The 72089-nt window shown below is 32.3% G+C and overlaps 4 protein-coding genes and 2 pseudogenes across 4 annotated transcripts in view; 2 read left to right on the forward strand and 4 right to left on the reverse strand.

Moving 5' to 3' along the window:
* The window catches only part of LOC145050606 (uncharacterized), a 2818-nt gene extending 333 nt beyond the window's left edge, over nucleotides 1–2485 (reverse strand). Inside the window, exons 1-5 of the mRNA XM_078998829.1 lie at nucleotides 1792–2485; nucleotides 1526–1708; nucleotides 1273–1454; nucleotides 810–1173; nucleotides 1–338 (exon numbers count right to left, since the gene is read on the reverse strand). The exon at nucleotides 1–338 is cut by the window's left edge and continues 333 nt beyond it. Coding sequence (XP_078854955.1) covers nucleotides 1–338; nucleotides 810–1173; nucleotides 1273–1454; nucleotides 1526–1708; nucleotides 1792–2485 — 1761 coding nt within the window. The remainder of the gene's footprint in view (nucleotides 339–809; nucleotides 1174–1272; nucleotides 1455–1525; nucleotides 1709–1791) is intronic.
* A 5917-nt stretch (nucleotides 2486–8402) lies between these two features.
* LOC145054602 (FCS-Like Zinc finger 14-like) lies at nucleotides 8403–9392 on the forward strand. The gene is made up of 2 exons (XM_079002833.1): nucleotides 8403–9007; nucleotides 9116–9392. The coding sequence occupies exons 1-2, from the start codon at nucleotides 8493–8495 to the stop codon at nucleotides 9273–9275; spliced, it is 675 nt and encodes a 224-aa protein (XP_078858959.1). The 5' UTR covers nucleotides 8403–8492; the 3' UTR covers nucleotides 9276–9392.
* A 2370-nt stretch (nucleotides 9393–11762) lies between these two features.
* On the reverse strand, nucleotides 11763–14667 carry LOC145054601 (oligouridylate-binding protein 1-like). The gene is made up of 11 exons (XM_079002830.1): nucleotides 14418–14667; nucleotides 13844–13905; nucleotides 13647–13749; nucleotides 13486–13562; nucleotides 13311–13372; nucleotides 13148–13235; nucleotides 12972–13047; nucleotides 12752–12899; nucleotides 12580–12668; nucleotides 12296–12469; nucleotides 11763–12154 (listed from the first exon to the last, which is right to left on the reverse strand). Exons 1-11 carry the CDS (start codon nucleotides 14499–14501, stop codon nucleotides 11912–11914), a joined length of 1206 nt encoding a protein of 401 aa, XP_078858956.1. The 5' UTR covers nucleotides 14502–14667; the 3' UTR covers nucleotides 11763–11911.
* Nucleotides 14668–38731: 24064 nt separating this feature from the next.
* Nucleotides 38732–39319, forward strand: LOC145050607 (uncharacterized). Its single transcript, XM_078998831.1, has one exon. It carries the CDS (start codon nucleotides 38732–38734, stop codon nucleotides 39317–39319), a length of 588 nt encoding a protein of 195 aa, XP_078854957.1.
* An 11211-nt stretch (nucleotides 39320–50530) lies between these two features.
* On the reverse strand, nucleotides 50531–50648 carry LOC145056294 (5S ribosomal RNA; annotated as a pseudogene).
* Nucleotides 50649–55886: 5238 nt separating this feature from the next.
* LOC145051697 (flavonol 4'-sulfotransferase pseudogene) lies at nucleotides 55887–56818 on the reverse strand (annotated as a pseudogene).
* Between the last annotated feature and the right edge of the window lie 15271 nt (nucleotides 56819–72089).

The following is a 72089-nucleotide window of genomic DNA, read 5'->3' on the forward strand; positions in this document are numbered from 1 at the left end:
GCCTATCGCATAATTGCTTGCATCATACATGATCTCAAAGGGGAGATCCCAATTTGGTGCTTGCATGATGGGAGCGGATGTAAGCAACTCTTTGAGCTTGTCAAAAGCTTCTTTGCATGCCTCATTGAACTCGAAATCAACCTCCTTTTGCAAGAGTTGGCACATTGGTCGTGTTATCTTTGAAAAATCCTTGATGAACCTTCGGTAGAATCCGGCATGACCTAAAAAAGAACGAACTTCCTGCACACAAGTTGGGTAAGGTAAGCTTTGAATAACATCGATTTTTGCCTTATCTACCTCAATTCCTTTCTTTGACACAATGTGACCCAAAATGAGACCTTGACTCACCATAAAATGGCATTTTTCAAAATTTAGAACCAAATTTGTTTCAATGCATCTTTTTAAAATTTTGGTGAGATTGGTCAAACACTCTTGAAAGGAGTTTCCATATACCGTAAAGTCATCCATGAAAACTTCAATTATATTTTCAACATATTCCGAAAAGATACTAACCATACAACGTTGGAAAGTGGCTGGGGCATTACATAATCCAAATGGCATTCTCCGGTATGCAAAAGTACCAAATGGACATGTAAATGTTGTCTTTTCTTGGTCCTCTGGTGCCACTGGGATTTGGTGAAAGCTGGAATACCCGTCGAGACAATAATAATGAGATTTCCCCGCCAACCTTTCTAACATTTGGTCAATGAAAGGCAATGGGAAATGATCTTTTCTTGTGCTTGCATTGAGTTTGCGGTAGTCAATACATACTCTCCACCCGTTTTGCACACAGGTGGGGACCATCATACCTTTGTTGTTCTCGACCACCGTGATTCCCGTCTTCTTTGGAACGACTTGCACCGGGCTCACCCACTTGCTAACCGAGATTGGATAGATCATCCCCGCATCAAGAAGCTTTAATATCTCTTTCTTCACAACTTCCATCATTGGCGGGTTCAATCTTCTTTGTGCATCCCGACTCGGCTTGCATTCATCCTCCATCAAGATCTTGTGCATACAAGTGGAGGGTCTCAATCCCTTGATATCCGCAATCGCCCAACCCATGGCTTCTTTATGCTCCTTCAACACCTTAAGAAGTTGCTCTTCTTCAAATTCGGTTAGGTGAGTTGAAATGATGACCGGAAGGGTCTCGTTGTCACCCAAGTATGCATACTTCAAATGTTAAGGAAGGACCTTCAATTCTAAGTACGGCGGTTGGACAAGGGAGGGTGGAAATGTCGTGTGAGTTTGAGGTAATTCAATTTGATTCACACTAAATTGGGTGGTCTTCTTGATCTCCAAATTATTGACTAATCTTTCAATTTCGGGGTCTAGCGAATAGAGCTTCAATTTCTTGGCTAATTTTGCACAATCAAACCCCTTGCTCAAAACCATCTCCAACATGTCATCATCACACAACTCGAACAATTCTTGAGTCAACAGTTTGACAACATCTATAAAGCACAAAGATGAAACATCACAGGATACCTCATAGCATCATAAATGTTAAAACTTATTGTTTCACCATCAAATTCCATTGTTAAGCTTCCCGCATACACATCAATCTTTGTTCTAGCCGTCTTCAAGAATGGTTGCCCAAGTAAGATTATACCCGATTTTGAGGATACTTGTTCATCTAGGTCAATCACATAGAAATCCGCCGGGAAGACCAATCGGTTTACTTGCACTAGGACATCTTCCAAAACACCTTTAAGAAAGACACTTGATTTATCCGCAAGAGATATTATGACACCGTTTTCACTTAAGGGTCCGACATTCAATGATTCATACACCGAGTAAGGCATGACATTGATAGAGGCACCAAGATCAAGCATAGCACTACTAAAGGTGACATCTCCAATCTTTCAAGGGACCGTGAACATTCCGGGATCTTTACACTTGGGTGGAAGCTTCCTTGTAAAACCGCGGATGCATTTTCATTCATCGAGATTTTCTCATTCCCTTTCAACTTTCTCTTGTTGGTGCAAAGCTCCTTCAAGAACTTTGCATATCTCGGAATTTGTTTGATTGCATCAAGTAAAGGGATGTTTACTTCCACCTTTCGGAAGGTGTCCAAGATCTCTTTCTCCTCCATATTCTTCTTTGAAGTTGCAAGTCGGGAGGGGAACGATGGGTGAGTGGCTATTGGTGTCACTAGAGGAGTAGTCTTCTTTGGGGCTCCGGCTTGTGTGTCATTCTTGGCTATGGGATCCTCAATGGGGATGATCTCTATTTCTTCCTCTTCTTCCCTCGGCTTCTTCTTCAAACTATTTTCTCCGGTTTGTTTGCCACTTCTCAAGGTCACCACATAGACATTAGGGTTCTTTTCAGTTTGAGAAGGGAGTTTACCACGGGATTCCAACTTGCTTATGGATGTAACTATATATCCCATTTGTGCTTCAAGTTTGGAGATACTAGTCCTTGTCTCTTTTTGGAATTGTTGGGTACTAGTGGCTAAAGATGTGACAATGTCTTCAAGAGACATTCCGGAGCTACTTGGTTGAGATTAAGGAGGTTGTTGATGATGATGTGGAGGGTGCGGTTTGGGTTGATAGTGTGGTTTTTGATGTTGGTAATGAGGTTGTGGTGATGGATAGGATGGTCTAACCAATGCATTTTGAGGCAATGGTCTTGGGTTGTAGCTCATGTTGGGATTTGGCTTCCAACTTGAATTATATGCATTTTGGTAACCATATGGCTTGTTGTGTTAGTTTTGGAACTCTCCCATGGCATTCACATGCTCCGCATCTTCTTGAAGGATGGGACACATATCCGTAGGATGTCCCATTGTTGCACATATTCCACAAACCATCATTTGTGGAGCTTGTCCCATGGCTAGCTTTTGGACAATGGAGGTTAGATCTTTGATTTGAGACTCAAGATTTGATTTTCCCACTTCATTGATTTTGTGTTGTGTGTCTCTCTTCATGTCTTAGCGCGGGCCAAACTGTTGAGAATTTGCGGCTATGGTGTTGAAAAGTTATCTTGTTTGTTGTGGAGTTTTACTAAATAAATCACCACCACTTAAGGCATCAACTACTCATCTCTCCATTGGTAACAATCCCTCATAGAAGTGTTGAATGAGGAGTTGTTCTAGAATTTGGTGTTGTGGGCAACTATAGCACAAGTTGTTGAACCTCTCCCAATAATCATGGAAAGTCTCATTTTGACCTTGGCGGATTCCACAAATCTCATTTCTAAGACTTGATACTCTTGAAGCGGGATAGAACTTATCAAGGAAAGCTCTTGCCATGTTGGTCCATGATTTGATCGACCCCGGTGGAAGATAGAATAACCAATCTTTTGCTCTACCGGCCAATGAAAATGGGAATGCCCTTAGCTTGATTTGGTCATCAGTTAACCTTTGTGGCTTCATACTAGTGCAAATGATGTGGAATATCTTCAAGTGCTTATGAGGGTCTTCATTCTCCAATCCATTAAAAGTTGGTAGGTGATGGACTAAACTTGACTTCAATTCCGAACCTCCTTCCAAAACCGGGTAATTGATACCGGTTGGAGTTTGTGTAACATCGGTCTCCATTATTTGCCTCAAGGTTCTTTCGGGAGCTTCTCCTCCGTCCGCCATTGCGACTGGTTCAATAATGGGGGGTTTTTGTTGTAGAGGTGGTGTTTCGGGAATTTCTTGGCGAGGGTCGGGACTAGAACCGGGTTCTATATCACTTAATGAAGCGGTTTCAACCTTCGGGTCCCCGTGGGGGTTAGAAGTTTGATCACGTTCAACTCATTTTTCCTTCGCCAAACGCCTTGCTTCTTTTTCGATTTCTGGGTTGTAAATCAAATCACCTGTACGCTGAGATCTGTGCATAGAGAAACAAATTGATTAAAAATAAACCAATCCCCGACAACGGCGCCAAATTTTGGTGGTTGTCGAGGCCAACAAAATTAATACCCTAAATATTACACACTAAAATAGTGTATAGTGGTAAAGGGATCGTATCCACGGACACTGGTTCAATTTATAACTCTATGAAAAATCTCTGTAAAAATACTTTTAAAATAACAATAAAAAAAAAGTAAAATGGGAGGGTGTTTAGTTCTTTCGATTGTTTGACAAAAATTAAAACTAGCTAGAATGAAAATATGACAAGTAAACAAGTAGAAGATTGAATTAAATGCAAAGAAGTGGAATTGGTTGATTTTGGGGGATGATATGATTGACTTATCATTAGACTTAATGAAATAGCATTTGTGAATTGGTTTAACTTGGCTATAGCAATTCATAAGCACAAATTGCCTCAACTCTTCTTAGATATTAAAATGGTTATAGGAGCTCTTAACACATTTCCTTAATTGAAGTCACAAAATCAATGAAGCATAAAATCTTGTGAAAATCAATTAGCTTTAAGTTGTAAGAGTTACCAAGTCCAAAAGATAATCAAATGCTTACATTATCATTATGGAGGAAACATTTCCATGGTCTAAATGAAATGAAAACAAACATATAAACCATTTGTTGCTTACTAATTTGAAGGTCTATTTCTTAACCAAGAAATTAATCAACAATAACAAGCATTCATTCATCCAAGCTCATGATCAAAGATAAATAAACACAACAAGATGTTTAACTAGAAAACATTCCCATAAACATCAAACACAAATGTAATGATAAGTCTTCAAAGCAAATAATCATCCATGGGTTAAACCCTAATCAACCAAATGAAAATTTAGCCAATCATGGCCAAAGTAAAAGAAAAACAATATAGTTTAGTGGTATCAAACATTGTCTTAGATGTAAGATGAAAGGAAATTACACTAATCTTCCAAAAATTCTTCAAATCTTCCAAAACTCTTTGAGAGAATATGGTGTGTGTTCTTCAAGTCCTCCTCCTCAAAAAATGGCTCCAATCTCCAGCAAAAGGGGGTTGATTTCCGGATTCAAAAAGGTGCCAAAAGTCACCCACCAAACTTCCACAAATAGAGTAAACAAGTCTCAGCTCAGGGCAATTCACGCGGACCGCGTATGATTTCACGCGGATCGCGTGGGTCACGCTGAATGTAAGACTTGGGCCATTAATCATGCATTTTAGCCCAATCTTCACTTCTTCAACTTCAGCCCACAATCATAACTCTTTAGGACCCATTTGTCATTCCCAAGCCTTCTAATGATTGACCCAATACTCCTTCAATTTTCTTGTAGCTCGATTCCACATCGCCTCATCATCATCCTTGCCCAAAAATTAAATCCAAATTGATTTCTTCTTTTACGCAAGCACCAAGCCCAATCGCACCACTTCAAGTCCACAAGAAAATCACATGCCTCCATAAGTCCTGCATCCTTCTAAGCCTCCAATAACAAATAGTATTCGGTAAATCCTGCAATTAAGCTCAAAAGACTAGAAAGCACCCGGTAAAGGAGAAAAATGACAAAAAGAGAAAATATGCATGAAGATTGACTAAAATGAGATGGTTTTAACTAAAAATAAATTATGAAAAGAAGTAATAAAAACGAAACTATCATAGGCCATTAGGTGTCCATATATGGTTGATATAGGCATAGATAGTAAATGTATGCTTACATTATTGGTGAGTTGGGACCGTATGATTGGGATGGACATGTAGGGCTAGGCCCTTATGGTTGGGTTGGACTCGTTGGGTTAGGCCTATATAACTGAAACATGCTTGTTGGATAGGCCCATTAATTATATGGTATGATGTATTTTGGGAAACTCACTAAGACTTATGCTTATGGTTTTACGTTTAAATGTCTTAGGTGCTTCTAGCAGCAAATGGAAGGGGGTAGCCTAATTACATCTCATCCATCTAAGATTTCCATATTTTATGATTTCCATGTTTATTACTCTGATATTGGTTTTTGGGATTTCAAACTCGTACTTTTGTTATCCTTTGATATTTGAATGAAAATGGAATGGTTTTAATATTATTAAAATGGAATAAAAAAATTTCTATGTTTTAGGGATGTTACATGAAAGATAAACCCTAGGAGTTAGCGACTATATATAGGGATCAAGGTCCAAGATTAGGTTTTAGGCTGATTAAGGCCACACGTCATGACGAATACATGGTCGCATCGTGACTTAATGGCACGTCACGTGCCGTGATCACCAAGTTGACGCATCGTGATCCTCCTAAAAACCTTCAAAACCCAACTTTAATAGAAATCAAATTGACAATTAACTTTCTGCAGAACAAGCGTTACATGCACCCTTTGTCATTTTTAACTTTTTCTTATTTGTAGCAAGAACATACTCATTATCAATTCCATGACCAAATCGACCAACAATATTTGGATTAAATGGACATTCTTTGATTAGCCTCCATAAATCTTCATAAAGACTGGTTAAATAATCCTTTATCTAATCATCCCGTTTATCGTAATGATCATAAAGTAACATCAAATTTTTTGTATAAGAACTAAGAAGATTAGCATAGTTAATCATCATAGAAGTGTTAAAATTTAGAATTGAATCAAGAAAACATGATCTATAAACTTCAAACAACTTGAAAGAACTACATTTCAAAAGCATAAATCAGATATGAGAACAAATTCAAACATGTAATGAAATATGAATAAAATTCTTCAAATAGATGAAACAAATCTTACTATGATACCACTTGATGGGTGTTGGATTTAAGAATAGTTATAAAATCAATGAGAAAGTGTGAACACTACAGTTCATTACCCTCCTGGGTAATTATCTTTGTCACATATACGACATGCAAGCTATAACTTACGACAACCGATTATAATGGTCATATGTGAACACTTCCAATAAGTTTGTTATCTACGTGTATACAAAAAAAAAGTTACCTAAAGGTAAACATTTCCAATAAGTTTATTAACCTAACAAGTCAATTTCTCTAAAAATAACTCTCTAATTGATTTAGGTTGGCTCTGAACAATTCTTTTTGTGAAAATTTCTCCATTTGTCCTCCTATCCTAAACCACTTTGTCTTTTCTTTACCCATAGTAGTAACCAACGCCACAAAATTTGTCATCATCGTCATCTTCTAATTCATTTCGTGATTCATCTCATCTTAAGTTAGTTTCCATATTTTTTTTCGTATTGTGATTATTTGGGTACTGCTTCAAAATTTTTGGAACTGCAATTATTTAATTTAATATTTGGTATTGTAATTATTTAGCTACTATATTTATATCTAGTTAAATTTGTGAAGTTGTTTTTGTTAAAGTGATGAAATTGTATTAGATATTATGTACAGATAGTTAATGGCGATGTATTGAAGTTATTACGTATATAAACGAACCGAACGAACACAAACAATTAAACGAACAAAAGTTTATGTTTGTATTCTTTCATTAATAAATTCAATTTGTTTATGTTCATTTGTTTAACTGGTGAATACAAATGGATTTAACGAGCATAAATCAACATTAAAGAACATAAACAAATGAATACAAATGGATTTAAATGAGCATAAAACCTATAGATATAAACTTAAACGTACAAACACATACAAACATATATATATATATATATATATATATATATATATATATATATATATATATATATATATATAAAATAAAGGGATGAAGATAAACAAAAATAAATGAATGCTTATGAATTTAATGAACGAACAAAAGCATTTTCCGTGTCCCTTCATTTAACTAAACGAGATATTTTATTCATGTTTGTTTGTTTATTAAATAAACGAATATAAACTAACTTCTCATCGAACTGTTCATGAACAATTGGCTGAATGTTCTGTTTTTTTACAACCTAAAAGTATGAACCTTTCATTCGGATCTTTATAGATAAATAAACTTTTTGTTAAATTGATGAAATTATTTTTGTTAAATTTGTGAAGTTGTTTCAGTTAAATCGGTGAATTTGAGAAGTTGTTTTAATTAAACCGGTGGAATTGTTTCATTTATAATTGTTAAAATCGTCATTTGACTGAAACTGTTAATTTCAATAAACCACAAAAACAATTTCTATAGTTTTGTCTTTTTTTAATGTATAGAAACGTACCACTATTCTTGTCTTTGAAAGCACAAACTTCTTTTGGTTGGGGAATATGTGTTGAAAACACAAAGTTCTTTTGTTTGTGGCAAGGAAACCCGATTCCATTGTTGTATTGTCATCACATCTATCTATTACCATTTATAACTATGATTTCGGATAAAAACTCTGTTCTGATCTTTACAAAATTCTCTAACTTTAACAAAGTAAAAGACAATATTGTGTTGCACATTTTTATATAATACTTTTTAGTCATTAAAGTAAGAAACCGTGGAATCAAACAAAAAGAAATAAAGCATCATCAAAGTTTAAAGATAAATAATTTGAATGCAGAAACCATGGGTAGTGGGCCCCATCCATCAATCATACCCTCCACTTTAAATTATTAATTTCCTATTCTTCCTTTCTCTATAAAACTTTCCCACAATTCATCCCCCATTTCCTACTCTCTCTCTCTCTCTCTCTCTCTCTCTCTCTCTCTCATAATAATTCACACACACAGTCCTGTGATTCCAGTATACGATCATGTCAGGCAAGAAGACAAGGCCGCTGATCGGGAAGTTGTTAACCGCCGGCAACCGCTCCGGCTTTATGGAAGCCGGTAGCAGTCCAAGAACTCCCTTGGACTTCAAAATTCTGTCACCCAGAGGAATCGTGACTTGTGATGTGGGTGGGATCGGACTTGGTATAGTCGCCGCCCTCGAGAAATCCGGTGACGATATCCAGTCGACTTCCCGGTGCATCTCGATTCCGGTAACTCAACCCCCAAAGTTCGATGTCGATGACGAAAGCTTGGAAGAAGAGTACACCATAGTAACTCGTCACATGCCAAACAATTCATATACAAAAGTCTACGATGGTGGATTCGTATACGAAGGATACGTTAGAAGAAACAGCGGGATGAAAGAAGAAGGTTGCTCCCTCTTCGACATATCTCCGGCGAGGGTACTTGATGTAAAAGGACACCCAGAACCTGACTTTCTGAGTTTTTGTCATCTGTGCAAGAAAAAACTCCATGGGAAAGACATTTATATGTACAGGTAAAAGAAAAAAGATCTAAATCTTTGTTTTTTGTTGATGTTTTGTTGTGACTTGTGACTTGTGAAGTTTTGAATAGCTAAACTGACATGAGATATTATATGTTTCAGGGGAGAGAAAGCGTTTTGTAGTATCGAGTGTAGATGCAGGGAGATTGGTATGGAAGAAATGAGAGAGAAACGTTGTGGAACTGAAGCGGTTTCAAGCTCTCCTTGCGGCGGTGATCATGTTCATGGCCGGATATTTTCCACCGGAATCTTCGCAATTTAACCAAACTCTTTTCTTCTTCCACAATTTTGTTAGATTGTAATCGGTAATTAACCACCTGAAAGCTCTCAATTTGAGCATTTCATTTGCAAAAAATACGAACTTTACAAGATTCCATCATACACAAGAACGAAGAGCTGCTAGCTAGCTACATATAATATCATACACCTATATGGCCATATCATGAAAGAATTTAAGAATTTAAACAAACAATATACAAACAAAAGGCAACGAACTTCAAATCATGATAAGGTTTGTTTGTTACTCGTAGTACAAAGGCGGTTGTGCACCGGCAACACCAGAGTAACCACCGTATACACCGCCTGTTGACTCCGAAATGAAACAAAACCAAATCGCTCCATCTTCTGATTGGAGATAACTCTTGCATCATTTGAGATAAAAAATCAACTGTAATATCATAGAGCTAAGTGACTTGATCACTCATAATCTCACATTTTAATCAAGAAAAGTGTGGTTAGTGGGTTTGAGAGTGTTACAAGGTGGGGTAACTAGAGATGGGAATGGAGTTTCCATTTCATTTTAGAAAAAATTTGGAATTAGAAAAATGTAAAAACAATGGTTATTAGTTTCCAAAATTTTCCAACTTTTAAATTTAGAAAAGTAGACAAACTAAACGCGTTTTCAAAATTCTTATTTTTTTTGGAAAAGTTTTTTTGGAAAACGACCTATTTTTCCACAACTAAACGCAACCTTAGTTTTCCAAAAATTTTCTACTTCTTTGTAATTTTAGAAAACTTTCATTTTCGGTGAAAATTTTAGAAAAATAGACGAACTAAACCTGTTTTTAAAATTCTTATTTTTTGGAAAAAATTTCCGGAAAACAACCTATTTTTCCGCAACTAAACGCAACCTAAGGTATGTGGTATTTGCATTTTTGTCATTTCCTTATTAGGACTTTAATTTGTTAACCTATGTGATTTTGTAAATTAAGAGAATTAATGTTTTGGGTTAAAAGTTCGATTTAATCATTCTTATGTGGCCTAAGTGTGAATAGGAGGACTTTCTTTGAAGCTTAAACTCGGAGTTTTGTCTATCCTCATTTCTTCATAGTGTTATTAAGTGATAGAGAGAAAATTTTATAAATTTAGCAAGAAATTGATATTTGAGCTTGGAGGGTTGATGCTTGTGTTGTTTGATCACCATTTTATTGAGACAAATCAAGGTAGGTAACCATTTCATCCATTTGAACTGATTGGGATTTTTTTTGTAATCAAAATAGGATCATACCATTTAGATTCTTAAATCAACGGGATTTGATGTATTAAATAGACGTTATGAGCATTAGAACAACTTTTCTTATGTTGTAAGTTATCCCCAATCAAAAGGAATCATCGAAATGAGTTCCCATGTGAGCATTTCATAAAAAGACCCTTCAGTACCATCCATACGATCATACAAAAATCCATCAAGACAAAGACTATATGCCATGAGGTATGATCATATCATATAGACGTATAACACATATGGTTTAGAAAGCAAATTTTGATGGATCATAGGTACGTGATGGTTTTTAGTAATCTATTTTTGGACTGTTCTTAAAACCGTATTTTGAAATCTTTGATTGTAGGGTTTTGTAAGTCGTGTACTCTATTGTTCTGATAGGCAACCAAGAAACATTCTAATAAGATAGAAAAGTTCATCCATAAGTTACCAAACTGAGTACTAGGTATTCTAATTATATGTCCCTCTATGATATCTTATTTTCTTTGATATGTGCCTCATAATGATATATTGTGTGTTACTTGTTACTATATGTACTATTTGTACATCTTATTAGTAATTTGATTTAAAATGGGGTCGTTTATCATTTTGTAAAAGATACTATATGCTGCATAAATCACGATAGTGTACATTCATCTATCTTATTGAGGAATGGGTGATGAAATTAGTGTGGTACAAACACCTACAGATTGCTTAAAATTCCAATTATACATAGGTAATGTCGTAATGACATTCTAGAAGGCCTTCACATGCATACTATTTTGACATATGCTTGAATGGGAATCAAGAGAATCAATGCGGACTTGAAGAAGATAAAATAGTTACATTTTGAGATTTTTATGTTTTGTGCTAGAAATAGCTAGACAACTATTATGTTATGACTTATGACTTGTCTATTCATGATTTGAAATCTTCTCTTTTATATTACATGTGTTTTCTAATACATTATCTTTGTTTAGCCATTTGAAACATCCATATATCTAACCGATGTGTGATTCATTATGCTTAACAGTTACATTTTAAGATGTTATGTTTTGTGCTAGAAACAGCTATACAATTTATTACGTTATTGTGGGCTAATTTGTACATTCGAGCTTTCTTTTTGTCTACAACTTATTGACAAAGTTTGCTAAGAATTTCCATGTCTTTTACATCCTTGTGATGCTTCTCAGTTGCCCAAAATGATGATCAAATACAACCGGAAAGAACACAAACAATCATAATTGATGATGATGATGATGATGATGATGGGAGAACAAAGAGCTACATATACCATCATACACCCATCCTAAAAGATGGGAAAACAAGCATACATAATCAAATTTTTTTTTAGAAATTATAACAAACAATAAACAGCAAAGAAAAATCATCCTAAATTTTCTTGACACCTTATTTTATTACTGGTAGTACAAAGGCGGCGGCGGTTGTGCAGCAACACCAGAGTAACCACCATCATACACCGCCTGACTAGCCACCATCCCCATCCGTTGGTGGTGCATCAGACCCATTTTACTCAGAGCCACCTGTCTTTCATAGGCAGCAAGCTCCCCCGCTGAATAACCGCCAACATTTGCCGCCACTGGTGGCGGCAATGGGGTGGAGCTTGTTCCTGGTGGCGTAGGTTTGCTCCCCCATGAACACTTCAATTAAGTAACACCACATATCAATACCATTATATTTAATATTTGTTACATCACTTGTGATGTTATATACTTGTATTATCAAATTATAAATTAAATTGAGATTAATTTTTTTTTAAAAAAATTCTAATTTTTTAATACCTTGAGTGGTTTCCCAAACAAAAGCTTGGCATTTCCAAATTGAATAGCTCGAGCTGCTTCACCATGAGAGCTATATCTTATAAAACCAAATCCTTTGTCTCTTTGAATCCTTACATCTTCAATAACTCCAGCTCCAAGTCCATGAAAATGTCGATGAAGATCAACTGATGTAACCTAATAAAAAAATATTATTTTCTTCATTTAAATTTCAACAACACTCTGAAAAAAAAAACACTTAAATTCATTAAATGGAAAAACAAATAATAATTATAATAATAATAAACCTCAGGAGCAAGATTCCCAACATAAACAGTTGTATATTGAGGATTGTTCCCTGGAGCATCTTCACTACTACTCTTTTCTTGACCATCATCTACACAACAATTTACCATGATTCATTAATTCTCCACATGATTTCTATTGTCTATAAAGGGTATTTTAGACATTTCACTAAACCTGATGTTCCATTTGTCAATTCAACAATACTTTTGGAATCTGAACTTTGTTTATCGTCTCCTCCTGCACCCTTTGCTGCCCAATTGCAGCGAATTTGTCTGCTTCCAAGCCACTTTCCATTCATATCATTGATTGCTGTTTGAGCCTCCTGTTAGATGAATAAAAAGTTAAATAAATAATTTGTTTAGAATTTATTGTCGAAATATTCTTTGATCTTTACCTGTTGACTACGAAATGAAACAAACCCAAATCCCCTGGATCGACCCGTTTTCTGATCCCACATAACTCTTGCATCACTTGAGATAAAAAAGAAAAAAACAAATATTATACAAATAAATAAATTTATCATTATTTAATGGAGTAAAATAATGGGAAGTGAGAGAAATTAGGGCTTACGAACAAGTGGAGTATACAGAGAATGAAGCAAACAATGTAGCATCAGTTATTTCAGGGCTAAGGTCACCTACAAATATGTTAAAATGACCTGAAAAAAAAAGTAATTAGCATTTTATGAATTAATTTTTGTATTGAATTGAAGAAAACAGTAAAAAAAAAAAACCTGATGTATCTTCTCTTTGACTACTGGCATATGCCCAATTGACTTTGATTGGTTGACCAAACCTAAAAAATAACATGAAGTTAAGATACAATTTTCAATGAGTGAAAAATTGAAAATTTATGGAAACGAAAAATTAGACATTTTTAAAGATTTATATTTATACAACTATACTTACACATGTCTTCCATTTAGAGTGACAATAGCAAGAGCAGCACAACGTCGGTCAAAGTAGTCAACAAAACCATAAGATGACTACAAATAATAAGAGATGAGTGAAATATTAATATTAATAAGTAATAACATGCATTAATTTTTAACAAATGAAAATTATAAAACCTTTTCTTTTCGAATAAGTTTACAGCTTTCCAAAGCACCAGTGCTTGTAAAAATCTCTTGGAGTAGTAATTCTGTAACCTGTGGGTGGATGTTTCCCACATACCTATGACATTAATTGAACACCATAAATAAATAAACACACTCAAAATTGAAAAGATGAAGAAATAGAAGAGTTAAGAACATTGAAAGACACTCACACACTGCGACATGTGGTTGGGTCAAATCCAGGAGGCAAATTTCCACTCAAGATAGGCTCTATCTGCAGATGTAATGTATTAAAAATGGTGAAGGAAAAGGGTTTATGAATCATAAGATATGGAGAAAATAAGCATTAAAATGAAAAGAAGGAACTTTAAAGGAAAACAATTCATATGATATTCACATTAAAAGCTATTGAAGACACTAGAAAACCCAAATAGGAAAAAGGTCAAAATCGTTGCAGATTATGAAAAGTCATCATACTCAACCTAGTGTTTTCTAATCGATGAATTGAAACGGATAATGATTAGGTTTGAATTAATGCTGTGTTAGTTTTCTGATCTGCAAGTGATGAAATTTTTGGGCGATCGCATCAGCGGGTGATTATGTAAAACCGAATTAGCTCCAACAAGGTAACTTTTAAGTATAGAACAATTACTCGAAGCTTACATAAAACTAAGTAACAACGACCTAGCAACTTGATTTCATTAAAAGCCATAACATTCTTGATAAAGAAAGAAAGGAACAGAAGCATTTAAGGATGAAAATGTATGAAAATGAAACTAATTTTACCTGGGGAGAGGCTAAGAGGCCTGGGTGATAAAGGGATTGCTGCATCAATGCTTGGTGTTGCCTTATCCTCGGATGATGCTGCATCTTCCGATACAAAATATATACGATAGGAAGAGAATCTAGGGTTTTGGTTGAACAAAAAAAAGGGAAAAGAAAAAAAAAGAAAAAAGAAAAGAAAAAAAAAAGAAAGGAAAAAAAAAACCTCGAAGGAGAGGAGAGAGTGACCTAGAAGATGATCCAGTCGAAATAAGAGAGTAGAGATTATTGTTTTTATTTTTTTATTTATTTATTATGTTTTGGTTTGTTTTGTTTTTAATTTTTATTTCTTTTTTATAAATATATAAATTGACTGCCGCCTACATGGGCTCTGCTGTGTATCCACCGTTGGATTGAAAATTGGCAGACATGGCAGAGAATAATAGGGATCCGGATTGCTGTAAGTCGGGTCATATATAGTAAATGCTATTGGGCGAATTTGAAATTTTACCCAAATCGTTTTGCAAACATAAATACTAGAGAAAAGTAAAAAATCGTCTTTGTGATAAAGGGATTGCTGCATCAAATGAAATTAAGTTTAAAAACAGAAAAATATTATAGAAAAATGTCAAAGCTATTATTTAATTATATTTTAAATTCATTTTTATATTGTTATTTTTGTAAATGTTTTAACAAAGTAAATTGTTATTCTCGTGGGTCTATATTGCTACTCAGTTACCATCTGAATTATATAATAAGACCAAAATAAAACAAAACAATAATTCATCATAAAATAATTGATTTATAATGTTTTATGTATAATAAGAAATGCGTTATAACTTACAATTGTCTTTCTCATCGTTTGATTCGGTTATAGAATTGTCAGAAGCATCGACTTCGTATTAGCACAAATAGTCTAAATGTAAAAGTCAAAAAAAACAATTGTAAAATAATTACATAAGTTAAAGACAAAATTAGATAAATGGTCCTTGTGGTTGACAAGTTGACCATCTCTTGTCTTTGTGACAAATTTTATGCATAGATGGTCCATATGGTTTCAAAATCTTACAAAGACAATCATTTTGGCTAATGTTAAAATTTTCAGTTAAGTCCCTTGTGAAATGACATACTTGTCCTTCCTCTCATAGGGACCATTTATATAATTTGCTACAGTCATTCGGACCATTTATGTAACTTTGTCTATTATTTAATTTATTTATATTTCTATGATTTAGAATTTTTTTTTTACATTTTGTTTGAATATATTCTTAATGTTTTTTTTTTTACATTTTTTCTGCTTACATTTTTTGATATTTTGTTCATATAATTTTTTTTATGTTTTGTTTGAATGCATTTATTGATATTTCTTTTGACTTTTTGTTTGGGTAATTTCTTTTAATTTTTTTGATGCTTTTTCAAATATAATTTTTAATGTTTTTATTAAATTTTTTTGTTTTATATTTGTTAAAGATTTCATGGTCACTATAATCATAATTCGTAACTTAATTCACTTAGAATCATATTTTCTTTCTTTTTGTTATTTTAATATAGATAATGTTATATAATTATTATTTTTTAATTCAAATATATAACTATATAACACATATAAGGTTGTATAATTATTATTTTTGTAAATATTTTTATAAATATTTAAAAGAAAATAAAAAAAAAAAAAAAAAAAAAAAAAAACTTTGTTAAATGTTAATATAATTAATATAGATAGGCTAATCGGAACATATAGGTTAACTAGAATCCAAAACCAATGTCAAGTTATACATAGGCTAATCAAAATTTATATAACTTGAAAACAAAAAAATGTCTAGAAGATTTAAATAACTCAAAAATACTAAAGTTAAGTCTAATGCAAAATGACATGGTCGCTCTCGTCAAGACTACGAGACAGTCTTATGTTAACCTATATGTACCTAATGTTAGGGTCAACATCCTCAATCCTATCTAGGATCACAAATCTCAAAGATATCTAAGGATCCTTAAATTATCCAAGATCCCGTATTTTAAAGGACTCTCAGGATCCTGAACATACATCAAGATCCTAAACATCTCCATTATTATCTCCTAATAAGTTTAACGAGTATATTTCTTGTTTATTTTTCACATGTGCAAAAATGGTCAACATAAGACTCATTCACAATGAAGAATCACTTCAACCAAACTTAAAACCCGAGAATACCAAGTCAAAGCATGTTGCAAATACCAATTCAACATGATCCCGAAAATATCGAACTTTTAGTTACATAACCTAAACTATATAGACACTTGTAACATGCATACAACGACACAATTAGCTGCCATTTTAGACACCTTGAGCTACTAAAACACTTGTACTCGTTTCTTCATCATTTTTATGTAATTTATTCTTCAATCTATTAAATCAAACAAAGCAGGTGATCATTATCACCTCCCAAAGTTTTATGTCGAAGATCCTATCAAGAATCAATGGCTTTCCTTGTAAACCACTTGTGCAATTATGTTCTAATTTCATTAATTACTTTAACTACAACATCACAGTCTCTCATTCACTTTGGTTGGTATTCATTTGATCGATTTTTGACCAAAACGCATAATTTATATTAATCATATTCACATTTAACAAAAAAAATTACATTTCTTTACAAAAAAAATGTTTATGAAAAGCTTTAGAAAAAAATCCTTATCTTAATAAAAGAGTTCTTTTTATTCCACGTGTCATCTCACCAGTATATTTCATTTAAAGTTAAATGACATAACTACCCTTTGGTTGTTTGAAATAAGCTCAGTTATTCCCGTTTTTAAGTAACTAATAAAGGAAAAAATTGATAAGAATCCCAAAAATCCCGGTGGTTTCATTGAAAAAGAACATATCATTTCATGTAGGAACAAGAACGATAAAGAAGATGAAAGGTCGTCGATTCCTTAGGAGCTAAAGAGATCTCGATAATCTCTTTAATTAAAGTGTATTCAGGGACAAACTTATTCATTTTCTTTAAATCCCATTTGAAATCGATGTTGCAGCAAGATATCAGCACAAAATCTTCACTACGTTGGATCTCCATCACCATCCTCCACCACGGACACCTCCATCGCTACATCTCCATCTCTCTTTCTTTCACTCCTTACACTCTTAAAGCCCTAAACAGTTTAAAACATTTCAAGTTTCCTACTCGAACAAGCATAACACACCCTTACTGCCCCTTCTCTTACCCGCTTCTATGTAATTGACTTGATAAGAAACTACAAATCAGGGCCATTGTTTTGATTTTGAATTCTAATTTTAGAAAATGATAGTTTTTGAATTTAGTTGAACTGATTAGACAAATCACGGAATGCTACAACCGAAATCTATACCGACAAAAGCAAAAGGTGGGCCTTGGCCCACCCTAGAAAAATTCAAGTTTATATATATATATATATATATATATATATATATATATATATATATATATATCTTAAATAAAAAGAATTAATTCATCACATTCAAAACTTTAGATCTCATATCTCGTTTATATTTTGTAAATTATTTGGCTTACCCTAATTTAAAACTTTAAATTTATGTCTCGTTCATAAAATGTAAAATATTTGGCATACCCTAAAATAAAATCCTGGCTACGCCACTAGTTTTACCGTTCAGTATGATATTCGAACTTGAATTTTAAACAGTAGAGCAGTATCAAAGCCTTTGCAGCTGATTATTTTGCTTCCATCGCCTTTGCCTCAAGAGTATAAGGGTAAGAATTATGCGATTGGTTTAATTTTTAGTAAAAAAATCCCAAATTAACACGAACTGAACTATCTTCAACTATCTGAGAGTTTGTTTTGCTTATCATTTTTTTCTACAATTGGTGTATTTGAATTGAATCACAAAGGTTACTACAGAAGAGTTAATAAGAATGATGCTAAAAGTTAGGCTTAACATGCTGAAGTAAAGTGCCCATAAAGTGTTCGTAGAAATGCTCAGGAGAATGTAATATTTTGAATTTTGTTGCTTTTCTCAAGCAATAATCAAATAATTTTGCACATGATCCACTATCTCTGTTTTTCTTACACATTACACATGGATGGAGTATATCATCCCCTGAACCTCTTTATATGGTAGAGTTATCTTGTAAAGAATTAAAATACATAGAGTTAGAAAAATTTGAAATCTTGGTTAGTACATGGAATGTTGTAGAAATGAGAGCAACACATGAGTTGTTTATATCATGGATGGGTTCTACAAAATGTTGACTTTGTTGTTGTTGGGTTGCACGGGGTTGAAATGGGCGTTGGGTTTCTTTCGATGTTTGCTGCTAGAGAAATTGTAAGATACCTTTTAACCTTTTCATATCCATTAATATTCTTGATCAATATGAGTGGATTCTATCTTAATTTTTAGTTCCTTTGCAATTAGATGCAGGTGGGTCTTGAGTGGGAAGCTTTGTGAGATGGTGGTTTTGGGGAAAAAATGGTCAAATCAAGTGTCTTGTGTTTTTGGCAAAATGGTGTTATGAGGTGTTGCATTTGCTATTGATTTGGTTCAGCAATTTTTATATATTATATTGGTCATATGCAGGTTACATTTAATACTCCTTACATGCAACTATGTATTATGTGATTAACTTTACCACAAATAGTACTTAGCATCTTTAATACCAAGTTATAGCAATGCAGTTAAAATACAAAACAATTTTTACTATTAGAATTGGTTTTACTTGTCAACCAGTTTATCTAAATCTATGATTAATGATTACACTTTTTAAAGTTTTAAAGTTGTTTTATTTTGTTAACCCGTGTAGTACACGGGTGATAACCCTAGTATTAATTATACAACCTTATATGTGTTATATAGTTATATATGAATTATAAAATAATATTTATAAAACCTTACCTATATTAAAAGAACCCAAAAAAATATGATTGTAAGTGAATTAAGTTAGGAATCATGATTACGGTGACCATGAGAAAAAAAAACATTAAAAAATATTCGAACAAAAAGTTAAAAAGAAAAATGAGTAAATTATTCAAACAAAAAGTCAAAACAAATATTAATAACTGTGTTCGATCAAAATGTCAAAAATATTAGAAAAAATTATACGAACAAAATATCAAAAAATGTAAGCGAAAAAATATACTCTTTCCGTCCCAAATTGATAGTCCACTTTTAACTTTTGAAGTCTTTTTTTTCAACTTTGACCTTAAATATCTTTATTTGTGTTATATATTACTTGATAAAACTTATAGCAATGAAAAAACATTTAAAATACAATTCATTCATATATTTTGCACCAAATATTATCTATCAAAAACAAAAATATTTAAGGTCAAAGTTTAAGGAAAAAGACTTCAAAAATCAAAAGTGGACTATCAATTTGGGACGGAGATAGTATAAAAAAAACATTAAAGAATATATTTAAACAAAATGTCAAAAAATCTAAATCATATAAATATAAATAAATTAAATAATAATAATAAATAATAAACGAAGTTACACAAATGGTTCTTGTGGCTAAAACAAAGTACATAAATGGTCCCTATTACATGAAGGGAAAGTGTGTCATTTCGCAAGGGATTTAACTAAAAAAATAACACCGCTATCCAAAAGGACTTTCATTACAAGATTTTGAAACCACAGGGACCATCTATGATCAAAATTTGTTATAAGCATCATAGTTGGTCAATTGTGTCAACCACAATGACCACTTATGTAATTTTGTCTAAGTTAAACTATATGTTATAACTTACATTAGTATATTCCTCATGTTTTACCTTAGATATTTATGCATCGATAGGATCACCTTTGATATTACAACGACCATCATAGTTGGAAACATAAAATGTGAACAAGAAACATAACAAATAAACATAATTTAGCAAAATATGCAACAATAAAAACTGAATGAAAAAAAACATGCCAGTTATTCAAATTAACATTATTTACCTTAGAACTGGACTTGTTAGAAACATCAACTTCATGATTAACATAAACAACCTAATATTATTATAACTAAAAGACATAAAGAAACATAAGATATAAAGAATATAATTTATAATTTAAAATTTATGATAGAAAAGTCAATAATTGTTACCTTTGATGTTGGTAATTTAGGCGACAATGATTCGACAACATTTGTTTAAAGGGGACAAATAACCTCATTTGTTTAAAGGGGAGAAATAACCTCTGTTGTAGGTATTATATTTTCTTGGTTTGGCATACTAATACTATCACCAAAGTATTTACTTTCAATGAAACGACACAGGTATTGTGGTGTCAAATGTAATTATCAATCTTAATTGAAAAAACAATCCTTAGACTACATAGACTTTTAAATGGTTTATTACTAATGGTTGATTGTATTGTGTTAATCGCGCTACGATGGCTGGTTTCTTTTTCGCAATGTCAGCCAATTTCTTTTTGTCGAATAAATTTATTTCTATGAATAATTTCTTTTGGAAAATGTTATTTCTAAAATAACACACATTGCATTGACAATATCATTTACTGTCATCTAGTTCTATTTTTGGTATGTGTTAACTCTAATGATTGACGTAGAGAGTGAACTAAAAGAAGGATGGGGCCTCCAGTTGTTCGATTTCATGAAGACTATCACTTTGAAGACTATAACTTTTATTATTTTTAATCTGACGCTTATGCTTTTATGGTATTCGTAGCTCCAACTATGCTTCTTTTCATGTATTTCTTAGTCAAACTATGTTGGTATATGTATTACAAGTATTTTCTAGGTTTATGATGGTATATATATTGCAAATATTTTCTTGAAGGGATGATTTAAAGACTAAAATTCCTATTATTTTAGTTTCGACGCTTGTGTTTTTATGTAATTCGGGAATTAGCATCGGATTCTTCGTTGCAGATCCTAGAATATTGGCATAATTCATCATTGTGTTCACATTGAGATTTGCCATTTGATTTGATTTGATGAAAAGAGAAACTACTAGAAGATAATTCAGATGATTATCAAATAGATCGATAGAAACAATAGCATAATCAATTAATCACTTATTGATTAAGTGAAGAATTTCATTTTCAAATTGCGGAACAATGAACCGGAATGAGCGATTCAAAAAGTTGAAAAACACTACAAAGATTCTTCAATCAATGAAGTGAATCCCGCTATGATACCAATTGAAGAGTGTTAAAAACAATGTTTGAATCAATCGAAGATCTAAAATCAATAAAGAACACCAAGATCTAAATATGATATGTTTAGCTCCGATTAAGTTTGAATGAGTACAAAGGGTTTTTTAGTACAAAGAGTAAACGGAGAGTATTCCTTTTTTCTGGACCTAAGTGCTTACCCTATTTATAGGGTACATCAGGGATGTGAAATTGAAGTTGTTGTAGGAACAGATATAAGAGATGGAAATCGTACAAAACGTCTTATAAATTGGTGTGGATGCTTTGTACAGGAACCTCACCCAACAGTGCGTGCCATTGGCTTTCTTCCTGAACCTGATCCTGCTGGTTTCCATGATCAGGTAATACCAAATGGAAACACACTTCCCTTTTGATTGTTTATTATAGTTATACACTTTCATTTCTTCTTATTATAATATGAAAATTCACTCAATTATAAGTATAATGTTGTAATAGAATGATTTAGAAGTGAGATGCTATAATAAGCAGATATGAAGCTATATATATATATATATATATATATATATATATATATATATATATAACAGAAAATGGTGGGAAAATAGTGATTGAAAACATATTTGAAAAGTGAATAAGGGGAAACTTGTTAAAAGTTAGGGCTTGATAAGGATAGTTAAAATCACATGTTTTGTAAGGATAGTTAAATTCACGTGTTTTGTAAAAACGTTATTCATCTGGCAACCACCTATTGTTTGCTAAACAGGAGTAAAAATGTTATTCATCTGGCAATTCACATGTTTTGTAAGGATAGGTAAATTTACATGTTTTGAATCATTTAGACTACATGTTTCCCTCTTACATTATTTTTGTTTCATTACTCTATAGGGTGGAGTGATGCTCTGGACCAAGCTACAAAGGAAGGGGAGATAGAGATACATTAATTGTTGTGGCGCCTATTGTTAAAAAAGAAAAGAGCAATAAAGCTTATGATATGGACATGATATCTGAAACAAGAAGGTGCCCCTTAATAGCAATGTAGTATTAGGTTATATAGTTAGAGAAAACCTCTTAATAACAATGTACAATCAGATTCTTTTAATATCAATGTATTACAATTTTTGACATAATGTTATCGGATGAAATTGAATGTTTTGGTATATAATTTTTTCCATATTTTTGTATTATGCGTAAAAGAGTATCGTAAAGGCACGTCGTATGTGCATATTGTAAATGGTTGCTGAAATTTATGACACACGAATGCGTGTCATCTTCATTTATGACAGTGGCTATAATGATACACAATGCGTGTCCTAAATGCGCGTCCTAAGGTTACGACACGCAAATGTGTGTCGTCTTCCTTTATGATAGGTCCTTCCTTGATACGCATTGCGTGTCGTAAACGCGCGTCGTAGATGAGCGTCGTAAATGTGCGTCGTCTATAGACGATGCGCAAAAGTGTGTCGTCTCTCGTTATGACACGACCTTCCTTGACATGCATTTGCGCGTCGTCTGAACGTTTTACGACGCACAATCAGCGTCGTATAAGGCCTTTTTTCTAGTAGTGCTTTTATTTTTCTTTCGTTTATAAGGTTGTAAAGTTTTGCTCATTAAAAATATTAATGTATTTGAAGAGATTTGTGATTTAAATATGAAAAGTTAATATAAATGTTATAATAAATGTTTGTGTTTTATGTTATTAAAAGTTGTAGTGTTTATTTTTCATATTTTTTATTATTTGTGGTATATACATCTTTTTTAATACAAATGTTATAATAGATGTTTTTGTATTTTTATGTTACTAAAAGTTGTAGTTCATATTTTTGTTCATACATTTTGTTACCCGTTATATATAGATTATCATACGTTTGATATATAATTTACACAATTTTAAACGGTTTATAAAATTATCAAATAATTATATATATCACAATGACTTAAAAATTAAAACTATAATCATCATACATATTATAAAGGAAACATTTTTTCTTTCACAACATTCATTTGAAACTCCAAACTTTTTATATTTCCATACAATATACTTAATTTATTAACTTAAATATGTTTTTAGTTGTAAACATAATCATAAATGGAAGAATTTGTGACTTATCAATATGATATACTTAATTTGTTAACCATAATATATAGTTAAATAAAAAACCTACATTAATATATCAAATAAGCTTAAAAATTTAGTATAAAGTTTAAAACCTAAAGTAAAATATCAAATAATTTTTTTAAAAAATTCAATATATATTTTTTAACAGAGTTAAAAGGAAAACATTAAGTATAATAATAATAAAAGAGCCTAAATTGATGAATCAAATTAACTAAAATGTGTTTGAAAACTATATTCTAACAATATATTTTTAACTTGCGCCGAGGAACGCGCGAGAATTCATCTAGTTTAATATATGCTTGTGTGGGTTATGCACTTACTCTCAACTTTTTATGAACTTTTTATGCATATTATTTATTTGTGAAGAGAGTAATTTCGATAAAATGCTATGCCATTCTTTGAATTAAAAATATTTTAGAAAAACATGCACACTTTAGTTAAATTTAAATTTTCAATTGTAACAAAAGAAAATCCTAAAAAAAGATCGGCAGGTTTAAAACTACAAATTTATTGAATATTTTTAAATATAAATAACCTAAACAAGTTTATAATTATATAAATCGTATGTGATTAAATATACAAACATAACTATTGAATTGGAAATACAAAAATGAATATTGTCTAGATAAATTATGTATAATTAAATTCATATAATCACATTTGATTAATACACGAGAATAACTATTGAGTTGGATGGTTATAATTGTTAATCATTGACAAAAAAAAATATTGAATCATAAACATGAAAACGAATATTGTACTCCTAAATCATATTTGATTAAATGCATATAATCACACATAACTAAATAGACGACAATACCTATTGAATCGAAAATTCAACAACAAATTTTATGCACATAAATCATATATGATTAAACCACATATAATTAAAGACACGAGACCAACTATTGAAGTGAAAACACGAGAAAATAAATATTGTCCACATAAATCATATATGATAAAATACAGGTAATCATATGTGATTCTAATCACATATGATTTATATAGACAATATATATTTTTACATTCTCGATTTAATAGTTATTCTCGTGTTTTTTTAATCACATGCGATTATATGTATCTAATCACATATGATTTATATACATACAAGATTCGTTTTTGTGTTCTTGATTCAATAGTTGTTATTTGTCCACATTAATCATATGTGATTAAATACATATAATCACATATGATTAACTCCATGAAAAAAAATTATTGAATAGAAAACACAAAAACGAATATTGTTAATATAAATCATATGTGATTAGATACATCATTCATATAATCACATGTGATTATATAAATAAAAACAATTGTTGAATAAAAAACGGAAAATAAAATGTTTTTCCACATACATCATATGTGATTACATACATATAATCACATACGATTAAATACACGAGACCAACTAATGAATCGAAAACGCGAAAATGAATATTGTTCACATAAATCATATGTGATTAAAACATATAATCAAATGTGATTATGTATGTCTAATCACATATTATTTATGTGGATAAAATGTAATTTTGTTATTCTAGTGTATTTAATCACATGTAATTATATGTATCTAATCATATTTAGAAAAAAACTAATCTTGCCCATATAAATCATATGTGAGTAGATACATATAATCAAATGTCGACAAGTCATTTACATGTTCTCGATTCAATAGTTTGTTCTTATATATTTAATCACATAAGATTATACACATTTAATCACATATGATTTATATTGACAAAATTCATTTTCGTGTTTACGATTTAATAGTTGTTCTCGTGTATTTAATCACTTATGATTTATAAGGACAATATAATTTTCCCGTTTTAGATTCAATAGTTTTTCTTTTTCCCCATTAATCAAATGTGATTAAATATATAATCACGTGTGATTAATACATGAGAAAAATTATTGAATCAAAAATGCAAAAATGAATATTGTCTATATAAATCACATGTGATTAGGTACATATAATCACATGTGACTATATATATCCAATTACATATGATTTATGCGGACAAGATTCAAAATCGTGTTCTCAATTTCATATTTGTTCTTTGTCAACTTTAATCATATGTGATTAAATACACCTAATCACATGTGATTATATGTATCTAATCACATTATGATTTATGTAGACAAGTCATTTACGCGTTCTCGATTCAATAGTTGTTGTCGTATCATTAATCACATATGATTATACACATTTAAGAACATATGATTTATATTGAATCGAAACCGCAAAAGTAAATATTGTCCACATAAATCATATATTATTAAATAAATATAACCACATGTGATTATATGTATCCAATCACGTACGATTTATGTGGACAAGATGCATTATCATATTCTCGATTTAATTATTGTTTTTTTAACTTTAATCATATGAGATTAAATTAATCTAATCACATGTGATTATATGTATCTAATCATATATGATTTATATTGACAAAAAAGAAAATTGTCCATATAAATCATATGTGATTAGATACACATAATCACCTGTGATTATATACACATAATGATGGGTTGTGGTGGTGCGTGGTGATGTTTGGTGGTGGTAGGTTTAGGTGGTGGTGGTGGTTGTGAAGGGTGGTGGGGGTGACATGTGGGGTGGTGGGTTGTGGTAGGGGTAGTGATTATAATGGGTGGTGAGTGATGGTGGCGGGTGGTGGTGATGAGTGCTAACTAATGTTATAATTTTTGTGTAGGTTCTCAGAAAGGAAAGGATCCATCTTGATCATGCTATCTAATTTTCAAGATCAAGGAGGTAAGTACTAACTCTCCTATAATGTAGGCATTACTTGTTTTATGTTATTGTTCACAGATACCCTAATAACATATGATTATGTGTATCTAATCACATATGATTTATGTGGCTAAGATTCTTTTTTCGTGTTCTTGATTCAAAAATTGTTTTTTTTCCACTTTAATCACATGTGATTAAATACATTTAATCAGATGTGATTATATGTTTCTAATCACATATGATTTTATTTGGAAAAAACAAATCATTCCATTTAAATCATATATGATTAGATACATACGATCACATGTAATTATATACACGATAACAAATATTGAACCAAGAACGCGAAAACAAATCTTTATCCAAATCAATCATATGTGATTAAATATATATATAATCACATGTGATTATATGAATCTAATCACATATTATTTATATGGACATAATTCATTTTTGTTTTGTCGATTCAATAGTTGTTCTCAAGTATTTTATCACATGTGATTATATGTATAATCGTATGTGATTAAGTACATGCTCACAACTATTGAATCAAGAAGAAAAAAATGAATATTTTCCACCTCAAATCATATGTGATTATATACATATAATCACATGTGATTAATTACACAAAAGAAATTATTCGGTCGAAACCGCGAAAATAAATATTATCTACATAAATCATATCTGATTAAATACATATAATCACATGTGATTATATGTATCCAATCATATATGATTTATGTGGATGAGATTTGTTGTCACATTCTCGATTCAATAATTGTTCTTTGTTCACTGTAATCATATGTGATTAAATATATATAATCATATGTGATTATATGTATCTAATCACATATGATTTATACGGACAAAAAATAATGATATCTATATAAATCATATGTGATTAGAATTTATGTGGAAAATATTTAGTTTCGCGTTCTCGATTTAGTTATTGTTCTTGTGCGCTTAATTACATGAGATTATATGTATCTAATTAGACATGATTTATATGTATAATATTCATTTTCACATTCTTATTCAATATTTGTTCTTGTACATTTAGTCACATATGATTTCTGTACACAAGATTCATTTTCACGTTTTTGATTAAATAGTTTTTCTTTTTCCACATTAATCATATGTGATTAATACATACAATCACATATGATTAAATATATAAGAAAAAATATTGACTCATGGATATTATCAATATAAATCATATGTGATTTGATACATATAATCACATATGATTAGGTACATGAGTACAACTATTGAATTGAGAAAGAAATAATGAATCTTGTCCACATAAATCATATGTGATTAAATACATATAATCACATGTGATTAAATATATTAGAAGAATTATTTAATCGACGCAAGAACAAATATTTTCCATTTGAATCATATGTGATTAAATATATATAATCACATGTGATTAAATACACAAGAACAACTGTAGAATCAACACGTGAAAACAAATATTGTCCATGTAAATCACATGTGATTAAATACATATAATCACATGTGATTCAATACATGATGCTAATTATTAAATCGAAAACACGAAAATAAATATGGCCCACGTAAATAATATTTTATTAAATACATATAATGACGTGAAGTTATATGTATCTAATCACATATGATTTATGTGGACAATATTTTATATGTATTTAATAATATATAAATCATATATGATTCGATACATATAATCACATGTGACTCGATACATATAATCACATGTAATTATATACAAGAGAAAAACTAATGAATCAAAACACAATAACAAAAATTTGTAGGTGGGGGTGGCGGTGGCGGGTGGTGGAGGCGGGGTGGTGGTGATGAGTGATGATGGGTAGTTGCAAGTAGTGGTGATAGTGATGAGTAGTGGTTTTGGTGGGTGGTGATTGTGGTGGGTGGTAGGTAGTGATGGGTGGTGGGTGGCGGTTGGTGGTGGTGGGTAGTGATGGGTGGTGGTGGCGGGTGGTGGTTGGTGGTGGGTGGTTGTGATGTGGGTGGCGGGTGGTGGTGGGTTGTGGGTAGTGATGGGTGGTGGGTAGTGGTTAGTGGTGATGGGTGGTGGTGGCGGGTGGTAGGTAGTGGTTGTTAGTGGTGGTGACAGGCGGTGGTGATGGGTGGTGGAGGTGGGTAGTGGGTGGTGGTGGTGGTGGTTGGGTGGTGATGGTGGTAATGGGTGGTGGTTGGTGGTGATGGTGGTTGTGAGTAGTGATGGGTGGTGGTGGTTGGTAGTGATGGGTGGTTCGTGGTGGAGGTTAGTGATGGGTGGTGGTGGTGGGTAGTGGTTGGTGGTAGTAGGTAGTGATGGGTGGTAGGTAGTGGCAGGCGGTGGTGATGGGAGGTGGAGGTGGGTGGTGATGGCAGGTGGTGGTGGTTAGGTGGTGATGATGGTGGTGGTAGGTGTTGGGTAGTGATGGGTGGTGGGTGGTGGTTGGTGGTTGGTGGTGATGGTGGTGGCAGGTGGTGGTTGGTGGTGGGTGGTGGATAATGACAGGTGGTGGGCGGTGGGTAGTGATGGGTGGAGGTGGCGGGTGGTGGTTGGTGGTGGTGGTGGTGGGTGGTGGAGGTTGTGGTGGGTGGGTGGTGGCGGGTGGGTGGGTAAGTAGTGATGGGGTAATGGGTGGTGGTGGTTAGTGATGGGTGGTGGTGGTGGTGGTGGTGGTGGTGAGTGGTGATGGGTGGTGGTGGCGAGTGGTGGTGATGGGTGGTAAGTAGTGATTATGGGTGATGGTGGTGGGTGGTGGGTAGTGATAGGTGGTGGGTGGTGGTTGGTGGTGGTGGTTAGTGATGGGTGGTGGTGGCGAGTGGTGTTGGTTGGGTGGTGAGTGGTGTTAGTTAGTGGGTTTTTTAATTGTTGGTTAACATTTTTTTATTTATATGAATATCATTTTATAATTTTAATTAAAAAATTTGTTTGGTCAAAATTTGTTATCAAATGTTATCGCGATATGAATTGTTCTCGATTGAACGCTCCTCTCTCTCTCTCTCTCTCTCTCTCTCTATATATATATATATATATATATATATATATATATATATATATATATATATATATATATATATATATATGTTAAAACTTTAAAAACTTATGAATCGTAGACATTTACTCTTCATAATTTGGCCACAATAATGTATGATATTAACAGTTTGGTCCCTGCTTTGAAGAAGTTTTTATTTTTTGGTTGTCTTGGTCAATGGCTGGTGGTGGAGCCAATAATCATTATCATACATACTTATAAAGCTAGCATTTTTTCTTGAATCTCATGCATTTGAAACTCCCTTTTTTAACTTCCTTTCACCACATTCATTTGAAACTCTCATGACTTTTCAATTTCTTTACAATAATATTATAAATAAGTTAAATAATGTTCTATAAACAAGAAAGGGTGTTTTATTACAATGTCTTCATCCCACATCGATGGTGAGAGTAAACAAGAGAATGTTTCCTCTTCTATAAATAGGAAAGTTTGTGAAATGTTTCAAAGGGACCAAACCATGAGAACTTCCTCATGCCTACCTTTGTAGGATTTTGAAGGTATTATTTAGTGAGATTGTCTATATTGGCAAGTGTCCAGTTAACTTTTAGAATTCCAAAAATGGTTTTGAACCGAATTTTTTCAGGTTTAAACTGTGTTTCAGTTAGAAAAAAAATTATGTAGTTGGGTATATCGAGTTGAACCGAAGCTGGATCAATTTGGACCGATAAAGGAATCGTTTTCCTTTCACAACAAACATTTGAAACTTCCATGATTTTTCAAATTATTTCTAATAATATTATAAATAAGTTACATAATTTTATAGAAATATAAAAAAGCATCTACCTAAACCTAAAATTATAACTGTTTGAAAAATCACTTTGATTCAAAAGCATGAAATATATAGAAACCGGGTTTCACTAGAAAAAAAAATATGTAGTTTGGTATATTTAGTTGAATCGGTCCAAGTTTGATCTATTTGGACCATAAAAGAAGCATTTTCCTTTCACTACATACATTTGAAACTCCCATGATTTTTCAAATTGTTTCCAATGATATTTAAAAAAGTCACATAATGTTATATAAATATAAAAAAGCATCTACCTAAACATAAAATTATAATTGTTTGAAAATTCGATTTGATCAAAAGCACGAAATATATACGCAGATTATATTTTATAAATGAATTCTTTTTATAATGAACTTTTGAATCTTGAAAATACATATAAACAAACTTTTTATATTAAGTACCTAACTGAATTTATGATTTTAGAATTGAACAAAAAGTTATTCAATAAAAACTTACTTTTTTGGATAACAACTTTCGAGATTATAGAAAATGGAACTATTGAACAATAAAAAAAAGGTAAACAAGAGAAATGTGTTTTACTAAATAAGTTGAATAATGTTTTATTAACAAGAAAGTGTGTTTTATTACAATGTCTTCATCCCACATCGATGGTGAGAGTAAACAAGAGAACGTTTCCTCTTCTATAAATAGGAAAAGTTGTGAAATGTTTCAAAGGGACCAAACTATAAGAACTTCCTTATGCCTACCTTTTTAGGATGTTGAGGGTATTCTTTGGTGAGATTGTCTTTATTGGCAACTGTCCATTTAAGTTTTAGAATCCCGAAAATGGTTTTGAACAAGATTTTTTTAGTTTCAAACAGAGTTTCAGTTGAAAAACCGTTATGTAGTTTGGTATATTAAATTGAATCGATATGAGTTTGATCAATTTGGACCGATAAAGGAAGCATTTTATTTTCAGCACATACATTTGAAACTCCCATGATTTTTCAAATTGTTTCTAATAATATTATAAATAAGTTACCTAAAATTAAAATTATAATTGTTTGAAAAATAAGTTTGATTCAAAAACACAAAATATATTCAAACCGGGTTTCAATAGAAAAAAGGTTATGTAGTTTGGTATATTAAGCTGAATCGGTCCGAGTTTGATCAATTTGGACCGATAAATGAAGCATTTTCCTTTCACCACATACATTTGAAACTCCCATGATTATTCAAATTGTTTATAATAATATTATAAGTTACATAATGTTATATAAATATAAAAAAAAATCTACTTAAACATAAAATTATAATTGTTTGAAAAATCACTTTGATTCAAAAGCACGAAATGTATACTCGATTATATTTTATAAATGAATTCATTTTATAATGACATTTTGAATCATGAAAATACATATAAACAAACTTTCTATATTAACTACCTAACTGAATTAATGATCTAAGGATTTAACAAAAATTTATTCAATAAAAACTTAATTTTTTATAGCAACTTACGAGATTACTGAAAAACGGAACTATTGAAAAATAAATTTTCTGGATAACGTTTTATTTTTATTATTTAATATTTTATTTAACAAAATGAAATTAGTAGCAAATAAAGAAATGAGTCTAATTAAAATTTCTTCATCCCACATTGATCGTGAGAGTAAACAAGAGAATGTATTCTCCTCTATAAATAGGAAAGGTTGTGAAATATTTCAAAGGGACTAAGACATGAGATCTTCCTTACATCTAACTTTGTAGGGCGTTGAGTGTATTCTTTGGTGAGACTGTCTTTGTCGACAAGTGACCAATTAAATTTCAGAATTTCGAAAATGATTTTTTTGGACCGTATCTTTTAGATTTGGATCAAGTTTAATAAGTATCTGAGTGTCTTTTGGCTGAGTTAGGCAAACTTGCTTCCATTGGAGGGCGAGTTTAAGTAACATGCCGAGTATTTGGTTGTGTTAGTCAATTTTTACAACCCTATATGTAACACAATTTAAAGTTTTAACCTTATAAAAGACGTCACTATTATCATATGTTCTACATAATTATGGTAATATTTATGATACAAAACATTTTTTTTACTATTTAAGATAAAAAGTTGTCTCTATTATCATATTTTGCACATAATGATAAAATTTAAGATAGATAAAAAGATGTCTATATTATCGTATTTTCTACATAATGATAATATTTAATACAAACGTTTTAATTTAATATGAAATTATTATTTAATAGATAAAAATAACGATTTATTTATTTTTAAAAAATAATTTTTTTTTTCTATTTTAATCATATAGCTTTGTATATGTAAAATAACTTCAAGTTCCAACCTTATCTTTTATAATATAAGTTCAACATAATAACAATACTAAAAATCATTTTTTATATTTTTTATGAAATTATTATTTAATTGTTAATAACAATGATTTAGTTATTTTTAATATAAAATATTTATTTATATCCCACACCACCGCGCGGACATTCGCCTAATCATACATACTTATAAACCTAGCATTTTTTCTTGAATCTCATGCATTTGAAACCCCCATTCTTTTTTCCTTTCACCACATTCATTTGAAACTCCCATGACTTTTCAATTTCTTTATAATAATAATAATAATTTGGTAATTAGGTTAAATAAATATCAAATCTAAAGTGTATTCATATATAAACTAAATTTCAATATTAAAATAATATCTTTAATTCTACTTATAAAACTATGCTTTTTAACTTTTAACATATTATACTTAATTTATTAGTTTTAATATATTGTTGGATGTAAATCATTATCATTTTAAAGGTATAATTTTTGAACAATTTGTATAAAATACTTAAATTATTAATTAAAATATAACATTATAGGCTCAACTTAAATATAAATTTTATTTAACTTAAACAACCCAAAGATTATTTTATAAATAGTTAAAACTGATAAATTGTAGTGTATTTCTAATAATGATTGTAAGTTGGTTAATAATGTTAAATAAATATCAAACCTAAAGTGTAATCATAAATAGACTAAATTTCAATTTTAAAATAATATCCTTACTTCTATTTATAAAATTATGTCTTTAAATTTTAACATATTATACTTAATTTATTAGGATTAAAATGTTGTTGCATGTAAACCATTATCAGTTTAAAGCTGCAATTTTTGAACAGTTTGGACAAAATACTTAAATTGTTAATTTAAATATAACATTACAGTGTCATCTTAAATATAATGTTCAGTTCCACTAAAAAACCAAATAATATTTTGCAAATAGTTAAAAGTGAAAAATTATAGTCATAAATGCAAAAACTAAATTGTAATATTAGTTTAGCTAAAATATTTCCTAAATATATTTATATAATCGTTAAAACTTTTCAAATAAGTAGCTTAAAATAACTTATAATAACAATAGTTAAAAATAACTCTATATAAATGATTATATTGTTACCTTTAAAATCAAAAAATAATGTTTGATGTTTTAAATAATTATAATAATAGAAATTAAAACATTAAGCAAATAAATTTTAAAAAATTAGTTAAAAATAACAACTATAAATAATATTAAACCATATATAATATTTAATTTTATTGATGTGTAACTCGCGAGTATATAAAGTGAAAAATTATAGTCATAAATGCAAAAACTAAATTGTAATATTAGTTTAGCTAAAATATTTCCTAAATATATTTATATAATCGTTAAAACTTTTCAAATAAGTAGCTTAAAATAACTTATAATAACAATAGTTAAAAATAACTCTATATAAATGATTATATTGTTACCTTTAAAATCAAAAAATAATGTTTGATGTTTTAAATAATTATAATAATAGAAATTAAAACATTAAGCAAATAAATTTTAAAAAATTAGTTAAAAATAACAACTATAAATAATATTAAACCATATATAATATTTATTTTTATTGATGTGTAACTCGCGAGTAGAAGTCATTCAAACGATTGAGATTATAACGTTATAATAGATTTATATATTATCATATAATTCAAAATAATCAATATATTATATTAAATTAATATACGAATTATTATATCAAATTTAACAACAACGTTAGTGTTATATTTTAAAAAATATATATTTGTAAAGACTTCAACTATATAGGTGTTTCTGCGCGTTACAATGTCAACTCAAATATAAATTTCAGTTCTATTTAAAAAAACTAAAGAATATTTTGTAAATAGTTAAAAGTGATAAATTGTAGTGATAAAGGCAAAAACTAAATTGTAATTTCAATTTAACTAAAATATTTCTTAAATATATTTTTATAATCGTTAAAAGTTTCCAAATAAGTAGCTTAAAATAACTTACAATAACAATAGTTAAAAACAACTTTATATAAATAATTATATTGTTAGCTTTAAAATAAAAAAACAATGTTTAATGTTTTAAATAATTATAATGATAGAAATTAAAACATTAAGCAAACTTTTCAATTTCTTTCTAATAATGATTATAAGTTGGTTAATAAGGTTAAATAAATATAAAACCTAAAGTGTAATCATATATAAAGTAAATCTCAATATTAAAAGAATATATTTTCTTCCACTTATAAAGTTATGTTTTTAACTTTTAACATATTATACTTATTTTATTAAGTCTAATATATTGTTGTTTGAACAATTTGTATAAAATACTTAAATTGTTAATTTAAATATAACCTTATAGGATCAACTTAAATATAAATTTTAATTCAACTTAAACAACCGAAAAATGCCTTGTAAATAGTTAAAAGTGATAAATTGTAGTGACTTTCTGATAATAATTATAAGTTGTGTAATAAGGTTAAATAAGTATCAAACCTAAAGTGTAATAATAAATAAACTAAATTTCAATATTAAAATAATATTTTTACTTCTAGTTATAAAGTTATGTCTTTAACTTTTAACATATTATACTTAATTTATTATATTTAATATGTTGTTGTATGTAAACCATTATCAGTTTAAAGCTACAACTTTTGAAAGGTTTGGACAAAATACTTGAAGTTTTAATTTAAATATAATATTATAGGGTCAACTTCGATATAAATTTTAGTTCCACTTAAAAATCCAAAGAATATTTTTTGAATAGTTAAAAGTAATAAATTATAATGCTAAATGCAAAAATTAAATTGTAATATCAATTTAATTAAAATATATCCTAAGGATATTTTTATAATCGTTAAAAGTTTTTAAATAAATAGCTTAAAATAACAATAGTTAAAAATAACTCTATTTAAATGATTATATTATTACATTTAAAAAAAATTGTTTGATGTTTACAATGACAGAAATTAAAAAGTTAAACAAATAAATTTTAAAAAATTAATTAACTATAACAAAAACTATAAATAACATTAAACCATATATGATATTTAATTTTATTCACGAGCAACCTGCGGGTAGATGTCATTCAAAAGATAAAGATTATGCAATTTTAATATATGTATATATTATCATATAATTCAAAATAATCAGTATATTATATCAAAATAGTATACAAATTATTATATCAAATTTGACAACATTATTGTTTATTTAAAAAAACATATATTTGTAAAAATGTCGGCTATATAGTTGTTTTTGCGCAACGCGCGGGCATTCACCTAGTGTGTCTTATATACACCGCCTCCAACGTTGTTGTTTTTTTTTTCTAGATCCCTCCACCGACATTCCCACCACTTCTTTTTTGTTTTCTCTATTCCACCTTAGACCATCTCCAACCAATCTCCATTTTTTCCCCCATAAATGGAGTAAACAGTGTTTCATCTCCAACCCTATTCCATTTTCTACCCCATTTTTTACCTCAAAAAATATATTCCTAGAATATTCCATTTTTATAACTTATATATATTGTCAAATATACCCCTCTACTAATTAAACTCTATATTTATGATTAATTAATATAAATTGGAATATAACATGATATTATAAATATTAAATATTGCATTTAAATTATAATTAGTAGATAAAATAAATTAGAAATGTATAAAATAAAAATAAGATGGACTAAAATTGACAACCAAACTTCACCTCCATTTTGAAGATATGAATATCTTCCAAAAATAAAGATGAAAATGGGATAGGGTTAGAGAGAAATGAGGAAAGAAATGAGGGAGAAAATATAGTTTGGGGTGGGTTGGAAATGCTTTTAAGTTGATTTTTCATCTTCAACAATTCCCCTATTTTTTCCAACTATGACAAATGCTAAAAACACCGGCAGAATGGTGATTTCCCTCCCAATCATCGACGCCTTCGACTGTGCTCATCCTCTCCACTTCAATCGCGATTTCCCTCACAATCAATTACGCCTTTGTTCACTGATTGAACCCTAAGATTTTGAAGGTTTCAAAGATTTTGCCCTATTTTTTATTTATTTTGTTTGCATGTTTCAAAGATTTTGAAGGGGCTTGAATAACATCGTCCAAAACAGATTATCAGTCGGCTTCCATTTGTAAATCCTTCTTCTATATCTTCTATTCCAGACTTCTCTATCGATTTACCAAATGTCGATCATCAATTTTCGACTTTCATTATCTGCCCTGTAATTTCTTTTCTCTTTTTGAGTGATTGAGTTTTCGAAGGAGCCTTTTTTAGTGGAATTCTGACTTTTGAGTAATTTATTTAGTATAGTTCAACTGTGTTGCATGTCCCGGTAGTTATCCCCATGCTCAATTTGATCGTATAATTCATTTGTTTGAAACAGACCTCATTTGCAGAAAGATGGGTAAAGAAGAAAACATTTGATATTGTTATCGGATATGGGTTAAAATTGATTTGGGTGGGGGTTTGAGTGAGTTTAACACGTACAATATTTTTGTTTTAAATGGTAAAAAAAAAAAAAAAAAAAAAAAAAACTTTTCCCAACTTTACAAATCGGCCCTCAAACCTCAAATGATCTGCTTTTCTAATTTGTTATTTATCTCAAAGAGTCAATGTTCCATATATTTCAATATGGTCCTTGGAGTTTTATAATTGATTTTACTTACGTATTTTTGTTTATTCAAATTAAGTAAAAGAAAAGAGACCACATGGATATACTATATATATTTTTACTCACACAAATTGTGATGCTCTTAAATTCATGTATTTGGCGAAAGTTTTAAACTTTATTTATATCGACATAACCATGTATATATGGGTTCTCTCGTTTATTTTGTTATTAAAATATTTATAAATTATGGATCATAGTCGCGTAATTAGCCTCTGAATATTATAGTTAAAATATAAAGTGTTGGTCGGGTTGAACATAACATGCGGATAACTCAACCATATATTGTGAGACACATGCGGATGGTCGAACCAAAATGGTCACATTTCTAGAATTATGGTCTTAGAAAATATATTGGTTAAATGCAGGGTGTGTGTAGCGTAACAAGATTCGGTTAAGACTTAATGCCAACGAGGTGAGTTTTCTGTGTTCTGTGGTTGCTCGCACATAAATGGTTATCATGCGTTTATTATGCGGTTTTAGTAATTTATTGATAGTATGTTTTATGATAAGTGTGGTTGCATGCAATTGTTATTTTGGATTTGTTATCTACTGTGTGTGTTTTTTTTGGATGACATGTTTAGCGGGAACGGGTGGGTGTTTAATTGTCGTGAGCATGGCACATATGTGTGATCGGTAGGGACGGGAATTGAGAATTAAATTCAATTCCTTGGATATTTAAGATTCTTGAGTACAATTGATAGGTTGTACCAAGGGGAAGGGAAACGAGCCACTGGTTCTTTCTCTGGATAATTAATTGTTCCCCTAAATATTGACACCGTGTGTTATGTTTCGTTGTATGATTTATTGAACATATATGATAAAACCATTTTTTTAGTGATGGACATTATGTGCAACACAAACTTACTAGGGCCTAGGCTTACCGCAACTCAGAAAACTATTTAGCAAGTGGAAGAGAAAAGTCCAAGGAGAAGGATTGATCCAGAAGACGACAGAGGAATTCCACAAAGACGTAACACCCGAAGCTCTTCGGTTGAAGACTGTATTTTATTTTATGTTGCTTCCGCTGTAGTTTAGTCTATAAGTAAATTCAGAATTGATCTTGGGAGATGTTGGACGATTATTTTTTATATAACCTATATATGAAAATTGGGGTGTTACAAGTTGGTATCAGAAAGTTGTTTAAGCAGATTACGTATTTGCATATACACTTAAACTTAGACGGAAGGAATGAGAGGTAATCAAACGACTAAATTAGACGACATCTCGCTTTTAGGTATCATGTCTTCAAGGAGATCTGGAAGGTTTGCTAGGATCACCCCGGAGGAAGAACACATCCCAGTTGGAGCTTATGTTAGAGCACCTGGAGATGTACTAAAAATTCCGCTGATCCCTAATGCGAGTCGTGGACACGGCCAAGGAAGTGGAGGAGGTCGGAGTAGAGGAAGAGGGCGAGGAGTTGTAATAGCACGGATAGCTGAACCGTCTGGCCAGGGTAGCTCCAGCTCCCACTTCAGTCGTGGTCGAGGTCGCAGAAGGGGTCGTGCGACAAACATGATCACTAGAGAATAGTTGGTTGATGAGATTGCTTGGGCGACACACGCCACCTTGCCAAATATAGTTGCTCAGGAATGAGATGTAATAATGAGTGCGTACCAGTGTAACTTGGGCGGAGGTGAAGAAGACTACAAGTATAGTAGACCAAATACAAATCCTAACCTAAGCATTACACAACCCTCAAGGCACATTGCAAACCATGAACGGAGGGGTTGTAGTTACAAGACGTTCATGAATTGTAGGCCACCAACATTTAATGAAGAAATTGATCCCATTTTGTCATCAACGTGGATCATGGAGATTGAGGGAACATTTGATACTAGCAAGTGTGCGGATGAGGACAAGGTGATTTATGTTGCGATAATGCTAAAAAGGGAGGCTATAGATTGGTGGGGTATGGTGAAAGAAGTTAGGGGGCATGATGCGGCCAAGAGAATGACATGGGATGAGTTTACGAAAATCTTCAAAGAAAAGTTTTGTCCTCAAACGACGATCAAGCAGTTGGAAGAAGAATTCTTGAGGTTGGAACAAAGGAATATGACAGTGAGAGAGTACACTACTAAGTTCACTAAGAAATCTAGATTTGCAAAGTTTTATGTGTCTATGGAGGAAATGAGGGTTGAGAGGTATATATGGGGAATAAAAACCGCCATTCGTGAATTTGTAGAAATTTAGAAACCATGTACCTTCTAGTCTGTTTTAGACGCCGCAGAAGGCCGAGAGCGAGAAAAGAATCGTCAGGGTAAGAATAAGGATTCAGGAAAAGGAAGTTGGAAAGTTCAAATATAGACTCAAAGAAAGGCAAGACTTATAGTTCAGATCTTAACTATGAGCAACAATCTTGGATAGAACATTGTACTATGTGCAAACGTTTCCATAAAAGAGGGTGTAATATGAACCAAAGAACTTGCTACAAATGTGGAAAGATAGGACATATCGCTTCAGATTGTAAAATAGGGAAAATATGTTATGGGTGTAGGTCCCCATATCACATCAGGTCAAACTGTCCCTAGAGTAAGGGTAACAATAACCAACGCATGATGACAGAGAAAGGGAACCGGTCGGGAGATGAAAAGGCATAAATGACAAGAACAAATGGAAGAGCTTTCCGTATGACAATTTAGGAAGCTCAGGATACCCCGATATAGTGGCATGTACTTTCTTAGTAAACTCTATATTATAGGTGCTATTGGATGTAGATGTAAACTTTTTTTTTCATTACTTTTTGTAAGTGCCTAAATATAAATGCAAATCTTTTAGAAATAAAGATTGATGATGATCATTGTGTAGTCATGAGAACGAAATTTGATGACTGCTTGAATGAAATAGATAATTATTTAGCATCACTAAATTTAGTACCCATAACACTATGAGATATTGATATCATGATATGAATGGATTGGTTTTTGAAAACCAAGTTACATAGATTATAAGAAGGAAACTATTTAGGTGTAGGTGCCATATAAGGGAACATGATATTGTACGTATACCAATTGTAAGGGAGTTCTCGAGAGTCCTATTGGTTAGCACCAACAAGGATGAAAGAATTTATTTAGTAGTTTTAGGACCTCTAAGGTTTTATTTGACACGGTACATCACCGTGGGGTGCACCGGTGTTGTTCGTCATGAAGAATGATGGGACGATGTAAATATGCGTAGATTACCAAGAATCAAAGAAGGTGTAAGATCTTTACTGACTACAAGAGTGTCAATTTCATGTTTAATCATATATGATTGAAAATAAGGCAACAAGATGAGTGGGAATTCTAAGAGACAGTGACTATGAGGTATTATGTCACCTAGGGAAGGATAACATTTTCAATTATGATCTAAGTCATAAGCTAAGGAAGGAATCAAGTAAGATTCAAAATGATGAGAATTGATGTAATTGTCAGTTTACTGGGTGGACCGAAGAAGAGTCACAAAGAATCCATGGTAGAGGATAAGTGGAAAGCTTTAGGTTTGTTTAACTGGTGTATAATGACACATTTAATGGGGACATGGGTGTATGATAGTCGGGAACATAAGGGGTGTGTTGTGACCTACGAGGATAGGATTTGAGATGTTACTCATTTCCTTGGATATTTAAATGCTTGAGCACAATGGACAAGTTGTGCCAAGTGGGAAGGGAAGTGGACCATTGGTTCTTTCTCTAGATATCTAAATTGTTCCCTTAAATTATGTCATCGGATGAAATATACTTTATGGAAAAGTTATTTAGGTTGTATGTTTATCAGATAGTTTAGTTACGTATTTCTGATCGGGCCTTTGTTTTATGTCAATAGAGTTTCCAAGGAGAAATGGGTTCTTTGGTCAAGTATGAAAGTTTATATGATAGGAAGTTGTAACGCCCGTAGATCCGGGCTAGTCAATTTAGAGATAATAGGGGTCGAAAATGACTTTTCGACAAAAGATTATTTAGAATAAATAGTCTTAACCAAGTTTTAGAATACGTCTCAAGGGTTCCGTACATATAAAGAACACAAAAATCCGAGTTATAACGAAGAAGTTATGGTTCGTCGAAGTTTTACGGCAAAACCGACACGACATCGGGAGACGTAAATAGTGAATTTACGATGGAGGACTTTTTAGCCTTAGTAATCTAAACAAAAGTCGTAGAATATGTTAAAATGAGATCGTCCATAAAAAGAACGCCCAAATCTGACTTCGTATGAGGAAGTTATGATTTTTCTAAGATTTAGCATAGAAGTGCACAACCTGAAAATTCGAATTTTAGATCGGTCGATTTTCAGCCAAAATAATCTAAACGAGAAATGAAGATATCGTTAATAGGAGTTAAACGATAAAAAGACAGTAAAAAACAGAGCTCGTATGCGAAAGTTATGGACGAAGCTTAGTCTCTACTTTTCGAGCGTGACAAATTCAATACAGTTTTGTAAATCCGAGAGAGATTGAGAATTAGCCAACGAGGTCTAAATGAAAGTTGTAGTACTCATAAATACCAACGCATGGATATAAATAAATTTGGAAACGGAGCTCGTATGCGAAAGATATGGACGAAGCTTAGTCGTTACTCTTCGAGCGCGATAAATTCGATACAGTTTTATAAATCCGAGATAGAATGAGAATTAGCCAACGGATTCTAAATGAAAGTTGTAGTACTCGTAAATACCAACGCGTGGATATAAATAAAGTCGGAAACGGAGCTCGTATGCGAAAGATATGGACGAAGCTTAGTCGCTACTCTTCGAGCGCGATAAATAGGATACAGTTTTTGTAAATCTGAGATAGAAGAAGAATTAGCCGACGAGGTCTAAATGAAAGTTGTAGTCCTCGTAAATACAAACGCGTGGATATAAAGAACGTATAAAACGGAGCTCGTACACGGAAGATATGGACGAAACTTAGCGGCAACTTTACTATAAAATCTCTATAAATAAAAGGTGAACCCTTCATTATTTCTTCACACCATAAGCATTTCTTTCTCTGTCTAACTTCTCTCTAGCCTCCCTAAACCCCTCCCAAGTCTAGGGAACCTCCCTAGCACGAGAAGGAAGCCCCGGAGCGCCCGACGGCTACGAGAAGAAAAGCTTTCGACTCAGAAACGCTGCTCCAACGAAGTCCGGTTTTTAATAAAAACCCGTTGTAAGTGAGCTACGCCTATATTATATTTAATATACCTTTTATTTAATTATAGCAACGTTATTAGGAACTTATAATAAGTACTTTGGCTATTATTATGGGTTATATAAGTATTGATTAACGCTTATATAATAGTAATAATAGCTAGATTATTAATTAGTCGCGGTTAACATTAAAAACTAAACCCTAGTGGTATTGATACTAGGTTTTGTCGAAAAAAATTGTTTTGAGATAAAGAAGTGTTGTCTGAGTTCGGAATCACCACCTAATCAAGTGAGTGCATATTCCCTTTCATATTACACATAGATATGAAGTATTTTAATATAAATTACGTGTTATGTGTACATATTGTCTTAGTACTTGCTGTCTATGCTGGATGAACGATTTTATACATGTTTTAAATGATTTAAATTGTATATGTATTTTATATCTACAAAAATGTTGGGGTAAAACATGGGTAGATGTAATAGATGGAATATAAGTTGGACGATGAGTTGAGAGGTGTTATAGACCACGAGGTGAGGGTGAGAGGTGAACGATGTGAGAAGCCCTTTCCCAAACGATGGCCCCGTCATTCAGCAGAGTATGGATGACAACCACGGACTATTCTAGACAGTCCAGTGGAACACTAGCAGGCTCGCAACCTGTAAGTGTTGTGAACAATGTGTTCTCTCGGTGTACTCTAAACCTTGGTGATCATGCAGACTTGATGCCTAAACCCTGGCGATCATGCATACTTGATGCCTAAACCCTGGTGATCATGCAGACTTGGTGCCAAAACCCTGGCGACTATGCAGACTTAGTGCCTGTTGTATAAATTCTAGAGACTATGCAGACTTAGTGCCTAAACCCCGGTGACGATGGACTTCGTGCCGATTCCTTAGGATGATCCTTAGGAATGTATGAACGAGAATTGGTTGATTCTTAGGGTAGATCCTTAAGAGTAAAGAAGATAATGGGGATGGGTAATTGGGTTGATTATTTGATTGTTTGAACATAATAATTATATTATTGTGGGTTGAAAACCCTATGTACTCACCAGGTTTCCCAACCTGACCCACTCAGTTTATTTGTATCACAGGTGTCGATACGAAGCTACTTTACACTGAGAGATTTAAAAGAGATGTAGATCACTAGTGTAAATAAATGTAAGTTCTGTTTATGCTTATGTTTATGTATTGACGATGACATCCCAAATGTTTTAAATGAATAAAAAAAAATACTTTTCTTCAAAATTGCTTTGATAACGTATTTATCATGTTTTACTGGAAACAAATTCCACAACATTTTTATTAAAAGATGCACTCTGATTTTTATAAAGCATAAACAAAATCTGTCTTTTCTGGCCGTGAAAATGGGGATGTCACAGAAGTGTACCATTGTGTTGGATTAACTTGAAGGATGCTTAGGAATGACCAAAAGGTTGGGCAGTTAAACGTCGGAAGCCAGTAGTGTTTCAAGTAGAAGACAAAGTCAGGTTGAAGGAATTCTCATGGAAATACATAGTGCGTGTTGGTTAAGGAAATATGAGCCTCCGATATGATTGACCTTCTTGTAATTATGAAATGGGTTGGAGAGCTAGGTTACTTATTGGAGCTACCAAAGGTAAGTCATGGAATCCATAACATATTACATGTCTCAAACATAAGGAAGTGTTTGACGGACGCAAGCAAGGAAGTATGTATCATTTCGAGAAAGTATGATAGTGAAAAGTTACGTTATACGTAGCCTATTGCAATTTTCGAAAAGTTACGAAGTTAGGGATTGTAGAGATACCAATAATTAAAAAGGAAGTATCATAAGGGATCGAATGCGACATTGGAAAATGAATGAGAAATGAAGACAAAATATCAATATTTGTTTACTTAATTTAAATTTTGAGGACGTAATTTTTCGAAGGGGGGAAGTCTGTAATAACTCAATAAAAAAATATATAGGTAAATAATTATTAGCATAATTATTTTGGTAATTAAAGGAAATAATGGTAATTATGGAGATTAAACCCACAAAACTGTCATCCATGATGGTAGATTAAATTCAGACAATTGAAAGGTTTGTAACTGTAGAGAAGGTGGGTAATATAAAGACCACAAGAAACCATGTGAAATCCCAATTAGAAGTTTGTGAAACGGTGAAGATTTAACGGAGAAAAGGGAACAAACTTATAAAGGGTTGGATTCAAAGATTTGTTGGATTGAAGTAAGATTTCAATTTAAAAACTAAGTTGGTAGTTTATTTAGTATCGTTCAACTATGTTGCCTGGTAGTTATCATCATGTTCAATTTGACCATATAATTCATCTGTTTGATAGGATCCAAAACTTTAAATTTTCGATCTATAAGGGTAGGTTTAATTCTGTTTTAGGACAAATTTTACAAATTAGACGCATTTAGGTGTCGAGGACGAGTGGGGATAAGTAGCGTATTCTATATTAAATTAGTTAAGTTGATTTTTATAAAAATCATGGTTTGAAAACTTTGTTTGGAAGAAGACCTCATTTGCAGAAAGATGGGTAAATAAGAAAATGTTTGATATTGTTTTTGGATATGGGTTAAAATTGATTTGGGTGGTGGGTTTGACACGTACGATATTCTTGTTTTAAATAGTAAAGACAAAACTGCAAAAATGGTCCTTGTGGTATGCAATTTTTGGGGGTTTAGTCAAAACTTCGACTTTTTTGGCTTCATGGTCCTTTTGGTCATGTTTGTTCGTAAATTTGGTCCCTCGTAAAATTGAAAGGACTAATGCCCTTCTGATATATTTTCTATGTTTTTTTTTCTATTTAATTTAAATGAATAAAGAAAATAAATAATTAATTTGGTCCCACATCTCTCTCTTTCTCTCTCGCTCTCTCTCTCCTAGTTTGTGACCTCATCTGCAAAAAACGAACCATATGTCTTCTTCACCATTTTCTCTTTACCATTGTTGGATCATTTGTGACTACCCGAAATTTCCATTCTGAACAAACCATATCAAGCCAATAGATGTAGATCAGTTACAATGTAAACTCAGATTTCGAGTATAAGTTTGGCAGTTTTCAGGATTTTACACTTAAGGAGATATTAGGAGAGTGGATGCACTAGAGTTTTGTGCAACACTATTATTCCAAGACTCTAGGACATTAGAGTTCGTTCCAGGAATAAAAATATTTTCTGCCAAAAATATTTCAGGACTATAAATAGAATTCTGAACCAAATTGGTTCATTAGTTGAATTCCATTTAGAGAAAAGCCAAATTCTCTCTCACGGATCTTCGGGTTTTTTTATCCTAAATTATGAGTAACTCTTTCTACTAGTGTTAGAAAGCTTTAATTGTGTTCATAACATAGATTACATAGCTAAATCATCCGATTTAGGAGTTTACTCCCCAAGGTGTTCTTGGGCGGTAAACTCCCGAAACCAAGCCTAGATTGTCCCCCGTGATTAGTAACTACCTTGGACTTGTATAGGGTGTGTTAGGGACAAGAAATCAACCAAGAAACACCCAAGTTTAGGAGTTCACGACCCAAGAATAGCTTAGGCCGTAAACTCCCTTGTAACTTGCTCAAATGGTGTTTTTAAGGCACCTAAGGCTTGGACTTTATTATAGACATGTAACCTAAAGTGATTAGAACCTAGAAAACACATGGAAACACAAGTGTTGAAGAGTTTACGGCCAAGAGTAGTTCTTGGGCCGTAAACTCCTATAAAGGGGTCAAAGGACACCCTAAATCCTTCCTTAATCCAAGAGACCAATTTGGGCATGTACCTAGATGAGTTTTGGACTAGTTAAAACACTTATAACACCAAGAGTGAGGGAGTTTACGGCCCAAAAGGTTCTATGGCCGTAAACTCCATAAAATGGTGCCAAATGTGCCATAAACTCTTCTAAAGCCAAGTACCAAAGCCTATATTTGTTCCTAGTTAATTTAGAGACTTGAAAGCACCATATAAACCCTCCCAAGGGAGTTTACGGCCGTAAACTCCAAGGGAATATGGTCTATGGGCCGTAAAATCCCCAAAGGAGTTCATATGGTACCCAAACCCTTGTATAGCCTTGAAACAATTCCCCACTAGAGTTGTAGTAATTCTAAGCTTCAATTAGGGACCCTAAGGAGAGTTTACGGCCAGGAGTTTACTCCCCTGGGCCGTAAACTCCAAATCATATGGTCATTTGACCATAAACTTCCATTAGGGGCATTGCACTCCTTTGTTGCAACCCATTAGCCTCCTAGCACTTGACCAAAAGTGTTTTCCTCGCGCTTAAATGTTATTACTTGTATAATTAGTGTTTTAAATCACTAATTATTTATATACATATGTTTTCATATGTAATTAGGATCATTGTGTGTGTCTAAGTCTTCACTTGACACCAAGCACTTGTCCGATCCTTCCGTACGATAACAGTCCGTTCAATTCCAGTCACTTATTGCAGGTGAGTTCATACCCCTTAACTAATGTTTTAAACTATTATTAAATGTTCTATGGGGGGGATACAAGTAGAAACATGCTTGTTATTATATCAATCACATGTGATTAATAAGTAGAATTATGCTAGTTATTACATCAATCACATGTGATTAATATACAGCATTCAAATGATTTGGCTACTCATTAGCCGTTTTACCAAACCGTTTCCTTCAAATGATTTTTATAAACATTTTATATGTTTTAAACTCCTTATTACACTGTACATCTTACTCGGTACATTACCTTTCAAACTTATTTACAACTGTGTTTCAAACAAATGTTTCCTTAGACTTAAATTGTTTTATCAAACTTATGCCTTCAAATTGTTTTATAGATTGACATCAAGTCGATATTTTCTTAAAATAATATTTATGTTTCAAATGTCTTACAAAACTTATTTATGCTTTTATATTATAAATTGCATGCCTCTATATGTATAGTTATATAAGAAATGTTTAAAAGACTTAGGAAGGCTATCCACCCTATTTCCTTTTCGCGCTTGAGATGTGGTCTGGTGGGATATCGGTTACTCGTCCGAAAGTCCTTTAAATATTAGTTATATATCATGTGTACCTATATAGTCATAAAAGGTCCTTCCAGTTCATCTCATGCCCTTGGGTAGCAAGGGTATACATCCATGTCCATACGTACCAGTTAGACTGCTAGTAAACTACCATATGGGTAGTTTAGGAAGATACTAGAACTATTACTAGAACACGATATCATACAAATGAGTCAGTTCATTCATGAGTCAATACCTTCTAGAACATTACAGTGCATTACTATACTTGCTAGATAGAGAGAACACACATTACAGCTAGCACACGTAGAACATTACAGTACATTGCTATACTTGCTAGATAGAGAGAACACACATTTCAGCTAGCACACGTAGAACATTACAGCACATTACTATACTTGCTAGATAGAGAGAACACACATTTCAGCTAGCACACGTAGAACATTACAGTACTCTACTATACTATTACATGATCACACTTACATAAGTACAATTACATGATCACACTTATAGGAGTACTTTTACATAGATATTACAGGAGGAGTCCTATTACATTTTATATGTATCGACTCTGTTATCAAATCCTCATTCTTATCTTTACCTTGTGATACAATCACATAATCAACGAGATAGATTGGATTTAATATCCTAGTACCAAAGGATACGTTGCGGGATTGACCATTCCTAGAATCTCTGTTAGCTATAGAGGTAAAAGCACATCCACGGATGTCAACGGTTGATACCATTACAGGTATACTTTAAGGGACTGACTATTCCTATACCCAGCTGTTAGCAACAGAGGTAAATGTACATCTACGGATGTCATCGGTTAACATCGTTAGTTACCCTGGTACCAAAGGGTAGTACTAAGGCTACATTCAGAACAGTTAGGTCTTGGTAGAAGACTACATTCAAAACAGTTAGGTCTTGGTAGAAGACTACATTCAGAACAGTTAGGTCTTGGTAGAAGACTACATTCAGAACAGTTAGGTCTTGGTAGAAGACACCTTCATATACTAGTAGGAATCATAGGGATTTCTAGGGTTTTTCAAACACTTACAGTTCATATACACTTTCAATACTTACAATACATAGACTTACAAATACTTACATACAAATTAAGACACTAAATACTTATGATCTCACCAGCTTCAAAGCTGATACTCGCTTTCAAAATTACTTGTATCCTCAGGTCATCATAGACAGGTACCGATGCAAGGAGAAAGGAAGATGGAGCTTGTTCAAGACTTATCTTTCATTTTGATTTATGCTTTAGTGTTATCAAAATTTGACAGAACACATTTGTATAATAATTATATTATTAATGCAATGGATGATGTTGTTGCTTGTTTACTACTTTACATTGTTGTTGATATTATACATGACGTCCTCCGCCCCATAACGTTTCCGCCGTTCCTGGTTTTGGGGTGTGACATCATTCAACTTCAAACATAAAATTAGTTATAAAAACCCATACCACAAGCTCGATCTCTCTCTCACACACATACATTGATTCATCTATTTGCTCATCCTCAATTGCAAATCAACAAACAACTCTTGTCTTCTCCTAAAAATCTTCCATTCCTTAATTCAAGATTAGTTCTAACTCCCCCCATGTACAAGAAATAAACCCAATTTCCAACCGGAACCACCTTCTTTTTCCTTCTCTGCCATCGCCCATCCTCATCGGCAACCACCCATCACTTGTTTCCTTAGCACCGAAGCCAGTATCTCCACCACTATCTTCCGCGTTCTCATCCTCAAACACATACAAAAAAGAAGCATCGGAGCAATGGAAGTTGCAATGTTGAATATGGTGTTCCTCAGCCCATCGATATTCCCTCTTCCTCCACTCACTCTATCGTTTAATCAGAAAGAAATATCACCGAAGCTGACGACGAAATGGGAAAGGAATACCTCAAGAGAATTTATTTCTTTCCTTTGGAGGTGATATTGATGTCCGTCTTCGTTGTAGCTCATTAATTCATATATTATGTTGATGTCTTGGCCTGGAATTGTGTAGCCTATCAGGATGTGGAATTGGAATTGGAAACTAGATTAGGATTAAATCTGGAATCGCAATCCAATTCTTGAAGCTAACCCTAACGAGATTCATGAGAGGGGAAAACGAATTTGGAATCGGGCCTGAAAACAGATTGTCTTGGAGGTAGATATTACAGAGGTTAACTAGTGAGAAGATGTATGTAGGGAGTGGACCGAAGAGGGCGTTGTAACGGAGAAAGAGAGTGGTGAGTTGGGTCAAATTGTCGAGGGTGTTGTCGGGGAGTTCTTCGGAGAGACCCACTCTAAGGAAGTGAAGTTCGATGATGTAACATCCCCCTCTGGCACGTATCACAATATTGTCCGCTTCGGGCCACTCGGCACGAGGACTTCCCAGGGGGTCACCCATCCTGGTACTACTCCCGCCCGAGTACGCTTAACTGCAGAGTTCTTATGGGATCTGCTGCCCTCATGGCTTTAAAACGCGTTGTGATAGGGAAGGTATCCACACCCCTTATAAGGAATGCTTAGTTCTCCTTCCCAACCGATGTGGGATCAGATCTAACCCACTTTCACCCCCCATTATAGGGTTCGACGTCCCTGTCGAACACATCGACCCGTGCCCTGGCTCTGATACCATTTGTAACATCCCCCTCTGGCACGTATCACAATATTTTCCGCTTCGGGCCACTCGGCACGAGGACTTCCCAGGGGGTCACCCATCCTGGTACTACTCCCGCCCGAGTACGCTTAACTGCAGAGTTCTTATGGGATCTGCTGCCCTCATGGCTTTAAAATGCGTTGTGATAGGGAAGGTATCCACACCCCTTATAAGGAATGCTTAGTTCTCCTTCCCAACCGATGTGGGATCAGATCTAACCCACTTTCACCCCCCATTATAGGGTTCGACGTCCCTGTCGAACACATCGACCCGTGCCCTGGCTCTGATACCATTTGTAACATCCCCCTCTGGCACGTATCACAATATTGTCCGCTTCGGGCCACTCGGCACGAGGACTTCCCAGGGGGTCACCCATCCTGGTACTACTCCCGCCCGAGTACGCTTAACTGCAGAGTTCTTATGGGATCTGCTGCCCTCATGGCTTTAAAACGCGTTGTGATAGGGAAGGTATCCACACCCCTTATAAGGAATGCTTAGTTCTCCTTCCCAACCGATGTGGGATCAGATCTAACCCACTTTCACCCCCCATTATAGGGTTCGACGTCCCTGTCGAACACATCGACCCGTGCCCTGGCTCTGATACCATTTGTAACATCCCCCTCTGGCACGTATCACAATATTGTCCGCTTCGGGCCACTCGACACGAGGACTTCCCAGGGGGTCACCCATCCTGGTACTACTCCCGCCCGAGCACGCTTAACTGCAGAGTTCTTATGGGATCTGCTGCCCTCACGGCTTTAAAACGCGTTGTGATAGGGAAGGTATCCACACCCCTTATAAGGAATGCTTAGTTCTCCTTCCCAACCAATGTGGGATCAGATCTAACCCACAACCATGAGGGGGATGGAGTACAACGAACGAACACTCTTAGTTCATTAACACCTACAGGTTGCGGACCTGCTAATGTTTCCCACTGGACTGTCTAGAAAGTCCGTGGTCGTCATCCAAACTCCGCTAGATGACTGGATCTCAAAACACATCGAGGCCTCTCATCAATTTTATTTTATCACACATCACAATCTACCCATGTTCTACCCAACATATTTGTAGATAAAAATACTTATACAGTTTAAAACTTGTATAAAACATCAACACAACAATCACCTCAAATAAATAATTAATATATTTACACATAGCACGTATTATAAGGTAAATACTTCATATCTATGTGTAAAATGAAAGTGACTATACACTCACATGATTTGATGATAATCGGGCAACTGTGACATCCCCAAATTTCTCGGCCAGAAAAGACCGATTTAATTTATGCTTTTTAAAAATCAAATCAGAGAAATCTTTATAAAAGATGTTGCGGAGTTGGTCCCCAAAACAAAATATGATAAAAGTTTGTCAAAACCTTTCTTTAAGAAATATATCATTTCTTTTTATATCAAAACCTCGGGATGTCATGTTCCAATACAGATCAAAAGCATAGACAAGACATTATAAGCCTTACTACAATTATTTGTAACTACTGGCCTATAATCCAAAATTCACTCATCATCATTATCCGACTATGCTCGGGGTCCTCTACCTGTAATATAAACAGTTGAGTGGGTCAGGCTTGGAAGCCTGATGAGCATATAGGGTTTTCAACCCACAATACATAAATTTATTATGTTTATACATCAATCAATCAACCTAACTACCCCAAACCCCATTATTTTATTTATTTCTTAAGGGTTTACCCTAAGAATCAACTATGACTCCTTCCTAAGGATTCATCCTAAGGAATAGACACAAAGTCACCTCGTGACCGGGTTTATACAACGGGCACTAATTCCATAGCTGCCAAAGTTTATTCAACATGTGCTAAGTCCATAGCTCTCATTTATCGACAGTATTATTTACAGGTGTTCTCTCCTGCAATACATGTCAATGGGTTTTAGAGTACAGCAAATGAACATATAGTTCATTACACCTACAGGTTGCGGACCTGCTAGTGTTCCATAGACTGTCTAGAATAGTCCATGGTTGTCATCCATACTCTGCTGAATGACGGGGGCCAACAATTTGGGTAAGTGATTCTCTCAAATTTTCACCACTCACCCTCAACTCATGATCAATATTATTGATCATCTCCTTTATCCAACTCACCTTTCATCATACCCACTATTTCATCTACCCATGTTCTACCCAACATATTTTGTAGATAAAAAGCATATACAGTTTAAAACTTGTATAAAACATCAATTCAACAGTCACCTCAGTCAAACAATTAATATATTTACACATAACACGTATTTCAAGGTAAATACTTCATATCTATGTGTAAATTGAAAGTAACTACACACTCACTTATTTTGGTGAAAATCGGGCAGCAATTCGTTTCCTAAAACGATCGTTTCTAATAAAACCGGGAGTTTTATTGAGAAACCGGGCTCTGCGAAAGGTCGGGCTTTGAAACCGAAAAGATAAATTTTCCGGGCTTCTCGGGCACTTCGTGGGGTATTCCGGGCTTTAAAATCGATACCGGGGCTTTGCAGGATGTTAAGATGAAGAAAATATGGAGAAAGGGGCTAAAAGTGGCAAAATTCCAAAAGTAACCGGAAACCCTCGCAGGTACCCTTCTATTTATAGGGTCCGAAGTTTGATCCAACGGCTGAGAAGATGGCACGCTTCGGAGATCCGGCGGCTCGCAGGGGGTGGCTTCGCACATGGCTCGCACCTGGCTCGCACATGCGAGGGCTCGCTGGCCGCTTCTAAGTGGACCGCGGCTTGCTAGCGCACCTGCAAGACTCGGAGCCAGGCTATGCGAGGCTCGGACACACGCGGCAGCTGGGCGAAGCTTCGGCTGGGGAGCTGGCTGCTTCGGATTGGGCCTCCTCCCCGGTCGAATCAGAAGAGGACACGTGGCTCGCATGACTCAGCAGCCTCGGTGACTCAGCAGCCAGGTGACTCAGCAGGACACGTGTCACATTCTAAGCGAGGGTGACGTGGCAATTGTGTGACTATGCGAAATTTCTCGGTTTTTGTGCCAAAACTTCTAAAATCCATAACTTTCGCATACGAGCTCCGTTTTTGACGTTCTTTATATGCACGCGTAGCTAAAATTACGATCTACAACTTCCGTTTAGACTTCGTCGGCTAATTTTGAATTTAAATTTTATATTATTATTTTTAACAGACAGGGATAGGAAATCCGTTAAAAATTCATAACTTCTTCATCCGACGTCCGTTTTCGTCAGACTTTTTACCGTTGTGCTCCTAATGACAAGACCTTCAATTCTCATTTAGGTTGTGTCGGCTAAAAATCGCTCGATCTAAAATTCGAGTTTTTAGCTGTCTACTGCTACGCTGAAACTTCGAAAAATCATAACTTCCTCATACGAAGTCAGATTTGGGCGTTCTTTTTATCGAACTTCTCGGTTTAACGAATACTACGACTTTCGTTTAGATTACTAAGGCTAAAAAGTAGTTTATCAAAAACTCACTTTTTACGACATTCAGCACCGTGCCGGTTTTGTCGCGAAACTTAAATAGGTCATAAATTCTTCGTTATAACTCGGATTTTGGTATTCTTTATATCCCCGAAATCCTTGTTTCGACCACTACAACTTTATCTAAAGATATCGGGCTTATCTCACACTTTAATTTTGACGCTTATTTTTATTTTTAATTAATTAAACCCTAATAATTAAGCATAAAACACATAATTCACATAAAATTCACATAATTCTTTTTCATTTCTTCTAAATGAGTTACAAAGGTTAACCTAGACCATTATGTCAATATTAATGCCTAGCCTAGAAACACGGGCGTTACAGATGACACAGTTGGTTTTGTTTTCGTAGAAGACATCGGGCCATGTGGAAAGACTTTTCTTCGGGTCAGGTTCACCGACGATAAAGAGGGAGAAGAAAAAGGATTATAGAAAAAAAGAAAGGATTTTTCTTCATCTTTAAGAGAGAGAGAGAGAGAGAGAGAGAGAGAGAGAGAGAGTATGTGGGCCCCTTGTTTTATTTTTTATATATAAATACTTATAGGAAAAAAGAAAAAGAAAAATTAAAAAATAAATATAATAAGGGCAATTTAATCTTTTCAGTTTACTGAAGGACCAAAATCACAATCAAACTACCTCAAAAGGGTCACCAATCCAAAAAAGTCATGGTTTGGACTAAACCCCAAAAAATTACATACCATATTGACCATTTTTGCAATTTTGTCGATGGTAAAAAAAAACTTTTCCCAACTTTACAAATCAGCCCTCAAACCTCAAATTATCTGCTTTCTAATTTGTTAATTTTCTCACAGAGTCAATGTTCCGTATATTTCAATATGGTCATCGAGTTTAATAATTGGTTTTACTTATGTATTTTTGTTTATTTAAACTACATACCATATATATATATATATATATATATATATATATATATATATATATATATATATATATATATATATATATATATATATATATATATATAAAACAGGTTCGGGTGAGAACTCTCTTTAAATTGATGTATTCGCCGAAACTTTATTTTATGTATATATATGAGTTCTCCCTTTTATTTTATCATTAAAAATATTTATAAATTATAGATCATAGTCACATAATTAGCTTCCGAATATTATAGTTATAATATAAAGTGTTGGTCAGGTTAAACATAACATGCGGATAACTCAACCATATATTGTGAGACACATGCGGATGGTCGAACCAAAATGGTCATATAAGATATTTCTAGAATTGTGGCCTTAGAAAATATATTGGTTAAAAGTAGGGTGCGTATAGCGTAACAAGATTCTGTTAAGACTTAATGTCAACGAGGTGAGTTTTTCATGTTCTGTGGTTGCTCGCACATAAATGTTTATCATGCGTTTATTATGTAGTTTTAGTGATTTATTGATAGTATGTTTTATGATAAGTGTGGTTGCATGAAATTCTTATTTTGGATTTGTTATCTACTGTGTGTGTTTTTTTGGATGACATGTTTAGCAGGAACGAGTTGGTGTTTAATCGTCGTGAGCATGACGGATGTGTGTGATCGGCGGGGGCGGGAATTGAGAATTAAATCCAATTCGTTGAATATTTAAAATTCTTGAGTACAATTGATAGGTTGTACCAAGGGGAAGGGAAACGAGCCACTGTTTCTTTTTCTGGATAATTAATCGTTCTCCTATATATTGTCATCGTGTGTTATGCCTCGTTGTATGATTTATTAAACATATATAATAAAATCATTTTTTTAGTGATGGACATGTATGAGTAACACGAACTCACTAGGCCCTATACTTACACATTTAGAAACTTTAAATGTGCGCAACCCACGAAACTATTTAGCAAGTGGAAGAGAAAAGTCCAAAGAGAAGGATTGATTCATAAGACGACAGAGGAATTCCGCAAAGACGTAGCACCCGGAGCTCTTCGGTTGAAGACTGTATTTTATTTTATTTTGCTTCCGTTGTAGTAAAGTCAATAAGTAAGTTCAGAATTGATATTGGGAGGTGTTGGAACGACTATTCGTTATATAATCTATATATGAAAATTGGGGTGTTAAAGATTCCGATATTGACTCTGAGTCGGAATTGGAGTAGGAGTTGGTGGAATTCAATGTATTCTTTTGACGATGAAAGTGGACGCGATGATGAGAGGCGGCATAGGAAGACAAATTTTTTTCTAATAGTGTTCTTATTTCTCTTCTTCTCCATCCTTCTTGAGGTAAAAACTCTAACTTTTTTTTATTAATTTGTTTTTTGGTGCAAACTATGTGAAGAATTGTAATGTTTGGAATTTCAATTAAAGAATCGTAACAGATTGACTTGAGTTTCAAACTTTTGGTTGTTGTTTGTTGGATTTCGGTGGCTATGGATGGGGTTTTGAGAGAAAACACAATGATAGGTTGGGGTATCTCTTATTCTGTTGTGAATCTACGATCCAAACACATGATCAACATAACAGTGATCAATTATTGAAAACAAAGACATTTCAAAGATAGAGAAAATAAAAACGCACATAGAGAGTGATCTTGAGGCTTTTGCTGATCATCATTTAAGAACTAAACCAGTTCCACTCATTTTTTCATCGATCAATTTGTCGATCTTTTCTTTCATCTCATCTGTGAAGTAGTTTTCCCAGTCTCCATCCTTGGCTTTCCTGAAAAAGAGTCGGTGCTCTAGACCAAAAATTCCATATGCTTGATATTTCCCACTTTTGTTCACTTCTAAGTTGCTCAGACTATCAAAACTGCATAACTTTATAATATTTCCAAGCACGCCTGATTTCTCTTCTTCAACTGAAAAAGGACATCCAACAAATTTCGCAAGCCGCTTCATATTGCTTGAAGCATCCTTTTTCAAATCTTCATATTTCAAGAAAAGAAATCTATCTGGCCTTTCCTGGCCTGCTTTCCAGTATTCCCGGATATGATCCCAGTGTGGTCCAAAAGATGAGATGCCTTGGCAAAAATCGTCAAATGCCTCCAAATGGTGCATCTTCAACAGACAAGCTTACTAGTTCTCTAACAAAATGATAGTAGGAAACTAGGACGTCTTTTATATTTCGGTACATGTAAACAATCTTGCAGTTTGAAGTTATGATTGATTTTGGCAATGAAGAATAACGAAGGTGCGTAGCCAGGAGGGGGAGGCCCGAGGGGTTTTCTTTGATTTTTTTCAAGGCGATTCTCTAGAAACAAGATACAATCATGAGGAAAAGTTGTTAGCAAAGGGCTGGCTGATGCATGATTAAACTTTTCTCTGGTTAAGATGGCAAAACTTAAGGCCTTCAGCCAAGTTGTGCCAGATTTGGGGCAACTGCACAATAGCACGTCACTTGGTTGTGCCTCATAGCTTTGAGCCAAAATTGTTTTTTCATGGATATGTTGAGCGTTCCAGAAGCCTTGATACTTGTACAATGTTACTATGACTAGCGACCAACTATAGGTGTGTTGAGGAAGTGTTTTGTAGAGCTCTTTCATGGCAGAACTTCACCTACTTTTGGTATGGATGATATATTTGCTTATTTATAGTCATGCGAGTGCCCTCCATCCCCAGAATTTTCAATTCTCAAACAATAGTTTATCTATTAATCTATAGCTTTATATATTACATAAATAATTGATCTTTTATTTTATAATTTGTAAATCTAAAATAGTAATCTATATATTTATTTATAACTTTTATACATTTCCAAACAATAATTCAATATTTATTTTCCAAACAATAATTCAATAATTAAAAAAAATTAATCATTTTTCTTATAATTTTCATCCAAACAAATCAACTAAGTCGTCAATAATAATAATAAAAATAATCATTTTTCTTATAATTTTCATCCAAACAAATCAACTAAGTTGTCAACAATATATTGGTCTTTTCCACTATCATGATAAGATAATTAAGTTTATATGAAATCGGTACATAGAGACTAAAAACATCATTTTATATAGAACATCGGTACATAGAGACTAAAAACGTCATTTAATATAGAACATGCTACTGTAAATTAAATTATTATATTTAAATTTAAATTAATAAATAAAAATAATTTATAACTGTATAAACATAAATGAGAAGCACTAAAACATTTAACCAAATAAAATGAGATATGTAGTCGGATGGAAAATATCATAGAGGGGAATGGAGTGACAAATGGGTTTTAGACATAGGGTGGGAGACCAATATTCTTTTAGAATAAGGAAAGGGTGATATTCCTCTCATTCAAACACATACAAGAGATAGACTTGAAATCGAGTTCAACAACAAGTATATTCTAATAAGAGGCAGTTAGAATCTGACCATGTGGTATGCATTCTCTCATAATTACTAAAGTTTGTTTTATTATTTGTCGTATAAAAGCATTCTCACAGAATGCTATTCTTACATAATTCGATTTTATGACAATTATTCTCATATAATGCTTGATTTCATGGTAATTATTCTCATAGAATGCATGTAGGGAACATGATATTAAAGGTTAAAATGTTGTATGATGGTGTGTGAGACAAAGATGAACAATGGTCATCGACACATGGAGTGTGAGACAAAGATGAACAATAGTCGTCGAATGGAGATTTTCAAGAATTCTATTGAATTCTTATAGAATGGAGATTATAAGAATTACTAACTCTAAAACATTTTATTCTTGTAGAATGTTATTATAATGTGTTTTTTTCTTTATTTTTGGACATTTATTCTTGAATAATGTTAATAATAAATCAGTATTCTTTAACAATTTTGTTATTCTTTAATAAATTGTTCAATAATTTGTTACATTTTTAAGAAGTTCATCAAATAAAAATATGTATTTGTTCATAATATCTATTGCGAATGTCGTTATTTTTCAAGATACTCATAAACATATTTTTTCAAAATATATTGTTTTAGAATAAATTCATATTATTTCAGAAAAAACATCCCCTTGATTTTCGACATAATCCCTTCAAATATGACTTTTCCTTTTATAATTCTCTCATAAAAGACTGAAATACCCTTTTTATAGTTATTTTTAGAAACTGATTAATTAATTAATTACAATATAATTAAGGAATTTCTAATTAAATAATTGGTTTAAATTTGTTTTTCTTGAATTCTCATTGGTCTATTCGTCCAGACAATAGTTACCTAGAACACAATAACCTAACCTTATATACATATATATATATATATATATATATATATATATATATATAGAGAGAGAGAGAGAGAGAGAGAGTTACAAACATTTGTCAACAAACATTTATTGTGTCGATATAAAACTAAATATTGACCAATTATTTGAAAATTTTGGATGGGGTATAACGGTAATTCAATCTATAATTTAATAAATTAATTTTAAATTACGATTTTAATTATGATAATTAATTTAACCCAAAGCATATATTTATGGTAACATTATATCTAGACCTGGCAATGAGGCGAGTTTGGAGTGAACCGACCTTGATCCAAACTCATTTAACAAATTTCAAAATCCAATCCAAACCCACTCCGTAACCCGCAGGGTTTTGAATAATCAAACCTATACCCTTATCCACCAAATCAACAAATATCCAAACCCACCCCATAACCCATAAGTTTTTTGAATAATCAAACAAAAATGTTTATTTAGAAAACTCATTACATACTCAAGGACTTTCAATTGAAATTAAAGTCACTATTGTAGTAACTTGCGATTGATTTTTGAATGTTGAATGCGACGATGGAGAGTAGCAATTGCAAACTTTCTTCAGGTTGATAATGATTTTATTGATTTATAAATGAAACTAGTGATTGCTTGATGAAATATTAATGAAATTATACCCTGATTCTTGTTAATAAACCATCTAGAAGTTGTCTCGTTGAGTCCTGTGTAAAAATAATTTGGTCTTTGACTTTTTTTCCCTTTCTACTTTCGATTAGAATTAAAATTAATCTTTAGACATGATAAAATATAAACGTATAATTCTAAAATTTATACGGGAAGGGTTATAAATGGATCGGATCGGTGATGATCCATACCCGACCCTTTTAATAAAAGGGTTAACGGGTATGGGTGATTAACGAGTAAACGAATCAAAAACTATGCTCCAAACCATATAATTCTTAAGGGTTTGGATCGTATCAGGGTCAAAATCCGCTCAATTGACAGACCTAATATTTATATCTCTCTCACATCTCTTTGACCCTAGCCACATACAACCCCCACCAAAAGAAATTGAATGCCCAAATGCGTGTTTCCACCACCACTTACGACCTTCGGTTCATAATTTCTTTTACATTTCAAACCATATAAATACATTTTTTTTCATTTAAAAATCATATATAATAATAATAATAATAATAATAATAATAATAATAAATACAAGATTTTTTACATTCAAATCAAACTATTATATAAAAATATGTATTAATTATATTATAGCCATATTTTTCATTAATACGCAACTTTAATATGAGCTTGGAGGTACGTCGACATGCTCCGTCAGATAAGTTAATGTGATCTCGGTAACATGAGTGTTTATGGGTTGCTTTAACTACCAAACAACACTTCCTTGTATATATATTTATGATTTTTTTTTTTCCTTGGAGATATACTTATTCTTCACTTAACATTACTATGTAAAAATCTTCTGTAAAAGAACATCAAACAAAACAAAGTATTATCTCTTTATGGACTTTAGATTTTGCATTATATTCAAATTAAATTTTTTTGGATTATCCCAAATATGGTTTCGTGGTACTCCGTCATCATGTAATGTCAGCGCCACATAATCATTGAGTGTTTAAAAAGTATTGTTATAATATAATTAATATATATTTATACATAGCATTATGGTTTGAATGTAAAAAACCTTGTATTTATACAAAAAAAATATGGTATTTAAATGAAAAAAATGTATTCATATGGTTTTAAATTAAACAAAAAAATGATCTTCGATTTAGAACAAAAAAAATGTCACGTCATCATCAGAATCAAACAAAATTGAAAAAAATGGTGTTCAGTTTGAAACAAAATGATATGTCGCCATTGAACAAAATTGAAAAATATGATATTTGATTTGGAACAAAAAAATACAATGTCAAAACTGAAAAAAAAAAAAAATGAAAACATAGTGTCAAGATTGAAGAAGTAAAAACATAGTGTCTTTTTTGCCAATTTTTCAATTTTGTCATGTCATCAGACAACCAATTGACGATCAAGTGATCATAATTGTAACAAACTGATAAATAAAATGTCAAATTTGAGACAAAAAATGACACAATATCAAAATTAAATTTTTGTATAAACTTCACGACTTTTGTTGAATTTCCTCTAATAAAAACTATAACTTTTACTTTTCAACTATAACTTTTACATGTTTTATTACTTTTTCTATTTTGTTTTAGTTGGTGAATTTAAATTCAAACACTAACTACACATCATTAGTTTTGTTTAATGTGAAATTTTGCTACGTCAACATCATATTTACCATTGTGCATAAATTAACGAATTGGTTACTCTAAAAACACCCTAGACAACAAAATTTAAACTCTAATGTCTTATCGTTGTATTTATGAAGAAAAAAGTTATGAATAAAAGTTAGGTAGTTTCAACGAAAAATGATGAAATCAATGAAAAAGTCTAAAGATATATGATATTTAGATGTTATTTGTTTTTTCAGAGGCAAAATAATTTCAGTCAACGGACCATATTTATAAACATTTGCAGAAGAAGATGTGGATCAAATATCTACAGTATGTAAGAAAAAGATTGTTTGTTTTTTTAACGTCTGTATGTTGTTAAAGTAAACTAAAATTTAAATAAACAAATTTTTTAAACTTAAAAGAGTTTTTCAATATTAAAAATTTAAATTGTTATAGTTTTATAATCCTGAAATTTTCAATTAAATTTAAATCCCTTTCAATTTCAATGTATTTAAGAGATTCAATATTGGAATCATATGAATCCTTTGTTATTGGTTAATATTTTTTTAATAAAAAATTATCTTTTAAACTTTGTCAAATTTATAACTCTATTATAATTAATTATCAAATTTTATGTATTATTATATAACACTTTTATTTTTCATAACCATTTTTTATTTTGTTTCCTTTATGTGACATTATATTATAATTAATGTGTCTCCCTAGATTATTAATTATAATGACAATAGGATAATTATGTCATTTTTAAAAGTGTGTTGCAATATAAAAAACAAAAATAAAATGACGTGAATTAACGAATATATTTGATATTCATTGTATTTTGTTGTAGTTAAAATGTTGAAATATTCAAAAAAGGCATTGAAACAAAAAATATTAATGTTTGAAACTTTAGTTATTGGTCATTTCTACATATATTCAATAATGTCTGTTGTTTGGCCTAGCTTTCTGTTGGCTTCGTTTTTTAATTTATGAAATTTTCCATCATTGAAAAAAACATCTATTTGTCTTACAAGAATTTCTAGTCTTACAAATAATTTTGTTATGTCTCAAGTAGCACAAATAGAGACATGAGGTTGCTGACTGATTTGGATGCTTATTACTTTGGGGAGATAATTATGAAGTCACCAAGAAAAGATCAATCATAATATAAAAGGAGTCACTGAGAATGAATAGTAGGGCGAGAAAGAGAAGCATGTACATCTGAAATGACAATTTGTTTCCAATTTCTTTGAGCTTTCGAAAAACAACTTTTTGTTTCCCATGATTTTTTGAAAATTTTCCAAACATTTCATCTTCCTAATTATGTTTGCGCTCAAATGATTAATATATATAGCAATAGATGATAACATGTGTACTTCATGGTTACTATAAAAAGCTATAAACCTTTTGACTAAAAACGGCATTTTATTTAGTAAAAGATAGTGGAAATGGCTTTCACAAACGATTAGATTCCATTTAACAGAAATAAATATTTTCATATCTTAAATTAAGTCTCCTTATATATTATATTAATAAAAGAATAGTTTTGTTTGTACAAGTGTCATTCTTCTAAAGTTCCATATTTAATGTTTGTCACGTGTTAAGATATCAGAGCACTTCTAAAAGTTTGTCACGTCTTAATATATTTAATACAATCATTTAATGGGAAATCATTTAATTTAATAAGACATTTAATTACCATTATATATTCCGTTTATATAATAATTACCTCGAACTGTATTTTACTATTTAGCTTATGATTTATACAATATCTGCATATTAGGCATACTAGTTGTAAGACCCGTATATGACACACATTCATTCTAAAAAAATTAAATATGAAGATCAAAAAATTTTAGAAGTTTGAATTTATAAGGAAAAAAAAATATTGAAGTATTGAATTTAGAAATTTAGAAAAACAAATAATTTAAATAATAAACAAAAACAAACAGTAAGGACCTTCTGAGTTAAAAAAATAAGTTAGGGACCAAATGCGTAAATTATTCTGAACCATAGGGACCATTCGTGTAGTTCACTCTTTTTTTAATTCTTTTTTAAATTTAAATAAATAAACAAATAAAATAATTAGATTCAATTTAGAAATTTAGAAATTATAAAGAAAGTTGTATTAATGAAATTGATATGCATTTATTATTATATTTATTACATTTAAATATTATGTAAAATTTAATAAATATGAAAAAAACCCATAAAATGACAAGTGGAAAAAAGAAAATCAAAAAATCTTAGAAAATGATATGTGTCAAATGGAATGGGAGCATGATAATTGAAAAAAATGATCTTTATTTATTAGGTTACTAGGTACTAGGTATGAGACTAATGTATTATATGAGTTTATTTAATAAAAAAACTAAATATAAAATTCAAAACATGTGAGAAGTTTAAATTTATAAGAAAAATGTGAAATTATTGAATTAAAAAAATTAAAGTGTTTTTTTCTCTAAATTTAAACAAATAATTTAGATAAATAAATAAAAGAAATTAATGAAGTTTTAATTTAGTAAATTTGAAATTAAAAGAAAAGATCATTAAGGAAATTAGTATGCATTTATTATTGCATTTAAATATTATGTGGAATTAATGAAATAGAAACAACATAAAATGACATGTGGAATAAAAATTAATTCAAAATAACCACAAAATGACATTTGACAAATTGAATGAGAGTGTGACAAGTGACAAAAAAACCTTCATTTATTAAAATAGATAATTAGTTCACATATAATATCAAATTAAAAAAATTAAACATATTTAGGATATAAATATATGTTTATCTTCCTTTTTTAAATCATCGTTCCTATTTTCTGTGTAACTATATCACATAAATGATGAGATTTTGATATCCATTCCATATTTTATACCGTTAAATAAGGAGATTTTTATTTTTCTAGTAATATAAACCATCAAACAATGAATTTCCTCTGTCATTCTTCACATCAAACAATGAATACTATGTTTCACATATTTATTTGAATCAATAATTATAATTTTATATAAATTAAAAAAACATAAATACGTTAATTAATAATTTATTAAAAATAACTGATTAATAATTCTGAGTTTTTATTATAAAAAATTAATTGTTTTTGTAACCGCGGTTCTCACGGGCTAACCTAGCGACTTAGGATAAGAATATACAAAAGATCCTATTAACAAAGGTTGTCAAGATCGGGATCCACGTATAATCCTTTTTAGGTTTGCAAGAACGAGATTGTATGATCGGGATCGGGATCCTAAGATCCCACAAAATAAAACATAATTTTGATTTAGAAGTTTAAAACATGAAAAATATTTCAAACATTCAATTTTTTGTTCAAAAGTTATAAAAACTTCAAATTATTAATCATATGTCACAATACAAAATGATAAACGATAAATTGGTAAAGGGTAAAAGACATAAAGTGGTAAAAAAAATTGCATTTACAAAAAATCAAGTGAATGTAGGATCAGATCGGATCCCGATCCTACGATCCTACCTGTGTGACAGTACCCCAAATACGATCCAATTCGTTTTTAATACGTAGGATTGTAAGATCGTACGATCGTACGATCATTATCTCGATTTTAACAACCATGCTATTAACTAATAATATGGAACTGACATTGAAGGCTTGCAACACAAGAAACATCTTGTTGAGCAAGTTTCAAGGCTACGCTGAAGTGCTACGTGAACCGGTTTGACACTCTTAAATTTATTAGTTTACCTAACAATTGATATTCTTCAATATTCTTGAATCATAATTAAGTACACGGAATTTCTAAAGATATGGAACGATAATAATGCGAACGTATATTCATTTTAATGATCTTTTATAAATATTAACATACAAAAAAAAAGCATGTATGTAAACAATTTATCAAAAATCCAAAATTTAAACAATAAATCATGCAAATTTCATAGTATGATGATATGAAAACAAGTAAAGATATCATCTATAAGCAACCTTCAAATATTAAAATAAACCAAAATCAAAGATAATATAACCAAACAATAAAAGAGAAAAAAATATTTTGGAGAATCATTACAAAAAAATTTCAATTTAACTGCAGAAAATTTTCATAGCAAAAAGCTGAAATTCCGTAGCTAAAGCTGAATAACTATGAAATTTTCAATTAGACTTCGTTGCTTTTTTCCTTGTAGCAAAATGTTTAGCTACAAAATTATAATTCCATAGCGGTTTTGCTATGACAATTTCTATGGTATCTATTTCGTTGCAAATTGAGTTCCGTAGCATTTTCATAGCAAATTCCGTAACAATATGTCTGTAGCAAATTCTATAACAATTTTTCCGTAACCATTCTGTAGCAATGTTCCCATGGCAATTTTTCCGTAACCAATTCTGTATCTAATTCCATAGCATTTTTCCGTAGCAAATTCCATAGCGATTTTTCCATAGCAAATTTCATTGCAATTTTTCCGCAACCAATTTCGTAGCAAATTCTATAGTAATTTTTTGTAGCATATTCCGTAGTAATTTTTCTGTAGCAGATTTCGTAGTAATTTTTCTGTAACAAATTTCGTAGCAACTTTTTCATAGCAAATTCCGTAGTAATTTTTCAATAGTAATTTTTCCGTAGCAAATTTCGTAACAACTTTTCTGTAGCCAATTCAATAACAATCGTTCCATATCATTTTTCTATAAAATTCGATTATTCAATTTGATTTATCATATCAATTTACAAAAATTCAATTAATATAAAACCAAAAGTAACAAAGTATTTCTTTATAAATTAAAAGAAATATCCAATACATCAAAAGATACATATTTCAAAATCAAAAGTCGCTACAGATTAAACATAAAACATTATTCGATACATAATATTCTATCATTGATTAATAAATGTTTTGACCTATTCACTCAACGTGTTAATGACATTCATTTCTTGTTCAAGTTGTTGTTCAAACTTTGGTTGAACATCCACATTTTTCTGCTGAAACACCACATTCTTTTTTTTGAGCATCCTTGTATTTTTGCTTAACATCCTCATATTTTTATTAAATATCCTCATATTGTTCGCATTCTGTGTAGCACCCTGTTTATTTATTTAATAAATAAATAAATTAATGAACGAATAGTAGCCCTAAAATAAATGATTAGATGTAAAAGGATGGTCTCCAAGAGCTAATTGTCAAAATTTTAGAAGTCGGGGGTTAAAAGTGTAAGTTCTGGACCGTATTTATAAGGATTTATGAAATCAGGGGCTAAAGTGTTAATTATGGACATCATTTGAAAACAATTGTAGAGGGAGGGGCCACTTAATAAAATATGGGACTTAAAATGTAAAGGGTTTCCAGAGCCAGAGTTGAAAGGGTAAATAATGGATTGTATTTGAAAGAAAAAAGGAAATGGAGGGACTAAAGATGGTATTATGGAAAGTAGCTAAGGGGACCGGGTATATAAACCCGTCACCCATTCTGGAACCCTAACCCTAGCGGCCTTTATCAGCCGTCACCCTCTCTTTGACCATCTCCGGTCGCCGCTCCATAGTCAAGTTCCATCACCACTTGCTACTTTACAACTGGAGCGCCACCACCACTGTTGTATCTTCCTCTATGGTATCTATTTCGTTGCAAATTGAGACTGTTGTAACTAAAATTGGGAATTTATAAAAGATTTAGTTACTTTATATTTATCATTAATACTTTTAATGAAGGGAGAATTCTAGTCCTTGTCCTACCCGTTCGGCTAACGACCCTCCACCAGTCAAGGAAGTGGTGGGTGAGAGTGGATACCAATTAAACTGCCATTTTATAGGCAGTAACCTTATACCCCCTTATAGACCAACTTCATGAATGAGGTCTACTAACGGTAAGACAGACTTGTTCTTATACACACACACACACACACACACACACACACATATATATATATATATATATATATATATATATATATATATATATATTAACTTATAATACTATAAAATATAAGGGTTGAATTTTAACTTTTAAAATTCTAGGGCTTGATTTGGAATTAAAGCATTCATAAGTAAATCTTTACAAATTCCAAAACTTGAGGGCAAGTTTTGAAACTATTCAAAACTCTTTTATTTTCATAACTTATGAGTTTAATTAAAGTTTTAGAGACTTAAATGAAGAGACTCTTGAACATCCATAACTTGAGGACAAGTTATGGAGTTCATAAAAACTATTTATGAGAAAAAGACTCTTTATTTTGTAACATATGACATTATTTATGTGTTTTAAGAATCATAAATGTGTATTTTCATATAACTTGAGAAAAAGTTATAAAAACACATTTTATGAACAATTTGTAGATTAATTTGGATTGAAAACAACTAACATAAAGTTTTTTCATTAATCTAAACTAACTCATAAAACAAGGTAACAAAAAAAAAACTTTTGATAATCCATAACTTATGGAAGTTTCAAAACTCTTAAGATCATAACTTTAAAAAAAAAACTTTTGAGTTCCAAAATTTTATGACAAAATTTGTAACTCCTTAAAAAATTTAGATCAAACTTTAAAAAAAAAAAATATAATCATATCATTCTATCTTGTAATAAATTGACCTAATTCAACTCTTGTAGTAAAATGACTCAAATTTTACAAATAATTAGTTTTCCATAAAATCAAGTGTAACGCCCGCAGATCCGGACTAGTCAATTTAGAGACAATAGCGGTCGAAAACGACTTTTCAACAAAAGATTATTTAGAATAAATAATCTTAACCAAGTTGTAGAATATGTCACAAGGTTTCCATACATATAAAGAACGCCGAAATCCGAGTTATTACGAAAAAGTTATGACCCGTTGAAGTTTCGCGACGGAACCAACACGGCTCCGAGAAGCGTAAACAGTGAATTTATGATAGAGCAAGATTTAGCCTTAGCTGCTGTTTGTTTTTCTATAAAAACCTCTTCAAACCACTTATTGCAGCGCGGCGCAGCGCACGCGCAACACTTTCCCTCTCGCAGCAGTTTGTTTTTTGGAAGACTCCAGATTACAAAACCTCTGCGCGTGTGCTGCATGACGCAGCACTTGACTTGCCTCTTCTAACCTCTTCAGCTTTCATTTTTTCTAAGTGTTTTTTTAAGAATTTTTGTATAACTTTTTTTTAAATTTTTTTTTAAAACTTTGATTTTCTTAAATTTTTATTTACGGATGTGACACAATTATTTTTATAATTTCCACGATTTTTTTAATTTTTTTATCGTTTTATTAATAATATTTTCAATTTCAGTTGCATATTTTTTAACGTGTGTAATTTTTTACGAACTTTGTAGACAATGTTTGCAATACTTTCTTAATTTTTTTTATTATTTTCTTTTTTAATGTTTTTAAAATTAGTTTTTTTTTCTAGAATAAAACTATTAGCTTCTTTTACATTTTTTAAAGTTTTTTTTTTTAAAAAAAAGGTTTATATATATTTTTTTTGCATGTTCTTTTTATTATTATTTCAATGTTTTAAAACTAGAATTATTAAATTTCGGTGTTGAGAACTATTTTGAGTTTATAAAATTAATTTATTTAAATTTCAATTTACTGCAGCAGTCTGCAGATGTTAAAAAACAAACATGCTTCTTATTATAGGCTGCATCCGTTTGTTCCACCTGTTCTGCTACAGAGGATTGCAGAGGTGGTCCGCAGACTTCATGAATTTTCGCTTCGAAAAAAAAACAGCACCTTAGTGACTCTTTCCGTTTGACCCTGCAGAACATTCAGGCTATGCACATGCTTTGTACTACCATAGGTGGGTATGTTTGGATGCAAGGTCGCTCCACTTACTTCAAGGGCACTGGCCCTGATGATATCGCCTTCCCTGAACCCATTAGCGACACTGTGTGGGTTCTTCCGTCGAACCTTGCACCACCTCTTCGTCCACGTAGGTCGTAGCAGGCCCTGCATCCACATTCTGATCGACCATCTTCGTCCACTATGCACCCAGATTACGCAGACGTTACACCTATCTCCTTTAGTCAGCCTGATCCCATGCAGACTGACTTTCAGGATCAACCCCCACCCACCCAGCCATCTCACCCTCACCCCAACTCTCCCTTCACTTACCAACATTATCTTGACCTCCGTGGGGATATTACTTCCCTTCAGCAGATGATGAATGGTCTTCGCCTCGACTATCAGCAATATAGCACTCAGGTTACCGACTATCGTGACAAGCTCGTAGGTCTGCATGACGATTTCGACAATTTCTGCGACAAATTCTTCCGTTGCTATGCTCCCCCGTCCGATTAGTCATCTTCCACTCCTCCCTAAGCATTGAGGACAATGCTTAATTTTAAGCTTGGGGAGGGGATTTCCTACCTTTTTGCAAAAAGTTTTTATTTTGTCTTTTTTATATTAAAAAAAATTAAAAAGTTTAAAAAATCCAAAATGAATTTTCATTTATGTTTTTTTATTTGTCATTTTATTTCTTCCTAGTTTTTGCTAAAATATTTTCATCTTGTTGCATTCTGCATTTGCATAAAAAAAGATTTTCCGTTTTTCATGTTGATAAAAAAAAATTACGAGATGATGACACTCCTTACATACGATAGCTCCATGAAGTGGGATATTGAAAATTGAAAATGAAAAAACTCCGAAGCGACTTGATTGTTATTGGAAGTGTAGAATCAGCTGTCATAACCAGGAGACCCAAGACACCGTGATTCGAGACCCCCGCCTTAGATAATAAAAAAATTAGCGTACTGAAATGTTTTTTGGGCAGTAATAACCGCTCTAGGATGATTTGCTTATTAATGTTTAAAAAGGATCTTTATCAGCAACTCTAAACCCACAGAACATGACCCTATTTGTTGACATGCATTACCCTCGCGGTAACAGAGAGCTTAAGTATCAGATTCACACAATCAAAATGAAGAAAGGGTACAACGTTATATCTAGTACCCAAATCAAAGAATTTCAAGCGCTCAATTGAAGAAACTTCAAGAAATTCGAAAAAAAAAAGAGAGATTGAAGAAATCAATCTCAAAACGAAGTATAAATCAAAGTTCAATCAAGTTAGAAGTCGTTCCACAGTTACATCTGGCGAATAAAGAACTGTGTGATATGATACTTGTGGCTCTCGAAAAAGTGAAAGCTTAGAGCTCGGGCTCCTACGGGGGTTGGCCCTTGTTGCTTCGGCGAAAGCTGATTTGGTCGTGCGGGTTCTTAAGGATATGTCGATTTTGATTCTTGGCCATCTAGTCTTAAGGACATGAGATCCGAACTATGTTATTTTCGCTCATAAAGCTAATTAAGGTGCAAAGTTTAAATAAAACTAGAGTTAGATTATTGGGTTACACCGTTTTTGTTGGGTGTTGAGCATTCTAACACTCCTAAGTGTACATGCAACCCTATATACCTTGGATCTATGTTTTCTCTATTATACATGCAAATATGAACATCCAAGGTATTATCCTAATCTAGCATACAAAAACAATGAATATAACAAGATAGAATACATACCTCTTTGATGTAGAATATTCTCAAGAAGCTTGAGTGCCTAGTGCCCCAAGTGTGACACCTCAAATGGCTCACACAACATCAAATACACTTGGAATAACTTGAGAGAAACTTGAACACTTCCAAAATCGGCTAGCCCTTCTCTTCCTAACTTAGTGTACGATTTTGTCAAAGAATATGATCTTATATAGTTGTTACAATTAGGGTAAACCCTAATTATCATGGCTTTCCATTTCTTTGGATCCATGGGTTCAAATACACCATGGAGCATCATATGGGTTTTAGCCCAACTTGATAATCCATAGAGCATTAGCCCACTATACAAGTATGGATGATTTACACAATCAACCCATATATTTAATTAGTCTTCTTTTGATCACTTAATTAATTCTAGATTAATTCTTGATCAATACTAATTAAATAATCTTATTAATATATATTATAACTTATAATATATTAACAAACCTTAAGTGTTATTTCTCTCATTATAGTCTATCCAAATGCATGATTCCATGCAACCCAAATGGACCATGTCGGGTCGGGTTAAGTTTTACCAATTATAGTTATGGACTTAGACATTAATCCAACAGTCTCCCACTTGGATAAGTCTAAAACTATTATTGCGTATGACTTCAAGAACCGACTGGCAATCGTAGCTCTCAAAAGCTTCTGTCGAACTCTAACCTTGCCGATGATCTATGACCTTTGTCAATGACTTGTCCATTAGATAAGGGATCATATATTCCTCCATTCTAGATATCATATGGCTGAGACATGGATTATAAATCATTCTCTCTGTCCATTTGTTGATTCCCGATTTCCGATTTATGATGACTGATTGATTGAACAAATCAAATCAGTCCTGGCTTGGCCAAGCACTCACATGTGTCATCGCTAAATCATCGAGGGGCCTACAGATATCGCTTTTATCCCGAAGGTAAAAGAAATGGATAAACTTCGACTCATATGGCTTGTTCTGCTACTTGTTGAATCATACACAAAGACACGTTTTATAACATCGAGTTACCAATGCGGTTTCGTGCAATCAATGTATAACCAACTCATAGTAACAACTCATATATCTAGGTTTGAAGAATATAAGATATTATCGTCTCATGATCACTCGTGATAAAATCCATGAAGTGATTCACATGAGCGCAGGTTGAATCCAATACTCAGAACTTATGAGCACTCATGAGCGTTGTAGCACAACTTTTCCACCAACTTGGACCTCTACAAGCCAACCCATGACAGTCTTGATTCATATCTACTTCCAACATATGACCGACTGTGGATGATTTTGAATAACTTAGTCATTCCGGAAGAATAACCTAGTTATTATGGAAGTCAAAACATGCAAAGTGAAACACAAGAATAAATGAATCTAGTATGGTATCAAAACCTATGAATATAAATAAAACACCTTCTATTTATCACCATACTTGTAACGACCCAATTTTCACGTCCAAAAAATTTGTTTATAAATCATTACTTGGAAATCATTAATAATTAAAACATTGTATAATTAAACCATTTCACATCGAAAACCAAATTGAAATCCACAACATTTAAACAACCAAAATATCAAAGTGTCAATCCTAGAATAAACTCATAACTGCGGAAACTAAAGTGTGTGTGATATGCTGCTACTGAGCCTGCTCCTTCCCCTTGGCTGAAGAGGTACCTGAAACAACAACTGAAAAACGTAAGCACAAAGCTTAGTGAGTTCCCCCACTATACCACATACCATAATAATCACATAACATACATCTATTGTCAGGCATATCTGGGTGCCCGACCTACCCCTTCGGTCCTCTCGACCGGATATTGCCTAGCATACCTGGGTGCTGGCCTCCCCTTCGGTCCTCTCAACCGGATACTGCCTAGAATATGTGGGTGCTGGCCTCCCCTTCGATCCTCT

Source organism: Lactuca serriola, chromosome 5, assembly GCF_051521515.1.
Source record: "Lactuca serriola cultivar US96UC23 chromosome 5, Lser_US96UC23_V15, whole genome shotgun sequence".
NCBI lineage: Eukaryota > Viridiplantae > Streptophyta > Magnoliopsida > Asterales > Asteraceae > Lactuca > Lactuca serriola.

Excerpts from the sequence above, each read along its gene's own strand:
- LOC145054602 (XM_079002833.1), top strand. The coding sequence starts at position 8,493 with ATGTCAGGCAAGAAGACAAGGCCGCTGATCGGGAAGTTGTTAACCGCC. Across the intron at positions 9,008-9,115 it reads AAAGACATTTATATGTACAG|GGGAGAGAAAGCGTTTTGTA; the intron begins GTAAAAGAAAAA and ends TATATGTTTCAG.
- LOC145054601 (XM_079002830.1), bottom strand. The coding sequence starts at position 14,501 with ATGCAGCATCATCCGAGGATAAGGCAACACCAAGCATTGATGCAGCAA. Across the intron at positions 13,750-13,843 it reads CCAACCACATGTCGCAGTGT|GTATGTGGGAAACATCCACC; the intron begins GTGAGTGTCTTT and ends TTAATGTCATAG. Across the intron at positions 12,669-12,751 it reads ATTGACAAATGGAACATCAG|ATGATGGTCAAGAAAAGAGT; the intron begins GTTTAGTGAAAT and ends ATTGTTGTGTAG.
- LOC145050607 (XM_078998831.1), top strand. The coding sequence starts at position 38,732 with ATGAGTGCGTACCAGTGTAACTTGGGCGGAGGTGAAGAAGACTACAAG.